We start from the raw sequence: 72,089 nt of genomic DNA, 5'->3' as shown, positions 1-72,089 counted from the left end.
TACAGGAGTGGGTTCTCTTCTCTAGGGGATCTTCCCACCCAGGGATCAAACCCATGTCTCCCGCATCGCAGACAGATTCTTTACCATCTGAGCCACCAGGGAGGCCCTCATGAGTCTATATTTAACATTAAACTAAATACAGAGAGGAGAAAACTTCTCAACTCTCTCAATGTAACTTGCCAACAAAAGAATTCATGTTGTAGTTTCATTAATTTTTTTAGCATTATTTCATATTATTTTTAAATATGTCAAAAATATATATGATATTTAAAGAATGGTGAGACAAATATCTACTTAGCTACCATAACCTTGTTATTCTGTTGATTTTTTATAGTTATGTAAAAATATTAATATTACTAAACAGTATGCTATTTGGTTTGTCCTAATTCCCCTTTTATAATGATGGAATCACACCACAATATATGTGGAGATTTGTGTGATTTTTGTGTGATTTTCTTTTATTTCTCAATATTAACCTTTTGAGCTGCATGAATAAATTTGGAAATCTAATTTGTTTATTCTGTTCTTAGAAGACAAAGAGTTGCTTCCCAGTTATTGCTTTTGTGCAAATGCAGCCATGACCATTATTGTACATACCTTCTGGTACATATAGCAAAAAAGTTTCCTTAAAGTATATTCCAAAGAGTGGAATTGCTGTTTTAGGTAATATACATATATTCTTTAACTAGGTAAAGTCAAAATTTTTCCCGAAGAACTACTGGTTAATGAGATTAACAAGATTAATGAGAACCTAATCTTCTGAACACCTATAAGCTTAGATTTAAAAATTATTCCAGAAGGTTGGGTCGAATGGCAACTAACAGTGATTTTATCATTATTCATCTGATTCCTAAGTAACATTTTTTTGTATCCTCCGGAAGTTGGGGATGAACAGGGAGGCCTGGTGTGCTGCAATTCATGGGGTCGCAAAGAGTCGGACATGACTGAGCGACTGAACTGAACTGAACTGAGCCATTAACGAGTCCTCTATCCTGAACTGCCTGTTCGCACTTTTACATATTGTTCTAATGGGTTGTTTGCTTATATATTCAATTTTATATGTTCTTTACACTTTTCTTAGCTACAGTTTTAATGTGTGGCTGATATTGTGTCCAGTTTGCTTGTTTTCTTGCTCTGTTTTAATCTTACATTTAAGTCATATTGGTTCCAAAGAACCACTTTGAAAATTTTACTGGCAGTACCAAGAATCTCTGGACCAATCTGGGGGAAAACTGACAGCTTTATGATACTGAGCTCTCCCTATCAATATACATGGTCTAGTTTTTCATTTATTTAGGTCTTCTTTGATTTCTTTCAGCTAATATCATTCTATCCTTCCTAAGAGACTCATACATTGCTTTTCATTTTATTCTTATGACACATTGTTGCTGCATTTGTATGTGCTATCTTTTATTTAGCAAATCCTAAGCATTATTTGCTAATATATAAAAATAAAATCGACTTTAATACCTTGAATCTTCTGATCAGCAACTCTGTTAAATCTCTTATGAATCCCATTGATTTTGGGAAGACTTTGGGTTTTCTCTTCCCTTTAACATAAGGATGGTGTAGTGGTGCACCCTGGAAAAGGCTGGGAGAAAAGAATACCCCCTTTAGATTTGAGATGCATGTGATTAGCTGTATAACACTGATACAGAGGAAAATGTGAACACTGCAAAAGCCAGTCAGGCACCCTCAAACTGCAGAGTCTCTGGGGAGCTTGTGTAGAAGATGCCTAGGGATTTTTGTTGTTGTTGTCCATTTATTGTTCAACTTTGAAGCAAACCATTCAAGAACCTCCTCCATAGATTTGTTGTTCTCTATCTTCTGGTTCAAAAATTGTTGACTAATCCATTAAAAGTGTATTTTTTTAACCTTTTAAAGAGTAAATTAAATATAGTAGTACATAAAATAGACAAAATGATAGCATTTTAGGTGAATACAGCATGTTTTGAAAACCTCTCTATGTCAAGTTTAATTTTGTGCAACAAATATTCATTGAGGGCTTTCTATAGGCAAGACTCTGACCCATTAAAAAAAGTATTTGTTTGGTTATCCTGTGCCAGGAAAAATTAAGAAGATAGTAAATTTTACTAATACAAGCCATCAATCTTAGAAATAACGCTCACCCCCATCTTTACTCTGTAATAGGTTTATCACCCTGATTTATTGGATAATTGACTAATCCATCTTGCATATGTAGACAAGAATTCATCAACCTGAGATACTTAAATGTATTCATCATTGAAAGAAAACTCCAACTAGCTAGCCATTACATCCTAATTCATTAGCAATGGTCATCACTCAACACTTTCAAGAGAAAAGTCATACAAAAGAAATGCTTATGAGAATTCTTTTTCTGACTCAATGAAAATTCTAACATTTTTCAATTCATGTTTAAAATGTAGAAATACTATGGTAATATTGAGCCTGAAAAGTGTTAATTGCTCAGTTGTGTCCAACTCTTTGTGACCCCATGAACTGTAGCCCACCAGGCTCCTCTGTCCATGGGATTCTCCAGGCAAGAATACTGAAGTGAGTAACCATTCCCTTTTCCAGGGGATCTTCCCAACTCAGGGATTGAACCTGGGTCTCTTGAATTGCAGGCAGATTCTTTACCATTCGAGCCACCAGAGAAGCCTAATATTTAGCCTGTGTGTGTGTGTGCTAAGTTGCTTCAGTTGTGTCCGACTTTGCAACACTGTGAACCTAGCCCGCCAGACTCCTCTGTCCATGGGATTCTCCAGGCGTCAATATTGGAATGGGTTGCCATGCCCTCCTCCAGGGGATCTTCCCAACTCAGGGGTCCAATCCACACCTCTTACATCTCCTGCAGTGGCAGGCAGGTTCCTTAACCTAAATAGTTTTAGGGACATAATTTCTAGTAGCAAAGAAACAAACCTTTGTAAGCATAAGAAATTTCTGAACATGCTGTAGATTTTCAATAAATGTTATTTTCTCCTTTTCCTCCTTATGGTGTGTGTTGTGGGGAAGTAGGGAGGTTATATCTTTCAGAAGAGGTAACACTTCGAAGACTCAATTAGATGTTAAGTATTTAAAATATTTAAAAGATTTAATGCTCTTCCATTTAGTTCATTTATTTGAACTACTCAAGTCTTCTATACTTGCTACATCTGCTAGCAATACAAAAGTATATTTATTTAGAATCAATGCAAACAATACTGAAATATATTTGGTAAAATTCCAAACCCTCCACTATTGCTACCAATCTCATTTCCCTCCCCAGAAGGAATAAAAGCAGTATACTTTATAACTTTAGAATGTTGTTTTATGCATTTACATAGATGGACTCATTGGAAGGACTGTTGTTGAAACTCCAATACTTTGGCCACCTGATGCAAAGAGCCAACTCACTGGAAATGACCATGATCCTGGGAAAGATTGAAGGCAAAAGAAAGGGGTGGCAAAGGATGAGATGGTTAGATAGTATCACCAACTCAGCAGATATGAATCTAAGCAAACTCCAGGAGATAGTGTAGGACAGAGGAGCCTGGAGTGCTGCTGTCCATGGGGTTGCAGAGAGTTGGACAGGACTTAGCAACTGAACAACAACAACAGATTTATTCGTAAATGGATAAAATGTTACATAATTTAGAATAACTTTGTTTCAATATAAATGGAATCATAAATATATATGCAAAATTATTTTATCATAATAATAGGTCTTAAAATGTTTCCATGTTTTATTTGAAAAATATAAATATGGAAGCATTGCTTTCTCAGCTGCCACAGAGCAGTATTTTTTATATAGTTTAGGATATTATCTAACCATTCACTTTGTGATGAAAATTTATAATATTTACATCAATCTATGAATATGTTTGAGATCATCCTGGTGTGAATATCCTTATAGATGCCTCCTGTAACAGAAGTGAGCAAGTATGTACTAAAGATACTTGGACATTTTATTTTCTTTAAGGGAAAGAAAGGCCTAGAAAATACATATGCCATTCTTCAATCTACAGAACAACACATCGAGAAGATTCCTTTAAATTCAGTTATGTGTTTCTCAATATGTCCCTCTAGTCAATTCTCATGCCCATGCACTCTGTCTTTTCCCAGTTCAGTTAGCTCTATCAGATTGTGGAAGATTTGGTTTCCAGATTAAAACTTTAGCTATGATTTCTAGTATCCCAGGACTGCCTGACATGTGATACAATCAATAATGTAGCTGGTAGGAAAAAACTGCTTAAATTTGGCTGAATTTAGTTTGGCTGAAAATAAGCAATTTAACTCAACAGTTTGTGCAAAAATTAATACACATAAGAACTCTGTTAAATATTTTGTTAAATATTGTGCAACCACCTATTGACCTTTGTAATATTGTACAGATCATTTTCTAAAATGCAGTGTGTATTATATCATATATAAATATTGAGGTTTTGTCAGTAAAATTTATATAGCATTGTTTTTTTTACCTTACCATAATTTATTTAGGCTATTTTGTTTCATGTTGCTACAAGTTTGAATTTTTCCTGTATGTTAGTTTTCTAAGCAAAATCTTTCTCTAATTTTGCAATAGCAATTATGAGGCGTTATCTGCTTATTTCATTATTTTTTACCTATAGTTCTAATCCATTCTAGATAATGCCCACTGTTTCAGCTTTCATGGAGAAACGTTGTTGTTGTTCAGTCACTCAGCCATCTCTGAGTCTTTTGCGACCCCATGGACTGTAGCCCACCAGGCTCCTCTGTCCATGGGATATCCCAAGCAAAAATACTGGAGTGGATTGCCATTTCCTCCCCCAGGGGATCTTCCCAACCCAGGGATTGAACTCATGTCTCCTGCACTGGCAGGCAGATTCTTTACTGACATTAGATTAACTCAAATAGCAAACAAAAGTGGCTTACTTAAAAAAAAAAAAAAAAAAAAAAATTGCTGAAGTTTTTTTCCCCTTGTACAAAAAGGAAAACAGAGTCAGATAAACAGAATAGGCATAACTGTCTTTAAACTGTTATTTTCAAAGTAGAAAAATTCTATCCTTCAAATTTCATTTTTTTTTTAATGATTCTTTATTGGCTTCTTTTCCTATTTTTCCATATTTAAAGAGAAATGTATATTTTATTTTAAAATAGAAAAACATAATTTTTCTATTTCAAAAATACAAGTTTTTAAGCATTTTAAAATAGAAAAATATAAAAGGAAGCACAAAGCTGTATAATCTTACCTATCCAAACTATCTATTAACCTTTTAGTTATCTGTACAAATTGCTTTCTAAATACAAAGTATGTTTATTATATATTATTTAAATATTTGTATCTCAGTTGTTAGCAAAATTGGGATCATATCATTATTTTGTAACCTACAATAACTTATTCAGGCAATTCACCGAATGATATTTACTTTATTCCAATATCTTCAAGGAGATCCAACCAGTCCATTCTAAAGGAGATCAGTCCTGGGTGTTCTTTGGAAGGACTGATGCTAAAGCTGAAACTCCAATACTTTGGCCACCTCATGCGAAGAGTTAACTCATTGGAAAAGACTCTGATGCTGAGAGGGATTGGGGGCAGGAGGAGAAGGGGACAACAGAGGATGAGATGGCTGGATGGCATCACGGACTCGATGGATGTGAGTCTGAGTGAACTCCAGGAGTTGGTGATGGACAGGGAGGCCTGGTGTGCTGCGATTCATGGGGTGGCAAAGAGTCGGACATGACTGAGTGACTGAACTGAACGTCTTCGTAACTTAAACAGAGTGTGCAGAAATAGTTTTATTATGAATTTGAAATATGAAAACAAAAAGATTGAGACTAAGGTGAAATGATTGGTTAAATATGAAAGAACATGACTGAAATGATATTAAATATTAAAAGATAAAAAAGTAGAAAAATACCTATCAATGGAAAAGAACATGTAATGATGTATGAAGGTCTGCAAAATGTCCCAAGGTGCACCAAATATAACTAATAATAAAAAGAAAAAAAAAAGGCAATGTCTAGGAATTTCGATTTAAAGCCCATCATCATTTCAGCCAAAATGACCTGCTGACCAACTTGCTTTTAACTAAATTGCTTTCAGCGAAATTATGTTCTATAAAATTGCATTTGTCCACATTGCTTTTTCTGAGCTATTTTTAAAATTATTTTTTAATGGTCAAATTATATGTTGCTATTGGGACAGATTTAGGAATCTAGAAGCCATTTTTTTCCCCATGGTTAGTTCTTTTCTCTATCTCTGCATCTCTCTCTCCCTCTGATCATCTTTATCCTCAGATTTCGTCATTGATCAACTTCTATCCCCGGACCATGAGATTCTTCCTGTGAATATAAATGTCATTTGAAAGATGACCTTCTTCATACCAGGCCTTCAGAAATACTCTTGAGTTACGGCTTTTTAACCACAGAATATCTTAACTCACCTAGTTTTAGGATATTCCGTTCAGTCCTTTTTCAAACGAAATTTCATGCCTCATGTTGTTATCTCTCCTTATAAGATAAAGACCAGGGCTTCCCTGGTGGTCCAGTGGATGAGACTCTGCCTGCCAATGCAGGGGACAGAGGTTTGATCCCTGGTCCAGGGAGATCCCTCGTGCTGCAGAGCAACTAAGCCTGTGCATCACCACTACTGAAGCCCATATGCTGCAGCTGCTGAAACCTGTGCACTAGAGCCTGTGCTTTGCAACGAGAAGCCACGGCAGTGTGAAGCCAGGCACCACCATGAAGAGCAGCCCTGCTCGCCGCAACTAGAGAAAGCCCACATGCAGCAATAGAGACCCGGTGCAACCATAAATAAATACATATTTTTTAAATCCTTTAAAAAAAAAGATGAAGACTAAATATTTTAAATGAACTCCTGAATAAAACATGTGGTGCTGTATAACCAACAAACAAATCAACCAGGCTACTCTGTCACTCACTGGAGCATTTTACAATAGCACATGCTTTCCACATATCCCAAGAACACTGTACTCCCCCCACCTTCTGGCTTCATCCTCCAGTTCCCAAAGCTGTCTGCACAATGTTAGTGCCATAATAACAATGCAGTAGAAAAAAAAAGAAATTATCACTATGCCAGTATCCACAGCCTTTCTCTCCTGAATTCCAAAGATTCTTGTTTGAAAGGCCATCTCTTGACTTCTTCTCTGTAGCTCCAATCCAAACAGCAGGCTGCCTGTGAGACTGCACTTTCTCAGGAGCTGTACCAAGAGCAAGAAAATGCTGAAATGTCACAGGGCAGAGGGTCTGGTGACTCAGGTGTGGTGGACACGGTGCATGAGAGTGTGTTGAGTGAGGCTTATGAGGTAGCGGGGAACAAGTGAAACAGAGGAGCAAAGTGGCATGAAGGAACAGGAATTTTTACTTTTGTGATGTGTGGTTTTCATGAATGTGTAATATTGAAAGAGGAGATTATATTTGAAAGCATTTGTGGTAAAACCTCCTGTGTCATGGAGAGAGTGAAATGGCCTGGCTGGACTTGTTAAGAAGGTGAAAACCAAAAATGATGCCTCAGAGCTTCTGGAGTCAGATTAGTGTTTCCTTTTAACGTGATTTTGAGAGACTGGATCATGTGTAGACATGGCTTATAAATATCATCACCTGGTCAAGAGCAGAATAACATGTCCTGACCACTCTCACACAGGTGAAATTAGAATTAAAAACCATCCTCCACTTGATGACAAATTCCCAGGGATCACTCTAATACCAAGGGGCAAGTCTGGCTCCCTTGCCATCGTTTTTTGCTTCAACCATCTAACAGAAATTTGCACAACAATCACCAACTACATTCCAACTCAAATTCCTCTCAGCTCTATAATCAGCCCATATCCTATTTTGCATTAATCCCTTTCAGCCTAACCACATCACACTCAGCATCTCACTTGAGAAGGGAACACAAACCTGTCATCTGAGCAATACTGAAGTCTTGCTGGAACATGATTAGCGGCAGTGTTTAGGAAATTGTGTTGTTCTGGAGAGAAAAATCTTAGAAATCTACAGATCTCTCCATACCTTATGGCATCCTTTTATCACTCCCATGCCAAAGGGGACCAGAACTCACACTGGCAGGATCGGGAAGGGAATAGCTCTGTAAATATATTAGATGTTAGGTTCAAGTGCTGCGACAGTGGCAGCAAGATTTTTGCACATATTTTCAAAAGAAATCTACCATGGTATAAGGCTACCCTCGAGAACTCATCTGGACCTACTTTGTAAACTCCCCGAATCTCTCACTTTCCTTGTTATTGCTGTTATGACTCCTCAGAAGCATATCTTTATGTTTGCCCTCATTTCACTTGCAATATCCTGTCATATGAAAGTTGTCCTTAAGTTCACGTTTCCGCTAAAAATGCCTGTTTTGTTCACGGCTACATGCCTGGCACAGAGGACAATGCTGGTACATGTGCCCATTTGACAGTGCCTGTATCCTCTCTCTTCTTTACTCAACAATGCCTGCTATGGTAGCATAAAGGATCTGCACTGATTTTAATCATCAGAGGGAAAAAATTCATTAAAAATTCATAGTAGTTAAGTTAAAGATACGAGAAAGTGCAGAAAAATCCTCTGTTAAGATAAAGGACTAGGACCAAATGATGTTTTGCAGTTGTTTACAATGCTCTAGGAGCTGAAGTTTGTAAAGAAACCATAACTAGTAATTTCTAAGCATGCAGTTACCTGTGTTAGGGTGGTCAGCAAAGGACCCTCTGAGGACATTTTCATAAGAGAACCAAGTAACAAGATGCAGAGAGCCATGTGCAAACTGGAGAGAAGATCATTCCAGGTACAAAAAGAGCAAGTTCAAAGGTCCTGAGGCAGGGGGAAGCTCAGCAAATTCTAATGATAGGGCCAGCAAATCACAGATGAAGATACATCTGTGGGGAGGAAAAGCATCATTAGTGTTTGCCAGTCTGAAGATTATTTTCCAAATATTTGCAGAATAATGTCTATGCTGGTCTCACAACATCTCTAATTTTTTTTTCTTTTCAGTTTGTTATTTTCCCCCTTAAAAAAAATTTGTTTAAAAAGACTTAGGAAGTTGCTTAACATACTCCAAGTTATCTGAAAAAAATTTTTCAACTTGAGTAGCAAGAGAAGATAAACACAATTTGTGAATTATCTGCTTGGGAAGGGCACTTAGAGAAAAAATGTAAAGAATATCTATAAATAACATTTATATGAAAAAGTTTAAAAGAGTATCATTTTCCCCAAACCATTATATCACTCAAATACACAGTTGGAACATAAGGAAGTGGACAAGAACAGGGAAGCTTGGAACCTGAAATGTAAGTTATGACTTCTCATTGATTGTTTCTAAGAGGAAATTAATTATGTCTTTCTTAATAGAGGGATAATAAGGGAAGTGGAAGTCTACAGAAGATAGAGAAAAAGGCTATAAAATGTTTGACACTTGAATAAAGTATTTTAATTCCCAGCTGAGAGTCCATTGACAACTACCATAAAATCAGGAGGACCCAGTAAAGGCTTGGAATGAGCTAATTTTACTCAAGAATGAGAAAAAAAAAATCAGCATGAATAATAATTGAAGATTAGAGGGAAATGTATTTAATACACTTAACTTTGTAAGAAAAAAATTCTGACCTAAATTATATATTATTCGTTTAAAATCACAGTATTTAAATACACTAGACAGTAATTCTCATAGACACTAAGTATAGCTCTGTTAAGCACTCTTCGTGTTTTAAAAGAGTGGAAAAGGGACTTTGGTTTAAATCTCTCAGTTAATCGCCCTTATAGGAAGTCTAGAGGTTAATATGAGGACTTAGCTATCTCCACACACCAGGTGGGTAAATATGGACATTTGAAGTATACTGTCCAGAAGATAAAAAAAATTTTAAATCCTTGCATTGTAGCCTACAAAATAAAAATATTTTTTAAATATTAGTGTAAATATATCTAAAGTCTTTATAAATTTTCAGCTAGATCAGTTTTGCCAGCTGGTAACTTTAGAGGAGAAGGAAATGGTGGCCCACTCGAGCATTCTTGCCTGGAGAATCCCATGAACAGAGGAGCCTGGTGGGCTACAGTCTATGGGGCCGCAAAGAGTCAGAAACAACTAAGCAACTAACACACACACACACACACACACACACACCCCTAATAGAGGCTTTTATGACTATGATTCCTCATCTTTGAAGCATTCTTTCAGTGAAGAATATTCTAAGTTCTATATTAGGTTGGAGGAGAAAGTTAATTAAATGCTTGAACTTTCCTAGATGGACTCAGATGTCCATCTCACAATCTATTTTTTTCATTGTTGGGGCCAGAGAAAAAGTCAAAAATGTGCTCACCATGATAGGAAAAAGATCTACTCCCTCGAATTAATATTTTTAATGCTGCTTATTACTTCCACATAGTCTCAGTAACTGGTCTCCCAGTTTGCTTCCACATATTGACATGAAATTCTTCCCATTTTACAGCCATTCTTCTTGTACAATGTTTCTAGCAAAAAGTGCTGTTTCTAAAAGGGCTGTATCTGGATTCTAGGGTTGGCAACAATTTAATTCGCCCTGCGATGTTCCATCTTCTATAGAAGAATCAGCCCCCTCAGAAAGCATATTGCATACATCCAACACTAGGCCTGTGCTAATTTAGAAGAAGAGAATCTCCTACTCAGATAACCAGTACTTTTACTCCCACGTCTCATTTCAATTCCTGTATTCTCATACTGCTCTTGAGTGCTCTCATATTTACTGTTAGCTGTCTGGTTTAGAAATTGTAATGTCAGGCACAAAAATACCAGACATTTCTCATGCACTTTGGGCTCCATTTAGGATCTTAGGACGCTGTTTGTAGCTGAATTGTGAAAATACTATTTGTAGATTTATAATGAATTTTTGAGTTTTGTGGAATCATAAAAATCGAAAGTATTTACTCCATGTCCTGACTATAAAATTTAGTGGGTATTAATTTTTATATTTTAACTCTATATTTGACAGAAGTATGCATTTATTAACAAGTTTCCAACAGTAACAGTGATATGGTGCATTTAGAATCTTTTTTCTGGATTTTTTTTCTAGTAATTTTTTTTTTCAAGCTGTAAAACAAGACAAAATTCTAATCCAATCCGCATTTCTTCTATTTACTAACAGTCAAATTTTTAACATTACTTAAACCTGGCTTCCTTGATCTGAATGGTAAGCATAATATCACTGTCATAGGCCATTATAAAGATTCAATAACTGAATATAAAATAGATAACTAGTAAAGACCTATTGTATAGTACAGGAAACTACTCAACATTCCATAATGACCTATATGGAAAAAGGATCTTAAAAAGAATGAATGTCTGTATATGTATAAGTATAACTGATTCACTTTACTGTATAGCAGAAACCAATACAACATTGTAAATTAACTATACTCCAATAAAATATTGTTTTAAATTTTTTAAAAAAATCTTAAGAAAATAAATAAGATAAAGAGATGTAATGATAGCACATGGGATATAGTCAGTATTTTATAATGCTTTTAAATGTAATACAACTGGTAAAGAATTGTATGTTGTATACCTAAAACTAATATTATATTGTAAAAGTTTGAGATAATAAGGGCTTCACATGGAGTTGTAAAAAAATGATACAGAAATTTCTTCTTACTTTTAAACCCATTTCCCTCAGTAGAAGCATTTTTCAAAGCTATAATACAATATCACAGCCAGGATATAACATTGATGGAATCTATACACAGGTCTTGTGTAGATCTCCCCAGTTTATCTGTACTACTATGTGTGGGAAATGTGCATACGTATTTAAATGTTTGTTTTAAAGTAACTTTAAACTTAAAAAAACTAAATAATAGCAGGAACATTTTTTCTTTTCCCTAAATAATTTTAAGTTGCCAACCTGATGCCCCAAATATATTAAGTATGAATTTCCAACAAACAAGGACAGTTTCACATATACAGAATTACCATCAAAATCAGGAATTTAACATGGATACATTATTACCATCCAATCTCCAGACTTGATTCACATATCACCATTTTCCAATAACATCCTTCCTAGGAAAGGATCCAGTTCTGCTTAGTCGGCATATCTGTTAAGTTCAGTTCACATTGGCTCTGTCCCTCCATCTGGGCTTACATGACTTGACACTTTTAGAAATTGTAGGTAAGTTATTTTATAGTATGTCCTTCCATTTGAGCTTGTGTGATTTTTCTTCATGACTAGATTCAAATTACGTATTTTGGGAAGAAGTATCAGAAAAGTAATACTGAATTATTCTCATTGCATTCTATCAACTTATAAGTAAGTTCAACGCATGCCATTACTGGGGATATTAAATGAAAGTGCTTGACAAAAGCTATTCTCTTTCAGTTTCCCCAGTTGTAAAGATGCTCTCTTTTACTTTTGTAATTGATAAGTATTTCATGCAGAATGCTTTGAATCTAATATTGAATAGTAATATTTTGTGCATCATCTAACTCTCACCAAAGTATTTTACATGCATTGATGTTTTTATTTTTGCTGAGTTACTTATTACTCTGATGATTGACAAATAATTATCTTATTCTATAGTTCTCTACTACTTGGCATTCCTCTGTTTTGAAAATCTTTAAACTCTTCCATTTAGTTATTCATCTATTCATGCATTCATATCTGCATGAACTTGTAGATTTATTTCCATTTTATTCAATTGATTCTAATATATTTCTAGTATTTCTTATTTTAATGCTCAGGTTGTTCCAGATTTGACTAGTGGGGATCTCAAAGTAGTTTGTGTATCCTTTTGACATGGTTCCATCACTAGGGGAACGTTTGTTTATTTTCTGGCACATCAAGCTGTTCCTGACTCACTTGTTTCTTCCCTTTTCCAGCCCAGGAATCAGAAATTCCCCCAAGGAGCTCTGGTTCCTTTTAGTGTGAATGGTGTTTACAAAGAAAGATCTGAGTGAACAATATGCTCATTGCTATTGGGGTATCTCTGCTCCCAAGCTCTCTCAGACTAGGGTATTAAGAACTATACTATATAGAATTTATCATTCATTGCGTCTGCCTGCAACGCAGGAGACCTGGGTTCGATCCCTGGGTCAGGAAGATCCCCTGGAGAAGGAAATGGCAACCCACTCCAGTACTCTTGCCTGGAGAATCCCATGGACAGAGAAGCCTGGTAGACTACAGTCCATGGGATCGCAAAGAGTCGGACACGACTGAGTGACTTCACTTCACTTCATATAGAATTACATCATTTATCCCCACACTCTCCCTTCCTTCCTTTGTTCCTTCCTTCATTTTTTTCTTTCTTATCTATTGAAAATTAAATTCACATGAATATTTCCATATTTCCAGCATTCCAGGGTTTATTCTCATTTTCTCTTTTTCCATACTGTAACTCCCTTTTCCAACAGCAATAAATCAGACTCAGCTTTTCTCAATATAAATAACTATTTGATTATTTACCTGGTTAAGTACTCAACTCATATCAGAGCCACCATCACCCTCCTCTTTATCCTCCCCATCTCCTCAACACTGATACAGACAAACTTCCCAAGTTGCTTGGTTTCTGAATACCCTACACCAGGTGCTACCACTTCATTCCTCTACATGGATGCCATCCTCACCCCATTCAATCTTCAGTCCTTCACATTAGATACCACTTCTCACCTCCCCCATCAGACATCTTCCTCAACTGAATCATCCTGGAGTAACCAGGCCAGGCTGCCCCCCAACCCCTGTGCCCCCAAGCCCCCAGACACTCTCGTACCTCACTCAGATTCTGAAAGCCCCCCACTTTAGGTACTGTCCATAATACTGTATGGATGACACTTTTTTCACTACTTTACCTAACAGTTTCTTGACCAAATTAGGAGTAAAGGAATGGAGAAAATGAGCAAGTAAAGGGGAAAAAAGGTTTACGGAAAGAAAGAATTAATCACGGGTTTGTTTATAGGCCCCTATCTTACACTATACATAAAAGTCAACTAAAATGGATTAAAGACTTAAACATAAGGCCTGAAGCCATAAAACTCCTGAAAGAAAACATCATGTTGTCCACCTTTTAAATATAATTTTTAAAAAATAAATAGAAGTAGAATTACCTTGAGATCCAGCAATTCCGCGTCTGGAATTTACCCCAAAAAATTGAAAGCAGGATCCAAACAGGTTTTACCACTCCCATGTTCATTGCCACATTATTCACAATAGCCAAGCTGTGGAAGCAAAAGTCCATTAACAGATAAATATATAAAGAAACTGTGGTATGTGCATCAAATGGAATACTATTTAGCCTTTAAAAAGACATGAAATCTGCAATACTCAATCATGTGAACAAACCTTAAGGAGATACTAAGTGAAATAAGCCAAGTACAGAAGACAGATATGGCTTGATTCCATTTATATCTATGAGTAATCTCTAAACAGCTGATGTACAATATTGTACCTATAGTCAATGATAATATATTGTACAGTTAAGGAGTGTTAAGAGATAGATCTCATGTTAAATACTACTTTCATAGTAAAACTTTAAAATTAAAAGTTGAAAATACAACCATTCTGATCTCAGTGTCTAACACAAGACTTGTACTGATTGAATACAGGTAATAAATATTTGATGAATATGAAAAAAAATCAAGGAATTTATTTATTCCCAATAGAGATATGACAAGAAATTCTTTCTGTTTTAACTGGCAGGGAGAAAGAGTAGTGAAGGAAAAAGTTAATTTAGGCTATTTAAAATAGGCCAAGAGTTGTCCCCAGAAAAGTTTACAGAATTATCACAGTTGGGCTTTGGAGTTCATAACCTCCTGTAAAAATTAACGAAAAGACATCTTGGGCTTTCCTAGTGGCTCGGTGGTAAAGAATCCACCTGCCAATGCAGGAGACAAGGGTTCAATTCCTGATCCAGGGAGATCCCACATGCTGCGGAGCAACTAAGCTGGGGTGCCACAGCTATTGAGCCTGTGCTCGAGAGTCTCGAGGCCCAAACTACTGAGCCATGTGCCACAACTACCGAAGCCTGTGCCCTGCAACAAGAGAAGCCCCTGCGATGAGAAGCTTGCTCCCCGCAACTGAGGAGGAGCCCTCACTCACCATAATACATGTATATTTTAAAGCCATCTTAATTAAAATGGAGTCAGGAAGCCAGAAGGGGGCGCCCTCCGGCCTAAAAGACTGCAGATCTCAACCGGAAGAAGAAAGACTTCCTCTTCTTGCCCGGCAAGAGCTCAGCCAATGAGAGACTGGCATTGCAGCAGGTGAAAAGCCATTATACTTTAGAACTCTCAGTGCCTCCAACAGACTCTCTGTTTAGTATGGCTCTCTCAACGTCCTTTCCCCCTCTTTAAAAGCGATCTTCTCTGGTTGCTATGAGTGGACTTGTGAGTGGCTCACCATTGCCACTCACAATTAGCCATTGCTGATTCTGATTAAACCCATTTTTGTTTTTGTTAGAGAAGTAATTGGCAGTCGAAGGTCAACACTCCCCATTTTGTGCTTTCCTGTCTCACGTGTTGTGGACACTTAGCGCCCTCATGGACTCTCCCAACCTATTCAACAAGGATCTGAAACTCATTCACATATTGTAAGTAAGGAAAAGCCAGGTTTGTTTTTTAACCCCCCTTAGATAATGAAGACACAGAGACTAGGTGCTAAGTATTCTTTACCTACCTGACATCTTTTTATGAACAGATGGCTTTCCTAGGCACTACGTTTGCCCTGCTTCCCCATCATGCTTCCAGCTGAGGTCATGGTTCAGTTTTTGACCTGTTTATCTCATATCTGGTTCTTCCCTGTCTACGCTAGACCATACTCTTGCTCTAGATTGTATTCATAGCCGGTTCTTGCTTGTTATAAAACAAAAAGAAATGACTTCTCAACTGTCCTGGGGAAAAACTGATTGTGGACTCGATGGCTGAAGTTTGGAAAACTGAATAGACAATACAGGCTTTTGTGGTCTTTCTGACACTGCAAGGAAGATAGACTACAGAAAACAAGCTCCAGGAGGACAGTGCACCCGTTCGTCCGGCGGTGGATCAGAGTGCACAGGTCAGCGGCGTTGATGCACGCAGGCCAAGGAGAGACCCCAGGGAAGCGGTGCTTAGAAGCCGGAACACAGGCTCCTCTTGCCTGTGCTCACGGTCGAGGTGATCTCACTCTCAGATCTTCCGTCAGAGTTTCTTTAGATTTTCCTTCCCCTATGGTTTTCTCGGTGGCGAGGTGTTTTATTGAACGTCTGGAGTAGCAGCATAGGAAAATGTCATAAAAATGGAGGAAATTAAATGAAACATGCCCGGTAGGAGCCAAGCATGAACGCGCCAGTTCCTGTTCTTCATTGCTGTTCTTTCCAGATGTGGAGAGTTTTCGTGAAATGGAAGAAATAAAAAAAGAATGTTTAGTGGTGTCTAAAAATATATAATTGGATTCAATGACTATTGTGCTGGAAAGGTGTTTTTCAGAAGTACTTCCTTGAGAGAAAAGACAAACGAGAAATTATATTTTGGCTGGCCTGGCAACATGATTTTCCACCCTGAGGACTGCGACTGTTTTATCTGGCTGTCATCTTTTTGGCTTTGGTGAAAGTTAACCCTCTGAATGGATATTAAGAACCGAGTGCCAAGGTAGCTGTTCAGTGTCTCCACCTCACCAGTTGGCTGGTGTTGCTGCATTAAAAAAAATAAGATATATTGCTATGGAATACAGGGGAATATTTTCCTTATGAGTAGAACCTTCATGGAAATGTGGAAGAGAGTCACTAATATCTTTAAAGATTTTTATTTTCTTTTTCTTTAAGTTGCCTGAAATCTTCTTACCTTTCACTCAGTGCTGTTGACTGCAGTTTTTACCTCCTACTGTTGACAGGGTTTACCCTTTTGGAAAGAAAGTCATTGTCTCAATAATCTTCTCAGTGGTTCTATTTTAATACCATTCATGATGAGTGATGATATTTCACTTGGTCTTTTTCCTGTTGCTAATTCCACTCACTCACAGTTTTTTCCTTACCTGAAGGGGGAAAAAGTTTTACCTGGATCTTTGAAACTGCTATTTCATGGAGTTGCACATGCTCTCAACAAACCTCCCAACTTTGTATCCCTACTGTTTTCTTGATCCTGTCATTTTCCAGCCCAAAGTCTGAAATGAAAGAAGTTCGATCAAAGGAAAGGGAGACAGAAGCACCCTGCTGCCAAGAAGCCACTTGGACATTTTCCTCCTCTTCAGAATGTTCCATTCATTCTCCCATTCATTAGTATCCGTCTATTGAAATGTACTGGCTACAAGGTAGAGAGTTACACATGGAGGTGTCATTACACATTTGAGGTGCAAGGATCTACTAGACACACTCTCTGTCTTCAAAAATTTAAATTTCAGTAGGTGAGAAAAGATACTTTTAGACTAAGCTACAGGCTGCAAGAGAAGTCCCTGTTAAGAGCTAAAACTGAACAAATGAAAAGATCTATGGGAAGCCTGAATCAGGGAATTACTACATTAATTTTGTTTATGAATCAGGGAGTTATTTTATGGGGAAATTCCATTTGATTTGGGACAGGAACACTGGTTGAATTTTCACAGCTGGAGATGGGTTCAGAGGAGAGGGACTCAAACAAGGATGAATGGTATGGACGTGACTGTGTTCATGCAGGGAAAACAACAAAAGTTTCCCACACCTGTATTGCTCCCCTTGATGGTTATGGCTTTCAGTTCTCATGTTGTTCCTTCTAGTTCTCCACCTTGACAGAGTCCTATGGAGCCAAGGAGAATGTGAAAGCTTCCACGTGCCCCTACTCCCCCCCACCCAAAGCTGTCTGCTTAAACTGAAGTTTACGCCCAATCCGCTGTTGCTCTGGGAAGGCAGTTGGGCCCTCTGAAAGCTTTTACAGTTTTTCTTTTCTTTTCTGATTACACATCCTCTGCTTAAATACCTCTAGTTGCATGAAACTCACTACTCTTTAAAGAGAATCTGTTTCTCCTTCTGAAAACTCTATTACAAATTTACTTTTTACATGTTCATTAGAAACCTGATCTTCTTCTGCCCTACAATTCTGTTCCCCAAAACAGTCGTGCAATGAGAAAATCCTCTTTGGCTAGAGATAAACTCTATTCTCCTCATGTAAATTAACAGCAGCTTTCTCTCTACAGGGTGACACACAGAATGCTTCCTAGCCTCTGACCCATGATTTGGAACATTGGATGGATTATCCTGTGTATTTACTCCTAAATTCCAAAGACTTGAAAAATACTTACTACAATAAAGCTCTTACCATTACGAACGAATTACATGAACAGAAAGGAATACAGTCAATTCCCTTGGCAAAACAAATAATAATGGCTTTATGAGCGTCTTTTCTTTATGATCCCTTCTCTTATAGACCCAGATATCTTGGGTTTGTAGAGCCTTCCCTCTAGAATGTTTAAAAGATAACAATGCAGTAATTGAGGAGGCAAGAGTGGCATGAATATTGTGTTTTCAGGAATTATTTACCACAGCCTGGCTTTGAGAGCCTATTTTGTGAAGGGAGATAATGTCAGTTAGGACACTGGGGAAAACTAGTGATTGTCAGAAGTACCATCAAATCTTTTATAAAAACAAAAGAGTGAATCTAAACTCAGAGACCAAAATCCAAAGTGGATCCAAGTTTTGCTTTGGCTGCAGGAGCTCATCTGCATCTCTAAATAAAACAAAAATAACCTCAACAGTTGTGTATTTCTCAATGGCTTGCTGAGTAATGCTTGTTTGTTGCCAGATATTTAGTCAAGCTGAGCCCACCTATAGAACATCCAAAATGCTTTGGGTTCCCTTTTTTTTTTTTATGCTGTACAATGAAATGTATCAGCTATATGTATACATATATCCCCTCCCTCCTGAATCTCCTTCCCACCTTACCCCCATCCCACCCATCTAGGTTATCATGGAGCACTGAGCTGAACTCCCTGTAAGGCTATGTCCTCAGCTGGCTAAAGTTTCAGACAAGTTCCTGAATACCAAATCTACTGGCCTCTTCTAAACCAATTCTCCCTATTTTTACAGAGTTGGACACCCTCTCTTAGAAAATCTAACCTCCTCCTGGATGTAAACATTATCAAGAAGAGGTAGAGAAACAGAGCTTCAATTCAAAGCTTGGATGCTTTTGAAATTAGTTGACTGATGATTTTTAGAAATCTTTTTACAAAAACTAATAAAGAATCATATCTCTCATTAAAATTATAAATTTGCTCTTCAAATTTAGCTCTATAGATCATTTGGAGTTTATTTTGTAATATGCTTTGAGGTAGTCTCAAAGTCATTTTTCTCTACATAGTCAGTTTTTCTGATATGATTTAACAAATATTCTTTCCTTTACCATTGAATTGTCATGCCAGCTGAAGTGTATATCAAATTCTCACATATATAAGGATTTGCTGAACAAATCTATTCTTAATTCAGTATCTATTTCTATGCTCATGCCATATTCTTTTAATTAATATACTTTTGTGATGTCTTAATAGCTTTATTGTTGTTATTTAGTTGCTACACTGTGTCCAACTCTTTGCAACCCCATGGACGGAAGCCCACCAGGCTCCTTCTGTCCATGGGATTTCCCAGGCAAGAATATTGAAATGGATTGCCATTTCCTTCTCTGGGGATTTTCCCTCAGGGAATCAGACTCATGTCTCCTGCACTGCAGGCAGATTCTTTACCTCTGAGCCACCAGGGAAGCCTTATACTTAGCTTTCTATTATTAAAACTGCCTAATTGTGAGCCATTGATCTTCAATATAATTTTTAGAATCAGCTTTTCAAATTCCCCAGTAAAATCTTGTTAGAATTTTTTAGCAATATTGAATAATCAATATCTACATTAATTTGGAGAGAACTGACACAAAACAATGCTGCTTTCCACTTATTTAGGTCTTCTTTAAAGTTCTTTAGTAGAGCTTTTAAAGCATATATGTGTGCATATAAGTCTTATGCGTTCTCTGTTAAATTCAAGATATTCACATGAATGCTGTTTAATTTTCTGTTGTGTTTTAACTTGTTTTTACTGATGTAAAGGGGTGCTAAAGAGTTTTAGGTTGCTTTAATTCTTGGAAATTTGCTGAATTATTGTTAACATGAATTATTTTGTGTCAATTTTCTATGTAAATGACCAGAGCATCTTCTGACAAAAGTTTGTATCTCTTCACTTCTACCCTTATCTCTCTTGGTCCCATTTTAAAAGTTATATTTTGCATTGGCCAGAATCTCCAGCATCTCCTTACCTATTTCAACTCCTAGTTCAAATATTACCTTTTTTTATCCATTTATTTAAGCTTCTGACTCCCACCCAATATTCTTTTACCCCATTCTTGTGTTTTCTTCATAATACCATTACTTGGACTTCCCAGGTAGAACAGTGGTAAAGAATCTACCAATGCAGAAACAGGTTTGATCCTTAGGTCAGGAAGATCCCCTGGAGGAGGAAATGGCAACCCCCTCCAGTATTCTTACCTGGGAAATCCCATGGACAGAGGAGTCTGGAGGGCCACAGTCCATCAACTCGCAGAGAGTCAGATATACAACTGAGCGACTTAGCACAGACGCACTATTACCTACCATTAGACTCAAATATAGACAATTATTTGATTTTCTACTTCTTGATAGAATATAAGTTCTGTGAGGATTGGATTGTGTTGACTGTTTTCATTCCAGTGGAATCCTCAGTGTCTAGGAGAGTGCTGGGAGGATGGTGGGTGACAGACAGGTATCTGTTGAGGAAATAAATGCTGGACAGTTGGAATGGTAGGGGGTATTCTTTCTTATTCCTTAAGTCTAAAAAAAAATGTATAACATGAAAATTTCTAGTGAACATAGCTTTTTATGTAAAAAAAAATTTATTCTAGTTCTAATGTTCTATTAGTAGTATGTTTATACCAAAGGTTTAACTTTATCTAATAATTTTGTGCATAAATTACAAAAGAGGCAGTGTAAATAAAAAGATATTCTTAGAATCCAGTGAAATGAATATAATAATAGGAAATGTAGGTAACTCTGCAAATTGCTTATCCAAAATGAAAGTGAAGTTAATTCTATCTTAGATGGACCTCAAAATTAGAAGGCAGAGAGGGCTATTCATGCAAAAAGAAGGCTCTTGATCACTGATATTTGATAAAAGCCACTTAAATCCATATAACAGAGTCTGATGTAACAGTTAATACTGAGGAGTGGGCTGGAGAATGGTTTTACTAAGACTTTCTCATGAAAAGTCAAAAAGTTGTAAATTATAAAATAAATTAATTTTACTTTTAATAAAAATAAGATCATAATATGTTAGTTCTAAGATTCAAATTAATCAAATGTTAGTTAGATGAATTGGGCTTTTATTTTTTCTCATTAATATTATGATATAGAGATACAAGATTTCCTACTTCATTTATTATTTAAAAGCAAAATTAAACCACTTATTATTTTTTAAAAGAATTCTTAGTTTTCATCAATTTTTCCCATGATCTTTTAAAATTATTTTATGATTAAGTCATTCTGTTTTACTTACCTATTATTCATCATCTTTGTTTCATTTCCTGTTCTTCAGTTATTAGCTGGAATAGACAGATGGGCTTTCATTTGTCATTGGGTCTGTTGTGATCTGCTCCGTTCTTTCCTATCACATTTATTGACTGCACAGAATATTGCATCTTTTACAATGGTCACCCTTTCACTTTGCAAAAAGCTTTCTGTTATTTTCCATTGTATTACTGAATATCTAACAATTTGCAAAACTACTCCCTGTCTCATGGCAAAGTCAGATTGTAATATTAAACCTCAAATGTAAAATCTTCCAGAGTAAGGATTTTGGCTGCTTTGTCTATAAGAGTCTCTTCCAAGACCTTAATGTAAAAACCTCACTTCCTACTTTGAAATCTACTCTACCTTCTATTTCTAGCCTCATTTAACCCACAATTTCCTATCTTTTCTAATTCTAGTTCTCTGGAAAAATATACATAAGTTAAGTCCATGGGCTAGAGTTTCTTGGAGTACTTACGGCTAGGGAGGGATTACTTGGTACTTTCTCACAGTTTCAATCCATCTCACAGAGTGGTCTCTATGAACCAAGAGAGAAGGAGAAGCTTCAATACTTCAAGTGCTAACTAATAAAACCAAGAAATATATGTTTATATCTATTTGTTGTCATCTGAGGGTAATAGCTTTACCACATCTATAACTCCATCTACAAGATAAATCAGTATGATATAAATGTTGAGTATGAAGTTATTCTGCTTTCCTCTGCAATCATATCCTCTTTGTCCATTTCCACATTCCCTGTCTTCTAGTCTATGACACGATGTCGGGCACAAAATAGCTTCTTAACGAAGAGTTGTTGAGTTTGTTGTTGTTTTTAGTCACTCAGTAATGTCTGACCCTTTGTAACCATGGACGTTAACCCACCAGGCTCCTCTGTCCATGGAGTTCTCCAGGCAAGAATACTGGAGTGGGGAGCCATTCCCTTCTCTAGGGCATCTTCCCAACCAAGGGCTCGAACCTGGGCCTCTCGCATTGTAGGCAGATTCTTTACCATTTGACCCACCAGCGAAAGTCAAATACTCTCAAGCCAGAAAACTAGTAATAATTTGTATGTTTTTATAGAATTATGTATAAATATTAGCTGTAATAAATTTTGTCATGCTACCATGAACAAATGCAAGTTTAGGTGTAAAAATAATGTCATTGAAGAGAGGAAGGATTCCAGGGAAAGCTTTGCACTTTACACCATGTGCTGAAGGAGGTTAATGTTGTATAACTCTGTGGGGTCCATTTACATTAAGCAAGTAAATGACAACCATATATATACATGGAATCAGTGATTTTTTTTTTTAATATGGGCATTAATAGACTTGATTTTCTTATGATCAAATATGAACAATAGTGGCAAACTTGATTACCACTGGCTCTGGGAAAATCCAAGTCTTCCTAGTAGATAAATGTACGGTGTATACAGGTCATTAGTTTGGTTGATTAGAACACAGCAAGGCCCCAATCAGAAGCTGAATTCCTGTGGTGATCAAATTATCTCCACTGTATACCATGTCCAACTCTTAACTCTGAACAACAAATCTGAGTTGGTGGTCTCAAGATGATCTGAATGGGAGCAGGGTGCAGTTTTAAACTTGTTGAATCAATCACAGCTGCAATAATTGTCATTCTGGGCTATAACGACTTTTCTGCAATCATAGTTAATCCAAAAGGACCAGACAAACATTAAATAACCTTAAGGTAAGGTACTATGGTAGGATTTTTCCTTGTTACCATTGATCTGAAAATAATCTACCAGAGCAGAGTAACATCTGTGTTAAAATCTAATTCTAACCCATTAAATTTGCTGTTAGGGTAAGTAAAAGAATCAGTTTTCATACACAAAATGAAAATGGCAGCTACATTATTGACTAGAAGACAAAGAATAATTTAGATGAATAAATTGGATCCCAAGCCCAATGTATACAGAAAATTTCAATCCAAGAAAAGCTACAATATAATGAGTGTTTTTCTCTTTTGCCTTCATGTAACACTGAAATAATAATAATAATAACATCACTATATTTCCTTTGCTTTTGTTCCTGTTGTTGCTGTTTTTTCTTTTGTTTTTAGCTCAACTGCAACTAGATCATTCTCATCAAATAGCATGAAAATGTTAAATTCTGGTTATTTTATTCCAACGAAGAACATCCTTGCTGCAATTGAAAGTTTAATATGCTACAAATTTAGTATCACTAAGCCAAGAAAAAGCAATAATCTGACCAATTATTTGCCATTGTTAGACTACTACCATTTTTTTCCTGGAATATTGACAGGGGCTATAAAGATTATTAAACTTTCTGAAAAATATAAAGCAACATAGGGTAACTTATTTCAGGCAATTTTGACTATAAAAAATCAGAAAGGCCAAAGGAAAAATATAATAAAATCTTAGAATAAAATTAAAATGTTTATAATAGTTAAAAATACAGAAATTTAAAACTTTACCATTATATCACTATTTACAAATTATACTTAAATACTGAATTTTTAATGACAAAATATTTGATCATTAATTATTTTCTACATAAATGTTTTAAGTGAGTGTGAGCTAAAATTTCAATCGTTTCTGTTAAGAAATGAGTTTTCTTTGAAATTAGCCAATGTCTACCAGTCCTAGTAGAGTCAGTTACAATTTTTTTTTCTGGTCTAGGATCACACACTGCTTTTAGTTTTTAATGTCCCTTTAGTCTCTGCAATCTAGAACAGGGCTTCATTCCTTCTCAGTCTTCCATGGCTTTGGTATTTTTGAAGAGTATAGGTCAGTTGTTTTGTATACTGGCCCTCATTCTGAGTGTGTCTGATGTTTTCTCATGATTAGAGTCAGTTTATGCATTTCTAGCAAGGGTGCTGCCATTAACTGATGTGGTACCCTTCTCAGTGCATTGTATCAGGAGACGCATAAATGGAAACATTTCAGAGAAGAAATTTAATAGCAATTGTGCCATCTCAACGAATAAGCTAGTTTCTCTTTTTCTATGAACACTTCCATAATTTTTCATACTTGTAACACAGAATGATAGAATTTTTTTATTCTGCTTCCTTTTCCTACATTGTAGCATTTTTATGTTTCTGTAGAACTTTATAATTTTCACATAATAATTGTATAATATGCTGCTAAATTCATGTACCATCATTTAACAGGTAATCCAATCATTATTGGGCATTCAGGTTGTTTCAGATGCTTCACTATACTCTTTATTAAGTGAACAAAAATGATACATGTTGCACTGCTGATGAAACTATTAGGTTCAACTGGACAAAAAATTATGACAAAATGTTATGCTAACATAACTGAAATTCTCTGTTCAAGTCTTCAGCAACATCCCCCGTTTTCTCAACCCACAGACTTACAAAAACGAGAGCTTTGCGACCAGCAGGATTTGGCAAAGAATAAGGGTGGAACCAACTTGCAGTCATTCCCAATCCTAGAAAATAATTTTAAATGTAGACTGTGTCATTTCTCTTGATGGACTACAGAATAGCTTGGTATGTAAATGTGCTTAGGGAAAAATGAAATTTACATTGGCTTAAATATGCTTAAAATTATTCTTTTTTTAAAAAAAGAACATTAGAAAAAGCTTAGATGGGAATTTTGCTCATGCGTTTTCCAACTTTTACGCTAGTAAAGAAGATATCCAAGAGAAATCTCTGCATACCTATGCAAGTGGAAAGAGAATAATGTTTGACACGGGCCAGTTATTGTGAATTATTGTGAATGCACCCGGAATGCTGCTGGGTGATCAGAAAGAGCATGCTGATGCTCTGCAATGAAGCTCTGCAGATCCTCTGTCCAACATGAGATGTTCCATTAGTGCCAGCAGTGGGTCCTTCAGAAGATCTCAGACATAAAACCTTGAATCAGAATGCCAAGCATCTTTGTGCCCTGCCAGACTCCCAGGAGAGGAAGTTAGAGGGAAATGATGAGAGAAGAAGGCTATTGGTGATCCCTTTTTAGGCTGCACTCTTGCCTAGGCTCACAGCAATTAATTGACTAATTAATTTCCAAAACTGGTCCAACCACCAGCTTACAGAAGAGCCTGTGAGAGAATCATCTGCTGAGTGGGAAGGAAAGAATTCATGTAACTCTTGCTGGTTATATCACTGCTTAATTTGACTTCACTGTATCTAGTCAACTCATTATTATCTTCTGTAATGGGTCTCAGAGGGAGGGGTGGGAATGGGTAGCTGCGACAAAGATAATACTGAATAGCAAAGACGGCAGACTATTTTCTGTTAGGCTTTTGCATATATCATATGCTTAAGAAGGAAGTATGTTTATCTTTCTAATTATGTTTTGCTTAGACTAATTTTCTTTTTAATTCCCATGCCAATGAAAAAGCTATTTCGTATTACATGGATAGTAGGAGAAAACAGCTTAGGTTTTAAAATCTTCACAATAAAATTGACAAAATTGGGAAACTACAAACCTGAAACATATTTTTTCTGAAAATGTGGCCTCTCCAGTGCCTCAGTCTGAGCCTTCAGTCACCAGACTCTTCACCAGACTCCCCAGTATGGCCTTCTTTTGTCTTCCTCTTCAACCCTGCAGCCGAAAGGGAGCCCAGTGGTTGCAGAAGGAAGTGACGCTGGGTTCACACCGTGGTCCTGACTCACCCATAGTTGAGGTGCTGGAGCTGGAGGAGGGCTCACTGCCCTTGCTGCCACTAATTCCTCAAGGTTCTCCTACTCTGCATCCAAGGGCCTCTGAGTGTGTTAACCTACTGAGAAAAAGCCCAGACAGCACAGTGCAAGTGGCAAATTTTGGCCCTGCCCTCCTCCAAAGTAGCAACGCATCCACGTTTCCTCTCCCAGGATACCTCATCTTATCAGAAGTGACCCTCACTGTGTGCGCCTGCCCTTTTCCCAGTTTAAAGCATTTAAATAAACTTTAGTTCTTTCTCTATTAAGGTCCTGTGGTTGATTCTCAAGAATCTTATCTTCTTTCCATAAATCCATCTTTTGCAAAAGAATTTGTTTTGTCTCTCAAAAGTATTGATGGGAAGCCGGGTGAGCTTCAAGAAACTATTTTGGAGAAAACAAAACACCAATACTTGCTTTTCTTCTCTTTACATTTCTGGTATAGTGATGCAGCTCTCCTCTGGCAGGCGATTGGTTGTTGCTCATCATCTAGTAGATAGGAGATCACTTACAAGAAAGTTTAGAAAGAAAAGCGTCGGTATAAAATGTAATCTGTCGTTTCAGTGGAGGGACTGTTTGAAAGCACATCTCTCTATACTAGTCTCCTGTTTAAAACCCTCCAGTGATCTAGCATTCATCGCATTAAAACTCTATGTCTTATAGTTGCAAATTTTCCAACTGGTCTTTCTAGTTTCATCTGTGTCACTCCCGTGCTAGGCTAATGCAAAAGTCTATTTTCCATTCTCCTAAGGCGTCATGTGTTCAAGTTAATATAATTTAGGATCATGTCATTGTTGACAGAACATGGGCTCACAGCCTGAATGTAGGCTGCAGTCTCACATCCATCAACACATTCTTTGGGAGTAAAGCGGGGCAAACCTTATTATCCTTGAAAAAGCAATACTGAATGCTACCACTCACCCTGCCTTTTCGGTCTATTTCTTTATGAATTCAAAAATAGCATAAAACTAAAATGCTGCCCAAATGCTTCTTTGGGTGTGCAGTTCCCTGGGCTTGTGGTCATAATTAACATGGGTGAGAAGACTAACTACATTTCTCCTCTCCATGTCCCTTCCCTATGCCAAAGAGAAGGTGATTTTATTACAGATAAATTCATCCTTTCCCCTTTTTTATTAATTTTTTATTAAATTAAAATTTATTATTTTTTATTAATTGACCTACAATAGTATGTAAGGTTCAAGTTACTACATAGTGATTCAATATTTTTATACATTACAAAATGGTCACTGTGTTTGCCCTGTTGGTTGCAATGGGCAAGATTTCTCCTTTTTTTAAGGGCTGAGTAGTATTTCTTCCTTTCACTCCTCACATGTTAGAAAATCCTGTTGGCTTCTCTCCAAACTATACTCAAAATTGACCACATCTCCACCACCTCTCCTCCAGTCCCCCAGACCCCACTAAAGCCCCCTAAAGGTGCTGCTTTTCACTCCATTGCCCCTTTAAGGTCTTCCTCACAAACGAGTCAGAGTGATCCAGTTAAAATGTGAGTTACATTACATCAGAGTGATCCAGTTAAAATGTGAGTTACATTACATCCCTTGTCACTGAGCACCTTTTAATGGCTTCCTTCCATCATACCATAAATCCAGTCCTATGCTGAAACTCATCCTACAGCGTGCAACCTAACCTTTCCTGCCACCTCTCCCATCTCATCTTCCGCTTCATCTCCTGCTACTTCCCCTGCTCATTGCACTCCAGCATCAGACCAACCACTTTCTATTTTCTCAAAACACCAAGCTCGCCAGGGGCCATCTTCAATTGTTTAGAATCTTCCTCCAAAACTTTTTATACAATAGGATTTACTTATTTGTCATGCTCACTGCTCATTTTTATTTCCCATCTGTAGAATGGAAGCTCCCCAAGGGCAGAATTCTTTGCTTTATTTACTGGTATATGTTAAGTGGCTAGCTAAATAGCTCAACACATTTTTGGAACTTCTTAAGGGTTGGTCACTGAATGAAAAACTATTGGCTATTATTGTTGATACTATCAATAACACAAGCTACACTTGTCTTTTCATACATACACAACAGTCACACAGCTTCATTTCTTTTTAGCATCAAACAAGGGACTCCTGTCACAGATTTAACATTTTTGAATATCAATCTTATAAGAATGAAAGAAAAATAATATAATTAATTCTTTCTGTACTGAGTTAGTCAGTCAGGCTTACACAATTAAGGTTTCTCAAAAAATTTCTCCTTTTCTAATAAATGATAAAGCCTAACATTTATGTTTCAGGCTTTGTTTCTACTATAATTCAAATGGATATTTATCATCAGTATTCAGGACATGTTTTATAGAAAAGTAATAAAAAAATGCCTACTTAGACATTTCAGAAAACCATTTCTGTATGACAAAAATTGCAGGCTCTTGGGGACTCAGTGAAATGAATGTCATTTTATCTATTACTGCTCCAAAGAGGGCTGGTTTGGTATGTGGAATCTTTGCACACACTCCTGAGGCATTCTGGTTTGGCATTTTTCATTCCGAATATTCAGATGAGCCCATTCGAGACCATGGAGGCTATATGTTTGATTATTCAACTGTAGGCCAGGGAAGCACAAGTGTTGACAGTATGGGAATCCCATCATGATAATTCCTGCCCATGTTAGCCATGGTTTTCCCATCATGGCAATGATGTTCAACTGTGTAATCAGTTAGAATTTAACTCAGAATTAATCTAGAAGTCTGAGCATTTCTCTAGTGTACCACTGCTGAGGATTAGCCAAAGCTGGATTCTAAGTTCAGAGATCAGGAGCAACAGAGGAGAGAGAGGGAGCGCAAGGAAGGATTGCCAAAATAAAGGTTGGCTTGCATGAGTATGTCTGCTTTATCCCCTTCACAGCTATAAAAATCTGGAAGACCAGTTTATTTTGGAAAATCAATCTTTAGTATACATCACATTTTGAAAAAAAAAAATGGTTTGTATAAAAATGTCTATACCAAAGTTGCCATGGTATACATTACAAGTGCATATATATTATGTATAAGGAGAAAAATAAAATCTGCTTTGTATTTCTACCTTTGGGACGACTCCAAAAACCATTCCACCAAGAAAAAGGCTATTTGATCTCCACTTTGTTTTGCTCCTTTTGGAAGCAGTGAAATTTGTACGATTAAGATTTAGAGAAGTCCTCAGGTAGTCATGTGCTAGAGTACTTTAAGGACCACTGTTCTACATTAGAACCACTGTTCCTCTGGGTTTTGTTTCTTTAAGTGGGAAGCCATCCTAAATATAAAACAAAGAGCCTCAGCGTAGCTGGCTCACTTGGGTTGAAAGATCCTAAGCCCTAGATTACATTGCTTGGGTTCAAATCCCAACCCTGCCACTAACTAGACAAGACTGAAAGGTTACTTAACCTTTCTCTGCCTCTAGGTTTTCTCTGTAAGGATAACAATAACACCTTCCTTCAAGGATATCTTAGGATTTAACTTATTTTAAATAATGCTGTATTCGTCTGCTTAGGCAGCCCCAATAAAGTACTGCAGACCATGTAGCTTAAACAACAGACACTTATTTTCTTACAATTCTGGAGGCTGGAAATCCAAGGTCAATGTGTTAGCATAGTTGGTTTCCAGGGAGGACTTTCCTCCTGGCTAGCAGACAGCAGCCTTCTTGTTGCAATCTCATCCAGCCTCTTCTTTGTGTATATACACTCCTGGGGTACCTTCTTCTTCTTAGAAGGACCCCAGTCTTAATGAACTGGAGCTCCATTCTTGTGCGCCCGTTGTAACCTTATTACTTTCCTGGTAGCTCAGATAGTAAAGAATCTGCCTACAATGCAGGAGACCAGGGTTCGATCCCTGGAATAGTGAATCCCTAGAATGGCTACCCATTCCTCTATTCTTGCCTTGAGAATTCCACGGACAGAAAAGCCTGTCAGGCTACAGTCCATGGGGTCGCAAAGAGTCGGACATGATTGAGTGACTAACATTCTCTTAAATGGTTCTAGTCAGTAAGGATCTATTTATAAAAATACAGGACTCCTTAGTGGCCCTGTTCCAAATACAGTCATAGTAGGGTTTAGGGCTTTGGCATATGAATTTTGGGAGAAGACAATTCCATCCAGAGCAACTATATATATGCTATCTGGTGCATAGTAACTTCGCAATAAATACCAGCTCTTATTTTGTGATATGCTTTTACTTTTCTCCCAGATGTGTATATGAGTCCTACTTTCAACACTTACCACTTTGGTTGGTGAAAAATCCAGTTTATAAGTAGTGGCACATATGCATGAATCATCCCCAGTGATTGCATTATTTAAAAAGGCAGGGAGTGTGGTTTTGAGATGACTTGAAATGCAGACATATACACCTGTCCCATTAATTTATGTAAATTTATGTAATTTTGTAAAAGACACCTGGCTGTCACCTCCTACAGTATGCCATTGCTCAAAGTCAGCAGACTATGGTCTGTGGGCCATGACTTGCTTTTGTATATCACGTGAGCTAAGGATGTTTTCTACATTTTTAAAGTGCGGCAAAACATACACACACAAAAGAAAAACATGTGACTAAGACTTCATGTGGTTCACAAAGTTGAAAATATTTACTATCTGGCCCTGTACTGAAAGTGATTGCTGACTCTGCTACATGGAAGGAGTTTAATTTGAGCCCTTCAAATACATTCGTTTCTTGCCATGTAAACACCTTGGCTTTTCTCTAACCTGAGCAAAGTCTTACTAGTTACTCCTAACATATTCTCCTCATCTTTGTTATTTTCAGGAGGTGCAGCTCTACAGTCTCTGGCATGTCTGATTAACTCTGGAGAAATGTACCAGGAATTCACATTTTCCTGGTTCTGGGACCCACTCAAGGCCTCAGAAGTGAGCAAGGATCCCTTGAGCTGCTTTTTCTGTTTGTACCTCTCCTGATCAGACTGGAGCTCTTATTTCTGGCTGCTGTTGTGCTGCGCCTCTTTAAGAACTCCTTCCCTTCTGCTTTCCTTCGGCTGTGGGCTGGGAAAAGAAGAAAACAGAAATCGCTACTGAAGAACACTTCGTATCTATTGGGTTTCATTAGATTCTGTTCATATGTTTGGGTCTTTGATTCTCATAACTTTATGACTATACATAAGAACAGGAAAAACTAGAAAAAAATTTTGTGAATTTAAGCGTTAAGGATGCAAATTGAAATACCTCACTGGCTCATGGAATCCAAATAATACATTTATTAAAAGTTAGAAGAAGGGACAGTATAAAATTAGGCCAGAACATCCCTTACCTCTTGCTTCTGCTTCAGTCTCTTTCACATGACAATAGCTTATTTTCTTATAGAGACTTGGTCTTATGATCATTAACATCTCCTAAACTCTATGTGTCATAGCTTCCCAAACTAAAAGGGGACTGGATCATTCAGTTTCAGTAAAATACACACATAAACACACACACACACACACACACACACACACACACACACACAATCCAAGCAAACAGAAAACCCAGAAAGGATTTTGAATTGGCTTGATTTGGAACACATATCCATTCATATATCAATTAATTATGAAGAAGAAAAAGAATTTTAATTGGCCAGTTTGGATCCTGTAAGAACATGGAATCTCCCAGTTTAGCACATGGAAGTATTTCCTAGGAAAAGAAGAGTTCCTAGCAAAAAGCATAACTACGTATATGGTAACATTTTGGGGTATCTAGTAAGCCAGACACTAGAATAGATATTTGCATGTGTTTTTAAAAGGATCGGGAAAAGAAATTTTTGTTTGTGTGAAATAAGTGAAGTGAGGAGATATCATATGATATCACTTATATGTGCAATCTAAAATATGATACGAATAAACTTGTTTACAAAACAGAAACAGACTCAGACACAGAAAACAAACTTATGGTTACCAAACAGGAAAAGGGGATGGGAAGATAAATTAGGATATTTGGATTAGCAGATATAAACTATTATATACAATAGATAAAAACCAAGACGCTACTTTATAGCACAAGGAACAATATTCAATATCCTTTAATGATGAAAAGAATGTGAAAATATATATGTAACTGAATAACTTTGCTGTACACCAGAAACTAACACAACAGTGTAAATCAACTCTACTCAGTTGAAAACTTTTTTAGAGATATCTTTTTTCCTACAATCCCAAAGGAATTGAGAATTAAATTCTTTTTATCATTATTGCCATAATATATAATTGGTACATAAAATTTTTGCCTTTAAAAAAATGTACAATTACAAAATCAAGATTTATGAAATTATAAATCTTTGGTAGACATTTTGTTTTATCTTTTGCTCATTTTCTATAAGTTTGTTTGCCCAAGTCAGAGTTGTTTTTTTTTTTTTTATGGAACACTTTCTCAGAGTTCTAGGCAGCCTATTACCCCATTTTACATAAAATGAAAAAGTAGAAATGCCAAAGTAATCAGTCTCACGGATGGATGCTCTCTAGACAAAGAGTTGTGGTTTTACAATCTTGGCTGCCCACTATAATCACCTGAGAAATTTTAAAAGGTGCTTATGACTGGACCACACCCTCCAGAGATGGTAATTTAATTGGTCTGATTTAATTACCTGGTACAGGGAGTGTTAAGAGCTCCCTAGGTGATTCTAATGTGCAAGCAAGACTGAGAATCACGGCGTAGGTGGGTACTGATTAATTCAGGGTCAGTTGGGTGTGTCTGTGGGGCTGGGCACTGGAGAGAAAGACTTTCACAATCAGTCAACTCTCCAAGCCAACCGAGTCACTTGTCACCAAGTAAACTGGCTACAGAGCCTCTGAAGACTGGAACAAAAACATCCAATTCAGCTGGACTTTGCAATATCTTGAGATTTTTTTGCTCTGGACGGTTACTTTCACTTTCAAAATTGTCTTTTTCTTAAAAATCAACCCAAATGTTACCTTTGCATTTTCCTAGTGGCAAAGATCATACCATAACAGATATTTTATGTTATTGACTATATTTCATCTGTATTTTGCTGCTACTGATGAAGTAAACGATCACAGAAAGATTAAACACACATGAAATGACCTGGATAACACACACTGTAGGTACAATGGCATTACTCTTTTGTCTGATTTGAGTGTGTCTCGAGATTCAGTATTATAGGGAAAGAATATTTCACTTGAACTACAAATGATAAACTGAAATTGTCCTTCAACTGGAAATAGTCAACCACAATGGGATTTCAAGGGGAAGATTTAAGAGCAGCTTCAAAGAAGTCAGAAATTTAAGGACAAGAAGATGCTGATGTGTTAGGAAAGTACAATATTTGCTTCTGTGGTTTTGAAGATGTAAATAGAAACAGCCATGGCAAAGAACTTCTATAATTAGCTTTCATCCTGATTCCAAAAGTTGCTTATTATAGAGCTTTTAATAGTATGTGAAAACCACGGCTTAAAACTCTTGGTTTGAATTTTCTGGCACTTCAATGAAAAAATTAGTATTTTCAAGCTTGAGGGGGGGTGGTTTCTCTAAAGTCATGTGCTAAGCAAGTAAAAGTCTTCTGTTGCTGAAAGGTTTTGGGGGGAGGGTGGATGCCCTGGTAATTTTCTCCTCCCCGGACATAGTTTTCCTAAGAGTCAGAGAATGCATTTAAATCAGAAATGAAATGAATTACTAATCTAAACTGTGGGTGTAGTTATGGACAGACACTGGTATTTAGACCAAACAAATGTGCTCTTTAAACACAGTGATCATACCCAGTTGTTCTTCCAAAACCACAACAGAGAACGATCTTGCTCAGTTAATCATACCTCCCTGAAGAACAGCCACCTCGAAGGGTGTCTGTGTTCAGCAGCAAGATGGAGCGATCACATCCTACCTTGAAAAGCGAACCCTCCTCATTGTCCCTCAATCCAGATTGCCAGGCAATATCAGGTCCATCTTGTGAGCTCACCAGATGTGCAGTCTCTTTACTTGTTTCTCCACCCCGGTGAATTCCTTGTAGGTCTAAACCCTATAGGATTTAAGTAAAATCTGGAGAAAGACTTTGAATAAGCCTCCACCACCTCCAGCCGGATTTATCCACATGCACAGTAAACCAGGTGGGAATTTGTGTAGTCGCTAAGTTGTGTCTGACTCTTTTGCAACCCCATGGGCTGTAGCCTGCCAAGCTCCTCTATCCACGGGATTTCCCAGGCAACCATACTGGAGTGGGTTGCCATTTCCTTCTCCAGGAGATCTTCCGGACAGAGGGATTGAACTCGTGTCTCCTGTATTGCAGGCGTATTCTTTACTAAATTCTGTCTGTAACTGAAAGAACACAGTATTACTGGTGAGTGGTCAAGGAATATTTATGGCATTCTTGAGTTCCATTCAACATTTTGCTGAGAAGTTTCAGGAAGAAAAAGAAAAGAAAAGCAATGGTGACTGATGGAATCAAACAAGTGAATCAGGTAAAACTACAATACTTTTTACAAACCAGGGGAAAAAAATTCATTCTGGATTAGTCTCTCAGATACCACATAAGGAAAATCTAGCCTGGCACACCCCCTAATTTGCAGAAATGGCAGTGAATCTTGGCATACACCCTATAGAAATTTGTCAAGTAAGAGTAGTTCTGGGTTCCGCCAAGAATTCAGGATGCTGCTTGACGATCACTGTGGGATTCTCTTGGATTGCCTTGAATCCATCCAATACAAACTGAACAACTTGCAGCAGTGGTAAAATAAAGAACCTTTATTTCTCAAACTTGTCTGTAGAGAATTTTAAAAAATTACCCATACTTATAGCCCATCCCAGAATGTCTGAATCAGAATCTCTGGTGGTATATATTTTGAAAAAATATTCATAAAAGTTTCAGATGAACAGCAAAGTTGAGCATCTCTGAATTTAGGTGAACAGAAGGGATTAAGTTTCCCACAGGAAAATAACGCTCTTCTAAGCGTAGAGGGACTAAAGATTTGAAGGGATTGTTCCAGATCGTCTTAGCAGTCCTTTCAGGGGAACTCAAATTATTCAAGATGTTCTAATGAACAAGACTGGTTACAGAAAGGAGAAAGGACATTCTTTAATGGTAAGAAGTCTTTGAACATGAAAGAACTGTACACTTGAAAGCATTATTCCAATCAACTTTGTTCTGCAAGAATTAAGTTTGGAGATGACTTTTATTTTTGTTATTTGCAAATTTTACAAAAAAAGAATAACACTTTCAATTAGACAAACTTCTATTTTCTGTAGTATACTCTTCATGTATTTTCCTGTTTTTATATTTGTCATACCTCATTCCCAAGAATGCTTCCCTTAGAAACTGTATGTCAAAATATGATCATACAGTTCATAATTAAATTTTGTACAATTTCTTTGATGAAAAGGAGTATATATGAGAGAAGTTTGGACTAACACTTATTGATCTCCTCATACATATCCATTTAATTATGGACTGATTAGTATTCTTCTCATTCTACTGTTGAAAAAAATTGAAGTTCAGATTAAGAGGAATCGCCTACACTGTACAGCTGTTAAGTTATAGTTTCAGTATTTAAAACTCAAGCCTGGCTGATTCCATAGTTCCTATTTGCCAAATTGCATTATACCAGGACAATCCATAGAGAATTAGGCATCTTTCTTATTCCTTAAAAGCATGTCATTTAATAATTCATTTGGAGGATTAGTCTGTATTCACAGCATGGCCATAAAGGTTAGACAATTGGGAATCTAATAAGACTTTTTCATCTTTTCTATTTTCCAATTTTTCACAAAGGAATATATAGATACTTTAAGGAATCATTAAGAGGATCCAATTTTTAAAAATATACTGCCTTCCTAGCCAACTAAGAAACAATACAAAAGATTAAGGTAGGTGGGGACCAAATTTTTGCCTTTATTGTGGACAAAGTTTAGACTGAAGGATATGACTTAACTCAGGAGGAAAGTGGGCCTCCTATAATTGAATTCCAGTTTGAAACACTTATTCATCCAAGTACAGGCAGCCCTCAGAACACTGGAAGTTTGAAGGAACAGAGTTAAATGTATACTTTCTATAGCCAGGCTTCCTTTTAAGAGAAAATTCTAGATTTCTCCAAACTCACCAATCAGATAAGTTGTTCCACTGGCAGTAGAGAAAGTCCAGCACAACTACACCTATGGATCTCCCTCCAAATGGGGTGGGGGTGAGGCGGGGGGGAATCAGAATTAAAAAAAAGAAAAAAAGTATTTCTCCTGGTCAGAAAACTGTACCAGGAAGTTTTTCACATGCTTGATAAAAGTATGTAAGGACACACCCAAAGTTAAATTTTATTTGCTGAGTTAAAGGAAGAAGCAAAAGGCTAGCAAAACAGCTCCCATATTTTTTTACAGACCAGTTCACTGAAGAGGAAAACGAAAAGCCTCAGGTGGAAAATCATTTAGTATCAATGTTTTAGTATGTACTAATCAAGCATATATGAAAGTCAAGGGTTTGAGGTGACATAAATACTATCAGTATCAGAGAAGTTCATAATTAGGATATTTCTATTATACTTCAAAATAAAAAAAGTCTTGCTTTTTGTTTCCTCCATCTCTGTGGTAAAAAGCTGCCCTAAATTTAGGTATCTTTGAGGACACATTCCTCACCATAAGTCCTTGGTTGTGTACTAAGACAGAGACTGCAGAAAGACAGCCATTATCCACATAGTTTTGGATGGTCTTTCGATTCTTCTTTAGTCTGTTTGAAGTAATATTCCCATCAATTAATATTCATAAAATGTGGGGTATTGCTCTGCTGGTGGTTCATTTATACCAGCACACAACAAATGAATTCATAATTAATGTAAATTAAATGAGTTAAATAATTTCTAACAATTTCTTTCTCTTCATGAGTTTTTAATTTTTCCTTCAAAATGATGTATAATAAATATGAAGTCAGATTTCTGAATAATTTAGGCCAACCTTCCTACCCCATTCTCATAAAAAGTTCTTCTATGAGATTCCTTAAATTTGAGCCAATATTTGTTTGATATAACATCTCAAAAATCAAGAAAATACTAGTGCCAGAAGGCACTGGGTCTTAATACCCTAATTTTGTAGATAGGGAAACTCGGGCTTGAAAAGATTAAGTGATAAAATGAAGATCGCAGAATAACTTCCTTAGTAGAGCGGAAACTGGAGTTAAGTTCCTCCAACCCCTGAAAGAGCTTTTCCACACCAGACCACTTTATTTTTCAATTTACTTTCATACTACTAATGTCTAGCTTAAAAATTCTATTTCCTAGGGCTTCCCAGGTGGCTCAGTGGTAAAGAATCCACCTGCCAATACAGGAGACACAGAGGCAGGGGTTTGATCCCTGGGGCAGAAAGATCCCCTGCAGGAGGAAATGGCAACTTGCTCCAGTATTCTTGCCTGGAGAATCCCATGCAGTAGCAGAGTCAGACACGGCTGAACACGCACGTCTGTCCAGGACGGTATTTCTCAATCCTAGTTGCTTTGTTTTGAAGTTTAATTGGATCGTACCTTTTTATTGCTTTAAAACCTGGTGTGATTCTACAGAAGGAGGAAAACGTTCTTTTATTGCCTTTATTGTTGCTTTTTATACTGTAGTATAAAAAACCTTAAAAATATTTAAATCACATGATATCAAAGTTCTTACAAAGCATTTGGTTTATCTCCATTAAGCCCTAATTGTAATAGTCAGTTCTAACCTCATGAAGGGTCTGCATGTGCCCTTTCCATTGACTAAACATTTCGGTGCTTGGCTTTGGTTTCCCAGACTTGGTATTTCACTTGGATTTGACACCCGTCACCTGCATTTTGCAGGGGTTCCCTTTGCAGTTTCCAACGGTACATGTCAGATTGGGAGAAATGTCCCTGCCTGTTTATTACATTAGAAGATATTTAAGTGCATTTCCCAAATAAGATGTCCTGTTTTCCACCTGACTGCTGCCAGTAACTTCAAAATCTCTGGGGATGACCAAAGTCTGTTCTCAGAGGTTCTCCTTGGAGTCTGATTGTGTAAAACAAATCTGCTTCTTTTCCGGACGCACTTGGAAGTCTCTCTTTTGTTCCCACTTCATTTAAAAACATGTTCAGCTGCTCCACACCAGAGGAAAACATTTCTGTTTTACCCAAAGATTTTTGCATCCACCAAGGTTAATTAGATAGATTTGTTGTCCAAAATCTGAAATCGGGTTTTGTGCCTCTTAGCAATGATTTGCATCAACATAATGCAGCCATCGCACTTTTCCAACACAAAACATATGAATCAGGGCATAGAAATTTCTTGATGTAAAGTAAACTGTAAAATGCCATATCATGTAGCATATGTCTACGCAGTGGGAAACAACCGATTCCAAAAGAAATGAGCCTCATTTTCTGACCCTCTGGTGTGAGAGGCGCTGGACTTGGATGAGGCACAAAAGAAGCCATCTGAAGATGTCGCGTGCCAGAGGAAAGGCACATTTTGATAATGCTGCCCTGCTCAGGAGCACATCCACTTTGACAGGAGGCCCACTTTGATGTGAGCACAGAAGACAGAGTGTTGGATATGGACTTGTTCTCTGGTCCGTTTCCTCCGGCTCCTTTCACGGCTGCAGCAGCAATATCCTGTGTACTCCAGTGGAGCCTTCACCAACTTCTCTCAGGACAGGGAAAGTTGGAGTCCTCATCTAGGAGCCAGATTTCCTCTGGATTAAAAAAAAAAAATCTTGTAATTGAAATAGGATTACATGTTTAGTGTTGAAGTATTGATGGATGGCTTTCTTCCTTCTGCATGTATGGACAATCTGAACCGCAGTCTATATACATGGTCTAAATGTCTCTCCCCAGCCCATTTTGGTCTTTTCACAGCCTTCAGCCAAAAAAAAAAAAAAAAAAAAAAAGAACAGGATTTCTCAGGAACTGTTAAGGAGCCAAAAAATATGCTAGACCCATTAGATTTATGTCGGATGTAGGATCTAAGAGAAACAAGAAATCCAGGAAAAGTTTAAAAATCAGATTGAGTCTAAGAGGAAGCAGTCTCTGGCGTGGCGCCTGCATGGACAGCAGGAATGATGCAAGGAGGGCTGTAAGTCACTCATTTCCCAATTAGACCTGATTTTCCCTGATGGCACCATAAACCCATGTCTCCACACAGCAGTAAAATTCATATTCCACTGATCAGTCAGGTTCTTTATTGCTGATTAGGTTTCCTGAGTAAGTTCAGTAGTAGCCCTAATGAAATAGCTTCAGATTTGATGGATGGAGAGAGTTGGAGCCTTGTTTAATAGTACTGTTTCAGTTAAGACCTTCACAATTCTTGCCAAATGGAAACTGAAATAAAATTTTAGCATATCCAACCTGGCCCTTTTCGTGACAGACAGGTTATTGGTTCTGAAGCACCACCAAAATAGCAGCATCATATGGGAATGACCAGCAGGTCTGGACTGTGGCCCCAATCTGTCCAGAACTGTTCACTTCATTCCATGGTCAAGTTTCCTTCCCTGTAAAACAGGAACCAGGGAGCTCCTCCAGGTGTAACCACTATGGTCCTAGGAATAGGACAAAACAAATGTTCTAATCACATTGAGTCTGGTTTCCTTCATGAGAATGCTTCAGCCAAAACAAGCACAATTAAAATAGTGTGTGAGAAATGAGGTTTGGAGTACCACTAGTTATCAGGCAAAGTGATGGTTTTTCCAGTAGTCATCTACAGATGTGAGAGCTGGACCATAAATAAGGCTGAGCATTGAACTTTGGTGCTAGAGAAGACTCTTGAGAGTCCCTTGGTCAGCAAGGAGACCAAACCTGTTAATCCTAAGGGAAATCAAGCCTGAATTGTCACCAAAAGGACTGATGCCAAAGCTCCAATACTTTGGCCACATGATTCAAAGACTCATTGGAATGAAACATTCCAGTGACTCCTTGGAAAAACCCTGATGCCGGGAAAGATTGAAGGCAGGAGAAGGGGATGACAGAGGATGAGACGGTTGGATGACATCACTGACTCAATAGACATGAGTTTGAGCAAGCTCCAGAAGATAGTGAAGGACAGGGAACTCTGGCATGCTGCAGTCCATGGGGTTGCAGAGTTGGACATGACTGAGTAACTCAACAACAGCAAATTTATCAGGCAAATGGATGAAATGTCTTATGGGCGTTTTGGATAGGACCGTACATCAAAGACCTATTGGCATGAACTAAGCATCTTAGAGGCTTTCAGGGCAAGACCAAATATCCTACAAGAGGAAGGGAGAGGAGATAGTCAAACACCGACTTGAAGTGGAGAGGCTGGACAGCAGGCCCCTAGACCAGTTTGCACAGAGGACATGATTGAGAGAAAGCAGCCCTGTGTCCCTTCCATCGCCGTTACAACCAGGAGGTCACTGCTGTGCAGAGAGGGGGGTTAAGGGCAGCATGCACAGCTCTGAGGGTACCGGTCCCCTCGCAAGCCCTACACAATTGCAATGTAGGCAGAGCTCTGTTCTGGCCATGTTCATCTTCCTCCATGAAATCCTCTTTCTATGTTCTCTTCTCTCCTTCACGGTCAACAACACAAAACACCCAGACATTAGTCCCAAGGAAATCAGTCATCCCCACCCTATCCAGGAACCCAGGCTCCTAATTATCCACTTCTACTTATTTACTATAAAACATTCCATTCAGAGATCCTATGCCAGTATGTATATTCATGCGATTTTAATAATTTGCCCATGAGAATATGAAAAATGATCTTTAACCTTCCAACTGGTGGATGTTTACATCCTAAAGTACTTCCTCTGTTCCCAGGAGGAATTCTAATTTGTAATATATGGAGATGGTATGTCTGAGCAGTGGCTTTTATGGCACCAGAGTACCATTCATCCAAACTCCCATAGGGAATGAAACAAAGAAATTAACTTTATTTATCTCATTTCATCCTCACAAATTAGTGAAGCAAGCTTTATATATATACTTGCCCAGAGCTTACTAACTCCATATTCTAAACACTCAACATGTTTTTGTACTTTATGTCAGAATTTTTAATATGAATATTCAGAAGTATTAGTTTTGAAGGCAAATTAAGAGTCTTTTCTGTGTATGATAGTAGAACATGGGACTGTTATTCCTAAAGAGCAAGTGCTTTTAGTCTGGAAAGACCTGAGTTTGAATCCCAGTTAACTTGATCTGAGATTAAGGGAAGGGTCTTCAGATGTGCTGAGAATCACTTTTGTCTCTAGAGAAGGGTAATGGAAATTTAAATGAATTGATGTATTTAAAGACCTTGTGCCAGTAGACACAATCCCTTTTTAATGTTTCAAATTTTTGAAAAGTAAGAAAAAAAAAATCCTGTCTTTGGAAAATTATACTTACAATGGAGCATTACTCAGCCATTAAAAAGAATACATTTGAATCAGTTCTAATGAGATGGATGAAACTGGAGCTTATTATACAGAGTGAAGTAAGCCAGAAAGAAAAACACCAATAGATTTCTAAAAATTATAAAAAGCTGTTCACAGTTGTTACCATAAGGGCCCACTCATTATATCTTCATTTTCAAAATGTACCAATTGGAGCAATTATTAAAATTATTTCTTGGAAACCTACCACATAAACACTGGTGTTAAAAAGTATATATATACATTGCTCTATAGTTGAGAAAGTGCTCCTGAATAACAGAAAAAGATGTTATAGTAATAATACAGAACACCGGATTCGTGCTACAGAATTAGAGTGTCACAGATCTAAAGGTAGAAGTTATATCTTGGTAGCCGATTCACTGGCTGGTTTAGACGTATCTCACAGCTCAGAAACTGAATTAAAGGAAGTGATTAGTCTACTTTTTCAGGTTTTATTATTGACAGCCTTCAGATAATATTTTTTATTCATTTATTACCATTTTATTTTACTTATCCCCCAAAGGAAAAACAATGCTGAAGGCCAAGTTAAGAAAAGATTTTATAACAAGGCAGTTTTCTGTGACTGAGCCCCTCAGTAGAAAAAAATCACACAAGTGAACCGGATTCAGGCAAAGAAAGGAAGAGTGAAACAGCGCGGCATTGGAAAGTAGGATATACTGCACGTGCTTCCTGGGGAATGTAACAAATCCCTCCTCTCTCTCTCAACATATATAAAAACATATATGGAAAAATAAACAATGCTCTTTTCCCTCTACCTCTGACTCCGTTCTGAGACACAAAACCAGTAAGATACATACACATGTATGTATGTATTCAGAGTGGAAGGGGAAAAAGTATTTGTTCAACTTTACTGAGATTTAATTGTCACAAAAAATTGTAAGATATTTAAAGGATACATCGTGAAAGCATTGCTCCCATCTAGCTAATTAGCACACTTATCACCACACCTGTTTACATGTTTACCTTTTTCATAATGTTTTATTTCTCTTATAGCTGAACCTCTCTTCCCTCCTTTTACCAACCAGTAGAAAAGCAACCACTTTTCTACTCTCTGTTTCTACGAATTTGACTTTTTTAATCTTTTTCAGATTCTACATGTAAGTGATCGCATGTAGTATTTGTCTTTTTCCATCTGGCTTATTTCACTTAGCCTTAGAGGCCCACCTATGTTGTTACAAATATCAAGATTTCCTTCTTGCCTCCTGGCTGAATAATATTCCACTCTGTGACATATCACGCAATAGAATATGGTTACATATTCCTCATCTTCTTTATCTACTCATCCATTGACAGACACTCAGGTTGCTTCCATACGTGAGCGGTTGTGAATAATTCTGCAATGAACGTGGGAGTGCAGATATCTTTTGGTATCCTGTTTTCATTTTCTTTGGATGTAGACCCAGGAATGACTTACTGGATCATAAGGTAGTTCTATGTTTCATCTTTTAAGGAACCTCCATACTGTGTTCCATAGTGACTGCAGCAGTTTACATTCCCATCAACAGTGCTCAAGGATGCCCTGGAGAAAAAGCATTTTTGATGATAATTTTTAATCAGGTCATACCATATCTGAAGCTAGTCATCCCTGGAATGTCCCAATTGAAGAGCCTATCGATTTCTATACAGAAAAATAGCACTAGTTTGATTTCAGTTACTTATGATTGAGGGATTATTGATTGATGCATAAGTAACTCAAGTTAAAAAAAAATCACTAAAGCTATTTTGTTATTTCATGTGCTTAGTCACTCAGGCATCTCCTGCTCTTTGGGACCCCATGAACTGTAATCCACCAAGCTCCTCTGCCCATGGGATTCTCCAGGCAAGAATACTGGGGTGGGTTGCCATGCCCTCCTCCAAGCGATCTTCTGCACCCAGATCTCCCTCACTGCAGGCAGATTCTTTACCATCTGAGTCACGAGGGAAGTCTAAGAATTCTGGAGTGGGTAGCCTATCCCTTCTTCAGGGGATATTCCCAACACAGGAATCAAACTGGGGTCTCCTGCATTGCAGGCAGATTCTTTACCAGCTGAGCTATCAGGGAACATAAATATTCCTAAAAACACTGAAGGTGTCTAAGTGAGAAAACCATTCATAAAGGCAAAAATAGCATTCAATACACATACACCTATATAAATACTACCTCTGTGTCTGAAGCTGCCGAACATTCCAACCAAACAGGATAGGTACCCCTAGGCTTTAATGCACCAGAATTGTTTCTATTCCTTACTTTTCATAAGAAAGATTTCCCCGGTTGATCAGAGAGCATTCTTGGAGAAAAATCTGTTGATATTTCCCTTGCTGAGTTTTAAATAGCCTGAGTATGTGTGATATATCTTTTGTAGTGAGTACTTTAGAGAAAAAGCATTGCTTTTAAATCTCATGCATGCCCCAAATGTAATGTGAAATAAATTCCACTGTGAATGAGCTCCTGCCATGTCTAAAAACTGAATTGTAATATGCAAGTTTCTCCGAGACAGGTCATTTTTTTGTGGTCTTAAAAGCAGCAAAGCTAAGAGGACTGATAAATTTTAAATCTCTCTAGCAGATTTCATGTAAAGCAGTAAGTTTATATCTCTATGCAACTCTAGTAGCAAAAACATGAGTAATTTATTCTGAGTCTTCCCCGGGAATTCAAGCCTGTTCAATTAACAGGGTATATTTTACTCAACATAGGAAAGAAAGTTGTGAATAAAAAATAATAATGATACCAACAGCCTTGAGTCTGCCCTCCAGGAATTTCTGTTTCATCTTTGAGATGAACCTAGTGTCAGAGAGTGTAGTCTCTCAATTTTTCCATCTTATTTTTGGCATTCTTTGGAAACTATCAGATTGTAATTAAAAGCTCCAAATCAGGGCTTCCCTGGTAGCTCAGTGCTAAAGAGTCTGTCTGCCAATGCAGGAGACGTGGGTTTGATCCCTGATCCGGGAAGATCCCACATGCTGCGGAACAACTAAGCCTGCGTGCCCCAGCTACGAAGCCTGTGCTCCAGAGCCCAGGGACTGCAACTACCGAGTCCACTTGCTGCAGCCACTGAAGCCCCATGCTCGCCAGAGCCCATGCTCAGCAACAAGGAAGCCGCAGCAACCAGAAGCTCGCACACGGCAACAAAGGGCAGCCCCTACTCGCCACAACTAGAGAAAAGCCCAAGCAACAGCAAAGACTCAGCAAAGCCAAAAATCAAGCAGTAGAAAATGTTTTTTCAATTCACATTTATGGAGATAATGTTTTTAGAAATCTGGGAATCAATCAAATCACTATTTGGGGGTTGACTGCTATAGGAAGTAAAGAGCTGAAGTTCCTTTTGTGATTCTCTCATCCCTCAAGGGTGAGGGGTCTTTTTTGAACTCTCAAAGAACATCTTACCTTCCTTAGAGACCCTTCTCAAATGCAATAGGAACCTAATTAAATGGCAATATCAGCCATCGTTTATTGAGCAGATACTACATGTCAGACACTTCACTTGTTTTTAACATAGGATCTCTCTTTATACATCATTATCATCTTTCACATATCATGTTCCTTTCATATATAATCTTCAGTTCAGTTCAGTTCAGTTCAATTCAGTCGCTCAGTTGTGTCCAACTCTTTGCGACCCCATGAATCGCAGCACGCCAGGCCTCCCTGTCCATCACCAACTCCCGGAGTTCACTCAGACTCACATCCATTGAGTCAGTGATGCCATCCAGCCATCTCATCCTCGGTCGTCCCCTTCTCCTCCTGCCCCCAATCCCTCCCAGCATCAGAGTCTTTTCCAATGAGTCAACTCTTCGCATGAGGTGGCCAAAGTACTGGAGGTTCAGCTTTAGCATCATTCCTTCCAAAGAAATCCCAGGGCTGATCTCCTTCAGAATGGACTGGTTGGATCTCCTTGCAGTCCAAGGGACTCTCAAGAGTCTTCTCCAATACCACAGTTCAAAAGCATCAATTCTTTGGCACTCAGCCTTCTTCACAGTCCAACTCTCACATCCTACACCATAATCTTTCACATACAGGTCTTGTTATTTCCAGCTTAAAAAGCCTGAAGATCAGTATGTATGTATGTGTGTTAGTTGCTCAGTTGTGCCCGAGGATTTGCGGCCTCGTGGACTATAACCCACCAGGCTCCTCTGTCCATGGGATTTCCCAGGCAAGAATACGAGAGTGGGTGGTCATTTTCAGGGGATCTTCCTGACCCAGGGATCGAACCCCTGTCTAACACACTGGAAGCAGATTTTTTTTTTTTTTTTTTTTACCAACTGAGCCACCAGGGAAGCCCAGTGAGGTTAATTAACTGAACTAAGGTCACAGAGTCTTTAAAGGAGCCAGATTCCAACCCTGACTGTCTGTCATCAAAGCCCGGGTTCTTTCCACTCCACTGTGCGTTCCTGAAAAGGTGTCTCCAGGGCCTCATACTGAAGCTGTGAAGTAATACATTAACACAAATACTGTCATAGAGGTCCCGACTGGCTTTTTTCTCCCTCACCTCAGATCATTCCGCAAACTACCAAAGTGTAGTCTGTAACCTGAGAAAACGTCTTCCCAGAGGCATTTCACCTGCAATCACCGAAGATAAGAAAGCATTCCATATGCCATGCCACTTTTAACTCGGTCCACAGAGGTCAGCCCTTCACTGTTACCAGAGTTTCACAACTGAGCAGAGGGGAAATCAGGGGACCAAAGGGACATTCATCTAACAGATAAGACTTGCAAATATCAGCTCCCAAGTAACAGTCAGGTACCATGCACTGACTGCTTGCTATGCATGTCCCGTACGAATTGCAATATGCAAAATAAATAGTTGAGCACACAAACTGTTTTTCCAAAAACAAGTCTTTTGCAAATGGAAATTGAGGTCACACAGGCATGAACTGTAAAATAAGCGTTAGGACATTTCGTGTTTTCTCTCTTCAGCTCCAAGAACTTCACAGCTGCTCTTAATGTGTGGGGGAATATTTTACATGTGTGTTTTGAAAGTAATGTATTACCTTTCTTGAAATCCTCTATAAATGGCAGACTGTGGCAGAAATGTTTTTCTCAAACACCTGCTACTGCTAAGTCGCTTCAGTCGTGTCCGACTCTGTGCAATCCCATAGACGGCAGCCCACCAAGCTTTCCTAAAACACTGAACCTTATTCTCAGAACCCAGTGCATTAGAAGTGAGGTATGCAACTGTCATTGCTTCTTAAAAAGAAACGTATCATTTCTTTCAAACATAAATGTTTCCCTTTAAAAAGTAATTTTATTGGTCTCTTGAAAACGTTTGTATAAAACATTACATTTTATAGATTTTTTAAAATTTCCTTTCCATACTCTTATCAGTTATATGCTATTGAAACTGACTGAGCAGCTGTATTGGTTAAAATGATAGAATAAGAATGTATCAATACCATGTAATGACCTATATGGGAAATGAATCTTTAAAAAAGTGGAGAGATATATGTATATTTGACTCACTTTGCTGTACAGCAGAAAGTAAAACAACAGTGTAAATCAACTCTGCTCCAATAAAATGTTTTTTAAAAGAATGTATTATAGTGTTAAATTCCTCTATAGTAAGCTATGTGTTTTTTAATTGTGGCAAAATACCGGTGACATAAAATTTGCCCAGTTAACCATTTTTGAGTGCTACAGTTAAGTAGCACTAATTTCATTCACATTGTACTTAATCACCACTACCTATCTGTAGAACATTTTTCAAAACTGAAACTGTACCTATTAAATAATAATGCCCCATTTCCCCCTCCCCAGTCCCTAGAAACTACCATTCCATTTGTCTCTATGATTTTGACCTACTCTAGGTATCTCATGTAAGTAGAATTGTACGATATTTATCTTTTTGTGATGGATTATTTCACTTAGCACAATGTCCCTAAGTTTCATTCATGTCGCAGCATATGTCAGCCTTTTCTTCCTAAGGCTGAATAATAGTTCATTGTATGTATACACCACATTTCATCCACTCCTTTGTTGAGGGACACATGGTGGCTTCCTTCAGCTATTGTATGTAATGGTGGTATAATCATGTGTGTACAGACGTCTCTTTAGGATCCTGCTTTCACTTCGTTAGGTCTATGCCAAGAAGTAGAATCGCTGAATCATATGATGCACGCTCAGTCGCTTCAGTCGTGTCCAACTCTTTCGACCCCATGAACTATAGCCCGCTAGGCCCCTCTGTCCACGGGGTTTCCCAGGCAAGGATAGCGGAGTGTGTTGCCATTTTTTTCTCCAGGGGATCTTCTTGACTCAGGGATAGAACCCAGGTCTCCTGCATGCAGATGGATTCTTTACCAATTGAGCCACCAGGGACTGCTGCTGCTGCTGCTGCTAAGTCGCTTCAGTCGTGTCCGACTCTGTGCGACCCCATAGACGGCAGCCCACCAGGCTCCTCTGTCCCTGGGATTCTCCAGGCAAGAACACTGGAGTGGGTTGCCATTTCCTTCTCCAATGCATGAAAGTGAAAAGTGAAAGGGACTAACCCCTATTAAATACATGACTTGCAAATATTTTCTCCCAATCCATGCATTGTCTTTTTAGTCTTTCGATTGTGTCCTTTGATGCAGTTCTAAATTTTTCATGCAGCACAATTATCTTTCATTTTGTTACCTGTGCTTTTGGTGCTATATACAAGCAATCACTGCCAAATCCAATGTCATGAAGATTTTCCCCTAAGGTTTATTCCAAGTTTTATAGTTTTAGCTCTCCCATTTAAGCTTTTATGCCTTTTGAGTTAATTTCTGTATATGATATAAGGCAGGAGCTCAACTTCATTTTTTGCATGTGGATATATATATGTACGTGTGTGTGTTTGTGTGTGTGTGTGTGTGTGTGTGTGTGTGTATGCCATCAGTCCTCATTATTCATGAAAGTTTTGTTCTACACAGTCATTATAAACACTGAATTAGGGACTACTGAACCATTGCTCTAACAGAAATACAAGGTTAGTCTCCTGAGAGCCTGTGGTCACATTTTTGTCAACTAATCAATACATAATCTTGTATTATGTGTGTTTATGTTTAAAGATACCCTATTAATGTACATTGTTGATTTATTAATGTTGAGCTTAGAGCCAACAGCATGACTCATGGCTGAATGAAGCTTATCTAACATAGTGATTTTCTCTATAATATAAGCCCTGCTCTTAGGAACACTAGAATGCACTTCAGCACAATGTTTGGGGCGCTTTTAAACAGAAAACTCACCAATGAAAAATATAAAAAATGAGGAAAAGGTGGCACTAGATGGACTGTGAAAAGGACACTTGTGTCCAGTCCAAGAGCAGACACATGAAGGCAGAGTGTCGCCTTGCTCCACTTCACTTGGGCACTCACGCACAGATTGACTGAAATGTTTTGCTACTCTGCCTGTTTCTGCAAACGACCATGAAATCCCCACGTGTATTAATGCAGGGATTACAAACATATTTTAGTGGGACTTCCCTAGTGGTCCAGTGATTAAGAATCCAATGCAGAGGACACAGGTTCCACCCCTGATCAGGAACCACGTGCCATGGGCAACTAGAGAAAGCCTACACACCACAACAAAGACCCAGCTCAGCCAAAAATAATAACTTTAAAACACACACGTAAATACATTTTAGTGAGTAGGCACATCTGAAAAAATTGAATCCATGGATAATGAGGACTGTGCAAATATGTATTGCGACTTTGCTTCAGGAATCCTCTCTCTGACATCCATTGAGAGGAAGAACTGGATACGCATAAGCTCTGAGAATAATATGTATGTGCTTAGTCTTTGTTCCGTATCAAGGACTCTGATATAATTTAGTTGGGTTCCTCCTCCCCCCTCCGAGAACTAACTTACCCTCTCTCACCCACAAGCACCATTTCAGGAAGCATTGAGAAAAGATGTTCATTCTAATTCTGAAATTATATTCTATGTGGTTGTTTGATCCAAATCATTGACTTTTCCGAAGACAAGTCAGATTGACTCAAGTAAATAAATACCTGTCTACTGGGGAGATAGATGCACCTTACTAGCAAGACCCAATGTCCTCAAACACTTCAGCAGGTGACTCAGATACTTCATCTGGCTCTGGTGTAGCTTCTGACAGGAGAAGACACCTCTCTCTAAAAAAAGTCCTAACCAAGCAAGAGAAAATATTGCATAGGAACCAGGAATGTTAGGTCCATGAATCAACGTAAATTGGAAGCGGTCAAACAGGAGTTGGCAAGCATGAACATCAACATTTTAGGAATCAGTGAACTAAAATGAACTGGAATAGGTGAATTTAATTCAGATAACCATTGTGTCTACTACTGTGGGCAGTAGAAAGAAGAAATGGAGTAGCCCTCATAGTCAACAAAAGAGTCCAAAATGCAGTACTTGGGCACAATCTCAAAAACATGAATGATCTTTGGTTGTTTCCAAGGCAAATCATTCAATAGCACAATAATCCAAGTCTATGTCCCAATCTGGAGAAGGAAATGGCAACCCACTCCAGTACATCACTAATGCAGAAGAAGCTGAAGTTCAGTGGTTCTATGAAGACCTATAAGAGCTTCTAGAACTAACACCCAAAAGAGATGTCCTTTTCATCATAGAGGACTGGAATGAAAAAGTAGGAAGTCAAGAGATACCTGGAGTAACAGGCAACCATGGCCTTGGAGTACAAAATGAAGGAGGGCAAAGGCTAACAGAGTTTTGCCAAGAGAATGCACTGGTCATAGCAAACACCATCTTCCAACCACACAAGAGATGACTTTACATGTGGACATCACCAGATGGTCAATACCAAAATCAGATTGATTATATTTTTTGCAGCTGAAGATAGAGCTCTGTGTAGTCAGCAAAAACAACTGGGAAATGACTTTGGCTCAGATTACAAACTCCTTATTGCAAAATTCAAACTTAAATTGAAGAAAGTGGGGAAAACCACTAGACCATTCAGATAGGACCTAAATCAAATTGCTTAAGATTATACAGTGGAAGTGACAAATAGATTCAAAGGATTAGATCTGATAGACAGAGTGCCTGAAGAACTATGGACAGAGGTTCGTGACGTTGTACAGGAGGAGAGAAGTGAGAAACAAAGGAGAAGAGGAAAGATACACCCATCTGAATGCAGAGTTCCAAAGAATAGCAAGGAGAGATAAGAAAAGCCTTCCTCAGTGATCAATGCAAAGCAATAGAGGAAAGCCATAGAGTGAGAAAGACTAGAGATCTCTTCAAAAAACTTATAGATACCAAGGGAACATTTCCTGCAAAGATGGGCTCAATAAAGGACAGAAATGGTATGGACCTAACAAAAGTAAAAGATATTAAGACAAGATGGCAAGAATACACAGAAGAACGATAGAAGAAAGATTTTTATGACCCAGATAACCACGATGCTATGATCACTCACCTAGAGTCAGACATCCTGGAATTAGAAGTCAAATGGGCCTTAGGAAGCATCACTCCAAACAAAGTTAGAGGAGGTGATAGAATTACAGCTGGGTTATTTCAAAACCTAAAAGATGATGCTCTGAAAGTGCTGCACTCAATATGTCAGAAAATTTGGAAAACTCTGCAGTGGCCGCAAGACTGGAAAGGGTCAGTTTTCATTCCAATCCCAAAGAAAGGCAATGAAAGGATGTTCAAACTACTGCACAATTGCACTCATCTCACACGCTAGCAAAGTAATGCTCAAAATTCTCCAAGCCAGGCTTCAATAGTACATGAACCGAGAACTTGTTCAAGTGGGTTTAAAAAAGGCAGAGGAACCAGAGATCAAATTGCCAACATCTGTTGGATCATAGGAAAAGCAAGAGTTCCAGAAAAACATCTGCTTCTGCTTTACTGACTATGCCAAAGCCTTTGATTCTGTGGATCACAACAAACTGGAAAATTCTTCAAGAGATGGGAATACCAGACCACCTGACCTGCCTCCTGAGAAATCTGTATGCAGGTCAAGAAGCAACAGTTAGAACTGGACATGGAACAACAGACTGGTTCCAAATTGGGAAAGAAGTATATTAAGGCTTGTATATTGTCACCCTGCTTATTTAACCTATATGCAGAATACAACATGCAAAATGGCAGACTGGATGAAGCACAAGCTGGAATCAAGATTGCCGGGAGAAATATCAATAACCTCATATGCACCTGTATATGTAGATGATACCACCCTTATGGCAGAAGTGAAGAAGAACTAAAGAGCCTCTTGATGAAAGTGAAAGAGGAGAGTGAAAAAGCTGTCTTAAAGCTCAACATTCAGAAAACTAAGATCATGGCATATGGTCCCATCACTTCATGGGAAATAGATGGGGAAACAGTGGCAACAGTGGCTGAGTTTATTTTTGGGGGGTTCCAAAATCACTGCAGGTGGTGACTGCAGCCATGAAATTAAAAGATGCTTGCTCCTTGGAAGAAAATCTATGGCCAACCTAGATAGCATATTAAAAAGCAGAGACATCACTTTGCTGACAAAGGTCCATCTAGTCAAAGCTATGGTTTTTCCAGTAGTCATGTATGGATGTGAAAGTTGAAATATAAAGAAAGCTGAGCCCCAAAGAATTGGTGCTTTGGAACTATGGTGTTGGAGAAGATTCTTAAGAGTCCCGTGGACCACAAGGAGATCAAACCAGTCAACCCTAAAGGAAATTAGTCCTGAATAATCATTGGAAAGGAGTAATGCTGAAGCTGAAGCTCCAACCTTGGCCACCTGATGTGAAGAACTGACTCACTGGAGAAGACCCTGATGCTGGGAAAGATTGAAAGCAGGAAGAGAAGGGGACAACAGAAGATGAGATAGTTGGATGGCGTCACCAACTTGATGGGACATGAGTTTGGGTAAACTCCAGGAGTTGGTGGTGGATAGGGAGGTCTGGCGTGCTGCAGTCCATGGGGTTGCAAGGAGCTAGACACAACTGAATGACTGAACTGAACTTTTCTGAAACAAATAACATTAGTTTTTTTTGAGTTCAGCTCTAAGGGGTGTTACTGGAAATGGATGGGACACTGCATTGCTATATTCACTTCCCTTGAACCACACTAACCTGAGGTTGCACATGAGGAGTCCCAACAATTGGGAAATACTACTAAGATCCCGTTCTCTGAGAATTCAAAACTGAGGGCAGTCACGGGCCTGTGGTGAGTCCAAGTTAAAGGTCAGCTCATGGAGGCTCTGGGACTCTTCAAGCTGACTTCTTCCTGCTGAGACCTCCTTCATGCCTTTCCATGGAAATGAGTTGATTTCATTCAAACTAAAATAGGCTTTTCTGTTTTATTTCATATTTCTAGCATTCACAATGACTGTCAGTTTATGTCTATGTATGTGTACATACTTTTATATCAATAGATATGAAATATATTCATATAGTGTGTCCATTATTCCTCCCTCACTGCATCTAGATATCAGGATTTAATCACTCCTTTATTTGAGACTTGTGTCTCCTTCAGTAGAAATAGACTGTGCTTTCTGCACACCACCCAGTGGCTCAGTGGTTAAAAGTGTCTGCCTGGAATACGGGAGACCTGGGTTCAACCGCTGGGTTGGGAAGATCCCCTGGAGAAGGAAATGGCAACCCACTCCAGTGCTTTCTGGTGCTCCTGTGGGTTCAGCTGTGTCTCCTAATAGATACATTCAATTCTTAAACCCCAAGAGCTGTGAAGGTGATTTATTTACAAATAGAGTCTCTGCAGATGTGCTCAAGGTAAGATAAGGTCATACGGGATTAGAGTGGTATCCTTATAAGAAGTGAGAAATAGGGACACAGAGGCATCGACACCCAGGGAGAAGATCACAAGAAGACAGAGACCAAGATGGGAATGAAACATCTATAAGCCAAAAAACACCAAAAATTGCCATCAATATCAGCGGCTAGGGTGAGGCGAGAAAGGATCTTCCCTAGAGCCTTCGGAGTCAGCATGGCCCTATCACTATCTCTATTTCCAATTCCCAGAACTATTGGGTTGGCCAAGAAGCTCACTTGGATTTATCTGTAACATTTTATGGATAACTTGAATGAACTTTTTGGCCAAGCCGGTATATGTGAGAGGGCTTCCCTGGTGGCTCAGACAGTAGAGTCTGCCTGCAATGCAGGAGACCCAGGTTTGATCCCTGGGTCAGGAAGATCTCCTGGAGAAGGGAATGGCTACCCACTCCAGTATTCTTACCTGGGAAGTCTCACAGACAGAGGAGCCTGGTGGGCTATAGTCCATGGGATCGCAAAGAGTCGGACACAACTGAGCAACTAACACACCAGTATATGAGCTAATAAGTTTTTTTCTGGTTTAAACCATCTAGTTTGTGGTAATTTGTTAGATCAACCCTAGCAAACTAATACAGATGTCTCTTCTGGAAACAGTACTGCTTGTATAATGTGTTGTCTCTTTCATCTCGGGGAATTATTTCTTAATTAAATGCATCATAGAGAACATCTATCTAATTTTCTGAGATCCAAGAACATTATTTGTTGCAGATCACAGAGAGATAAAGGGGAAGAGTCAGAAGAATAACAATCTCTTGACCAATTGATTTGTGTTTCTTTCTAATGCACGCACTTGCAAACAAATTTTAAACAAATGGTAGAAAGAACAAAAACATAATTCTTTATCATCCTGTCAAACTACAGTTATAGATTTAGCAGCAATGAAGAAATATATTCAGAGCTACAGGAGCCAGTGCCTCACTGTGCCAAATGTACATTAAGATTTGGCTTGGTTCAATAAATAATTTTAAAATACAACCTATCACGTTGTCTTAGATTTTGCTCCTTATCATAATAGCACATGCAATGGGATTCAGACCTGCATCTTTAAACTCACGACTCTCCCAGATTAAATATTTTCTACCTTCCGGGACTTCCTAGATGGCTCAGTGGTAAAGAACCCGCCTGCCAATGCAAGAGAGGCAGGTTAGATTTCTGATCTGCGAAGATCCCATGTGCTGCAGAGCAACTAAGCCCATACCCCACAACTACTGAGCCTGTGCTCCAGAGACGGACCCCCGACTGCTGAAACCCACACTCCCGAGAGCCTGTACTTCACAGGAGAAGCCACTGCAATGAGAAGCCTGCACACGCAACTAGAGAGTAGCCCCACTCTCCACAACTAGAGAAAGCCAGCACAGCAGTGAAGACCTAGCACAGCCAAAAATAAATAAAATTATATATATATATAAACATCTTCTACCTTCCTTTTCCCAAATGTACCCCTCACACACATAACATGCAAACCTACAATAATGCTTAGACCTTGACTGAAGCATTAGGTCGGAGAAGGCAATGGCATCCCACTCCAGTACTCTTGCCTGGAAAATCCCATGGAAGGAGGAGCCTGGTAGGCGGCTGCAGTCCATGGGGTCGCTGAGGGTCAGACACGACTGAGCGACTTCACTTTCACTTTTCACTTTCATGCATTGGAGAAGGAAATGGCAATCCACTCCAATGTTGTTGCCTAGAGAATCCCAGGGACGGGGGAGCCTGGTGGGCTGCCGTCTATGGGGTCGCACAGAGTTGGACACGACTGATGCAACTTAGCAGCAGCAGCAGCAGCAAAGCATTAGGTGTATGTGAAAAATCTATACATCTATGTATTTCCCAGTGAATAAGACCTATTTCTCTCCAAATTATTATATATCTAAAGAGCAAATACTGACAAGGCAAGGCTTAGCATCAAAGATAAAAGGTGAGGGGGGATATACTATCCTTGGTAACGGCAAGAAGCACCATGTACCATCACTTCAAAAGCACAGATTTCAGAGCTTGTTGGTCATCCTGTTTTCCTAAAACTGAACAGCAAATCTTATTTCACAAGACTGATCAGAGATAAAGTTCGAGTTATTTTATTAACAGTTTTGATCAGCAAGTTATTACTTTCATTCACCTGTTAGTAGGTATACAATATTTACTTTTCTGAATGCCAGAGCATGACATTGAATTTCCTTCAAAATTACTATTTTATTTATAGTTCGCTTCTTTTTGGCAAACTGTCTTCAAGAATTATGGTTACCTTCAGAAGAATCCAATCAAACTTATTTTACAGCGCCTTACATTTTTAGTTATCAAGATTCATTAAAATTCAGTACCACCTGTGCTTTTGGTATTGCATGTAGGGTGGGATTTATTTTTAAATTAAGGTTTTTGTGTTTCATTGCTAGATATGTACCAGTACTCACTGACAACATTTTTTTTTCAGCCATACAACTTCTTCAGTTTTTGGGTAATATTACTATATAACCAAGCCTTGCAAATTCTTTCTGGTTTATATATAAATATATATGCATGAATATGTATATTCAATACATATTTATATATGCTACTCTATTTTAAAAGTGCTTTAAAATTAGTTCAATATATGCAGGACAAAAAGTTCTTAATATCTTTTCAAAAAATCACCTTTGTATAATTAAGAAACATCTTACACTTCAGCTACTCTTTTTTTTTAATTGAAGGATAATTGCTTTACAGAATTTTCTGTCAAACCCCAACATGAGTTAGCCATATGTATACATATTCCCCTCCCTTTTGAACCTCCCTCCCATCTCCCTCCCCATCCCACCCCTCTAGGTTGATACAGAGCCCCTGTTTGAGTTTCCTGAGCCATACAGCAAATTCCCATTAGCTATCTATTTTACATATGGTAATGTAAGTTTCCATGTTGCTCTTCCCATACATCTCACCCTCTCCTCCCCTCTCCCCATGTCCGTAAGTCTATTCTCTATGTCTGTTTCTCCACTACTGCCCTGTAAATAAATTCTTCAGTACCATTTTTCTAGATTTCATATATCTGCATTAGCATAAGATATTTATCTTTCGCTTTCTGACTTACTTCACTCTGTATAACAGGTTCTAGGTTCATCCACCTCATTAGAACTGACTCAGATGCATTCCTTTTTATGGCTGAGTAATATTCCATTGTGTATATGTACCACAACTTCTTTATCCATTCATCTGTCAATGGACATCTAGGTTGCTTCCTTGTTCTAGCTATTATAAATAGTGCTTCAATGAACAATGGGATACATGTGTCTTTTCCAATTTTGGTTTGCTCAGCGTGTATGCCTAGGAGTGGGATTTCTGGGTCATACAGTGGTTTTATTCCTAATTTTCTAAGGAATCTCCATGCTGTCTTCCATAGTGGCTGTATCAATTTATATTCCCACCAACAGTGCAAGGTGTTCCCTTTTCTCCACAACCTCTCCAGCATTTATTGTTTGTAGACTTTTTGATGATGGCCATTTTGATTGGTGTGAGGTGATATCTCATTGTAGTTTTTATTTGCATTTCTCTAAATACTTTGGCCACCTCATGAGAAAAGTTGACTCATTGGAAAAGACTCTGATGCTTGGAGGGATTTGGGGGCAGGAGGAGAACGGGACGACAGAGGATGAGATGGCTGGATGGCATCACTCACTCAAAGGACATGAGTTTGGGTGAACTCCAGGAGTTGGTGGTGGACAGGGAGGCCTGGATTGCTGCAATTCATGGGGTCATAAAGAGTCAGACACGACTGAGTGACTGGACTGAACTGAACTGAATAATGAGCAATGTTGAGCATCTTTTCATTCAGCCACTCTTAAACACTGGAAAATTGATACTTTCAATAGTCTGGTGGTGGAGGTTTAATGGTTCAGTTGTGTCCAACTCTTTGTGACCCCATGGACTGTAGCCCACCAAGCTCCTCTGTCCATGGGATTCTCCAGGCAAGAACACTGGATTGGGTTGCCATCTCTTCTTCAATAGTCTACAGCTATGCTAATATCAGTTCAGTTCAGTTCAGTTGCTCAGTCGTGTCCGACTCTTTGTGACCCCATGAATCATGGCACTAAATTTAAATGAATTAAAACTAGATAAAGATGAAAATTCAGTTCCTCAATCACAGAAGTCACGTTTCTGGGGTGTTCAGTAACTACATGTGGCTAGGGTTACCTTATTAGACAGTGTGGCTATACAGGATTTCTATTATTGCAGAAAGTTCCATTGGAGAGTTCTGTCCTATAGCATTAAAACTTAAATTTAAAGTTAAAAAATAAACTTGAAAAGCATATGATTATGGCTTATTTGCATATTACAAAGAATAGATTTTTAAGACTCTAAAACAAAGGCCAAAAGAAAAGGGAAAATAAAGGATCTACTTTTTCCACTTATTTCAATAATTTGCCTGCTTCCTATCACAGGGAGTGATAATCCTTAGTTGCTTAGGGTGTTCATTTCAATCAGGGATTTAGCTGGCTTTCTGAGAATATCCAGGTCTAATTCTAAATCTCCTGGTACATGAGATATATAATATGTGAACATTATATACAGTCACATCATTCATGTTATAGATGAATGTTAGATGGATATAAGGAAACAATGTACTTAATTTATATGGTAGCATTCATGTCTTAAAATTCTATGTATTATTTTTAAAATAATGACTTACCATTATTATCTGTTAATTCACATTGTGCTTTAATTTTTATATAAAGTTTTAATCCACACCTGGAAAGAGGAAGGAAAAACTTAAGAAAATTCACACAAAATAACACCTCTGCTAATGAAAAATATTTAAACAGAGTGAAAAAGCTAAATTTGGGCCATTATTTAAATTTTCCCTTCTTGTCATTCATTTCTAAGTTTTAGTTTCAATGTGAATATTAGATAAGAAAAATGAATAAAGCACGCCTTTAAAGATCATTAAATAATATGTCACAAAAATTGCTCAAGGTCAAAGCTCAAACACCATAGGGAAAGCTGCTGGCTCTTCAGGGAACTTCTGAGTAACGACCAAAATAATCGTTTCAAAGATGCAGGGGTGCCTCCAGCCAAAAACAGGAAGAAGGTTTTCCTACAGAGATTATTGTTGTAATGGTGTGTGCTCCTAGGAAAGAGATGGACTTTAATAATGTAACAAGTCTGTCAAAACCCCACAGCAATGTCCTTTGGCTTCTAGCCAGAGAGATGTACTCTCTCTAACACTGGAAATGCTACTCCCATCTCTGTCCCCAGTCACTGAAACAAAAAGTTTCACCTCACTCTTTCTCAGTGGACAATTCTTTGTTATAAAAATTAAAAACAGGACACAGAACATGTTCAAGTTGGAAAGCTCACTAAAGTTATGTGAATTTAACAGGACAGGCTATGCAATTGCTTCAGCCTTATAAGAATGCTCATTCAACTCCCTTGCACCAAACTACCATAGGAAAAGGCTAATGCTCATTGTCATACAAAGAAAGAGAAATGGAATTTATGAAAGTAATAAGGAAGAGGAGAGGGACTAACTGGGTATCAATTATTAATACCTTTTAAAATTGTTTCCACTTTCTTTTCACTGTCTTCTGATTTCTTTGACATCTTCAGCTATATTCCTGGGAAATTCAGAAAAGAAAAAAAAAAAGATGAGCAAGATAATTAAAAATAAAGTATGTTTAGGAGAGATATAAGTTGGTTACAGAGTAAATTTAAATTGATCATATGTGTGGGCTTCCCTGGTGGCTCAGTGGTAAAGAATTCACCTACAACGCAGGAGACATGGGTTTGATCCCTGGGTCAGGAAGGTCTCCTGGAGAAAGAAATGGCTACACACTCCAGTATTCTTGTCTGGATAATCCCATGGACAGAGGAGCCTGATAGGCTACAGTCCACGGGGTCGCAAAGAGTCAGACATGACTGAGTGAATGAACACACACACACCCCATATGTGTATTGATATTTTATTGTATCTCCAGCACCATGCTATGCCCTTAAAAAAAGGCACTGATTTCAGCACATTAAATCCAATTATAGTGCAGTTTTATATGGTTTGCCCTAAATAACTTCTGGAATCAACTAGGGCATTACTTAATCAATCAGACTCTATGAATAATTATATCATAAAAAGTATATTACATTTAGTGCCACATCACCTTGCATTGAGCTTCCCTCATAGCTTGGTAAAGAATCTGCATGCAAAGAAGACGACCCAATTTGATTCCTGGATCAGGAAGATCCACTGAAGAAGGCATAGGCTACCTACTGCAGTATTTTTGGACTTCCCAGGTGGCTCAGCTGGTAAAGAATCCGCCTGCAATGTGGGAGACCTGGGTTCAATCCCTGAGTTGGGAAGATTCCCTGGAGGAGGGAAAGGTTACCCACTCCAGTATTCTGGCCTGGAGAATGCCTGTATAGTCCATGGTGTTGCAAAGAGTCGGACAGAACTGAAGGACTTTCACTTTTCATCTTGTATAGATGTGGCACTAAATATAAAATAGACACATGTGTCCTGTATAGACACATGTCTTTATCATGTAATAATACTTCAATTAAAATTCAAAAAAGGGAGAAAGTTGCAATTAGCTGGATTCAGCTTGACAAAGGAAACTAGATTTCATGTTGCCTTGATGGACTGTTCACATACACAGAAGAAGAGAGTGGGGAGGAGGGTCTTTGAGGTCTACAAAGAAACAGTCAAAAGTGAGCATCTCAGCTCAGAAGACAATTCAGTTTCTATTGGAGACATGGGACTTCGCACATGTGCTGTATGGCTATGGAAAATAAAAGTGAAGTGAAGTCTCTCAGTCATGTCCAACTCTTTTCAACCCCATGGACTGTAGCCTCCCAGTCTCCTCCATCCATGGGATTTTCCAGGCAAGAATACTGGAGTGGCCAGAGAGAAGAAATCCAGCTCCACCCACCAGAACTCCAACACAAGCCTCCCTAATCAAGAAACCTTGACAAGTCACTGATAGAACCCCACCCACAGTGAGGAAACTCCATAATAAAGAGAACTCCACAAATTCCCAGAATATAGAAAGGCCACCCCAAACACAGCAATATAACCAACATGAAGAGAAAGAGGAATACCCAGCAGGTAAAGGAACAGGAGAAATGCCCACCAAACCAAACAAAAGAGGAAGAGATAGGGAATCTACCTGAGAAAGAATTCTGAATATTGATAGTGAAAATGATCCAAAATCTTGAAATCAAAATGGAATCACAGATAAATAGCCTGGAGACAAGGATTGAGAAGATGCAAGAAAGGTTTAACAAGGACCTAGAAGAAATAAAAAGAGTCAATATATAATGAATAATGCAATAAATGAGATCAGAAACACTCTGGAGGCAACAAATAGTAGAATAACAGAGGCAGAAGATAGGATTAGTGAAATAGAAGATAGCATGGTAGAAATAAACGAATCAGTGAGGAAAAAAGAAAAATGAATTAAAAGAAATGAGCACAACCTCAGAGACCTCCAGGACAATATGAAACGCTCCAACATTCGAATTATAGGAGTCCCAGAAGAAGAAGACAAAAAGAAAGACCATGAGAAAATACTTGAGGAGGTAATAGTTGAAAACTTCCCTAAAATGGGGAAGGAAATAATCACCCAAGTCCAAGAAACACAGAGAGTTCCAAACAGGATAAACCCAAGGCGAAACACCCCAAGACATATATTAATCAAATTAACAAAGACCAAACACAAAGAACAAATATTAAAAGCAGCAAGGGAAAAACAACAAATAACACACAAGGGGATTCCCATAAGGATAACTGCAGATCTTTCAATAGAAACTCTTCAGGCCAGGAGGGGATGGCAAGACATACTTTAAGTGATGAAAGAAAATAACCTACAGCCCAGATTACTGTACCCAGCAAGGATCTCATTCAAATATGAAGGAGAAATAAAAAGCTTTACAGACAAGCAAAAGCTAAGAGAATTCAGCACCACCAAACCAGCTCTCCAACAAATGCTAAAGGATACTCTTTAGACAGGAAACACAAAAAGGGCATATAAACCTGAACCCAAAACAATAAAGTAAATGGCAATGGGATCATACTTATCAATAATTACCTTAAACGTAAATGGGTTGAATGCCCCAACCGAAAGGCAAAGACTGGCTGAATGGATACAAAAATAAGATCCCTATATATGCTGCCTACAAGAGATCCACCTCAAAACAAGGGACACATACAGACTGAAAGTGAAGGGCTGGAAAAAGATATTCCACGCAAATAGAGACCAAAAGAAAGCAGGAGTAGCAATACTCATCTCCGATAAAATAGACTTTAAAACAAAGGCTGTGAAAAGAGACAAAGAAGGCCACTACATAATGATCAAAGGATCAATCCAAGAAGAAGATATAACAATTATAAATATATATGCACCCAACATAGGAGCACTGCAATATGTAAGACAAATGCTAACAAGCATGAAAGGGGAAATTAACAATAACACAATAATAGTGGGAGACTTTAACACCCCACTCACACCTATGGACAGATCAACTAAACAGAAAATTAACAAAGAAATGCAAACTTTAAATGATACATTAGACCAGTTAGACCTAATTGATATCTATAGAACTTTTCACCCCAAAACAATGAATTTCACCTTTTTCTCAAGTGCTCACGGAACCTTCTCCAGGATAGATCACATCCTGGGCCATAAATCTAACCTTGATAAATTCAAAAAAATCGAAATCATTCCAAGCATCTTTTCTGACCATAATGCACTAAGATTAGATCTCAGTTACAGGAGAAAAACTATTAAAAATTCCAACATATGGAGGCTGAACAACATGCTTCTGAATAACCAACAAATCACAGAAGAAATCAAAAAAGAAATCAAAATATGCATAGAAATGAATGAAAATGAAAACACAACAATCCAAAACCTGTGGGACACTATAAAAGCTGTGCTAAGAGGAAAGTTCATAGCAATACAGGCATACCTCAAGAAATAAGAAAAAAGTCAAATAAATAACCTAACTCTACACCTAAAGCAACTAGAAAAGGAAAAAATGGAGAACCCCAGAGTTAACAGAAGGAAAGAAATCTTAAAAATTAGGGCAGAAATAAATGCAAAAGAAACAAAAGAGACCATAGCAAAAATCAACAAAGCCAAAAGCTGGTTCTTTGAAAGGATAAATAAAATTGACAAACCATTAGCCAGACTCATCAAGAAACAAAGAGAGAAAAATCAAATCAATAAAATTCGAAATGAAAATGAAGAGATCGCAACAGACAACACAGAAATACAAAGGATCATAAGAGACTACTATCAGCAATCATATGCCAATAAAATGGACAACGTGGAATAAATGGACAAATTCTTAGAAAAGTACAACTTTCCAAAACTGAACCAGGAAGAAATAGAAAATCTTAACAGACCCATCACAAGCACGGAAATTGAAACTATAATCAGAAATCTTCCAGCAAACAAAAGCCCAGGTCCAGACGGCTTCACAGCTGAATTCTACCAAAAGTTTCGAGAAGAGCTAACACCTATCCTACTGAAACTCTTCCAGAAAATTGCAGAGGAAGGTAAACTTCCAAACTCATACTATGAGGCCACCATCACCCTAATACCAAAACCTGACAAAGATGCCACAAAAAAAGAAAACTACAGGCCAATATCACTGATGAACATAAGTGCAAAAATTCTCAACAAAATTATAGCAATCAGAATCCAACAACACATTAAAAAGATCATACACCATGACCAAGTGGGCTTTATCCCAGGGATGCAAGGATTCTTCAATATCTGCAAATCAATCAATGTAATTCACCATATTAACAAATTGAAAAATAAAAGCCATATGATTATCTCAATAGATGCAGAGAAGGCCTTTGACAAAATTCAACATCCATTTATGATAAAAACTCTCCAGAAAGCAGGAATAGAAGGAACATACCTCAACATAATAAAAGCTATATATGACAAACCCACAGCAAACATTATCCTCAATGGTGAAAAATTGAAAGCATTTTCCCTAAAGTCAGGAACAAGACAAGGGTGCCCATTTTCACCGCTACTATTCAACATAGTTCTGGAAGTTTTGGCCACAGCAATCAGAGCAGAAAAAGAAATAAAAGGAATCCAAATTGGAAAAGAAGTAAAACTCTCATTGTTTGCAGATGACATGATCCTCTACAGAGAAAATCCTAAAGACTCCACCAGAAAATTACTAGAGCTAATCAATGAATATAGTAAAGTTTCAGGATATAAAATTAACACACAGAAATCCCTTGTATTCCTATACACTAATAATGAGAAAGTAGAAAAAGAAATTAAGGAAACAATTCCATTCACCATTGCAATGAAAAGAATAAAATACTTAGGAATATACCTACCTAAAGAAACTAAAGACCTATATATCAAAAACTGTAAAACACTGATGAAAGAAATCAAAGAGGACACTAATAGACGGAGAAATATACTATGTTCACGGATTGGAAGAATCAATATAGTGAAAATGAGTATACTACCCAAAGCAATCTACAGATTCAATGCATTCCCTAGCAAGCTACCAGCAGTATTTTTCACAGAACTAGAGCAAATAATTTCAAGATTTGTATGGAAATACAAAAAACCTCGAATAGTCAAAGCAATCTTGAGAAAGAAGAATGGAAGTGGAGGAATCAACCTGCCTGACTTCAGGCTCTACTACAAAGCCACAGTCATTAAGACAGTATGGTACTGGCACAAAGACAGAAATATAGATCAATGGAAAAAAATAGAAAGCCCAGAGATAAATCCACACACCTATGGACACCTTATCTTTGACAAAGGAGGCAAGAATATACAATGGAGTAAAGACAATCTCTTTAACAAGTGGTGCTGGGAAAACTGGTCAACCACTTGTAAAAGAATGAAACTAGATCACTTTCTAACACCACACACAAAAATAAACTCAAAATGGATTAAAGATCTAAACGTAAAACCAGAAACTATAAAACTCCTAGAGGAGAACATAGGCAAAACACTCTCCAACATAAATCACAGCAGGATCCTCTATGATCCACCTCCCAGAATACTGGAAATACAAGCAAAAATAAACAGATGGGATCGAATTAAAATTAAAAGCTTCTGCAGAACAAAGGAAACTATAAGTAAGATGAAAAGACAGCCTTCTGAATGGGAGAAAACAATAGCAAATGAAGCAACTGACAAACAACTAATCTCAAAAATATACAAGCAACTTATGCAGCTCAATTCCAGAAAAATAAACGACCCAATCAAAAAATGGGCCAAAGAACTAAATAGGCATTTCTCCAAAGAAGACATACGGATGGTTAACAAACACTTGAAAAGATGCTCAACATCACTCATTATCAGAGAAATGCAAATCAAAACCACAATGAGGTACCATTTCACACCAGTCAGAATGGCTGTGATCCAAAAGTCTACAAGCAATAAATGCTGGAGAGGATGTGGAGAAAAGGGAACCCTCTTACACTGTTGGTGGGAATACAAACTACTATAGCCACTATGGAGAACAGTCTGGAGATTCCTTAAAAAATTGCAAATAGAACTGCCTTATGACCCAGCAATCCCACTGCTGGGCATACACACTGAGGAAACCGGAATTGAAAGAGACACATGTACCCCAATAGTCATCACAGCAGTGTTTATAATAGCCAGGACATGGAAACAACCTAGATGTCCATCAGCAGATGAATGAATAAGAAAGCTGTGGTACATATACACAATGGAGTATTACCCAGCCATTAAAAAGAATAAATTTGAATCAGTTCTAATGAAGTGGATGAAACTGGAGCCGATTATACAGAGTGAAGTAATCCAGAAAGAAAAACACCAATACAGTATACTGACACATATATATGGAATTTAGAAAGATGGTAATGATAACCCTGTATGCGAGACAGCAAAAGAGACACAGGTGTATAGAACGGACTTTTGGACTCTGAGGGAGAGGGACAGGGTGGGATGATTTGGGAGAATGGCATTGAAACATGTATACTATCATGTAAGAAACAAAGTGCCAGTCTATGTTCAATACAGGATACAGGATGCTTGGGGCTGGTGCATGGGGATGATCCAGAGAGATGATATGGGGTGGGAGGTGGGAGGGGGATTCAGGATTGGGAGCTCGTATACACCCGTGGTGGATTCATGTCAATGTATGGCAAAACCAATACAGTATTGTAAAGTAAAATAAAGTAAAAATAAAATTAAAAAAAAAAATACTGGAGTGGGTTGCCATTTCCTTCTCCAGGAGATCTTCCCGACCCAGGGATTGAACTTGGGTCTCCTGCACTGTAGGCAGATGTTTTACTGTCTGAGCCACCAGGGAAGTCCACCAGGAAAGCATGGCTATGGAAACCACGTTACAAATATGAGACAGAGTTCCATATCAAGGAGCCAAATATGCCTTCCAAAGCGGGCAAAACTTATTAAGATAAATGGCAGATTAGGCATTTGCATTTGCCCTCTGTTACTTTAGGGCCTCAATGACATAAAAGTCCAGAAATACAATAAGGAATAAACCTAAACTATGAAAAACAACAATGCAATTGGGCATCAACCATAAGAAGTGATCACAACAGACTTGTGAAAATTGTTAAGGGGCAGGGTGTACACAGCCTACTCTACTGCTGTGTGCTGAGAGGCTGAGAACAGGGGAAGGGTTGTCCACCCATGAGGCTCTGAAAGGTCCCAGGCTCAGGTCTGCAGGGACTGCTGAGGGCTTAGGTCGTGGGGTGCAGCCAAAGAGAGAGAGAGACGAATCAAATCAGCACTTACCCTTCATCTGTATCCAATATGGGAAACAGCTGAGAGTTGCTATTACCCCGGTGTCAAACCCTAGTTCTTCTCTGGACAAATAGAAAGTGTCTGGGGAAAGCTACTGCTCCCAGCATGGATGCTGACATTCCAGAATAAATCTTTCTTTATTCTGTTCCTGGGGGATTTGGAGTTTGACAGCTAGCTCCTTATCTATTCACTGCAAAGAGGGTTTACTAATCAGCATGACATCACCTCTGTTCACAGGTCCCTGGTCATGTTTTTCAGTCGGGTGGGAGACCAGGCTAGCAAAGAGCAGCAAGTGAAGTTCCCACCAGATTCCCACCTGCCGATTAGAATGCAAATTCAAAAGCAGTTGTGTGAGCTGCTTGTGAGCATCTCAGAAATGTGTCTGCTTCCCTTTATGCACAGGCAGGAAGCCTGGAAAGTACATTTCCTAGACTGACTCAGAGGCAGCACCTGCACAAGCTCTGGAAGTCAGAGGAGAAGAAGACAGGCACGGCTTCCGCAGACTGCGGAAGTGAGCGTCTGCCAACATGGCTCATGGGTCCTCTTGTAAGTCACTCAGTGCTCTGGTCCCTGAACTTGCTGATTTTCTAAAGACCAGGACCAACTTCCTGGACCTAAAACACACCTCCAGTGCTTCCTATGGTTTTGTAAACTTCTAATTTCCTCTGTTCACTTACCTCCTGTCTCACTTTTCTGAATGAAATTTGTCCCATTCACAAAGATATATGAAGAGACTTGTAGATTACTTTTACTTTTATACATAAGGTAAAATAAATTTTAAAAAAACAACATGAAAGAATAGCTCACATTGGAGTAAAGAGACTTAGTTTAGACAAGACGACACCAGAAAAAAAAAAAGTTGGATTCCTATTCTCAGACAAATTTTAAAATATAATACATCCTTGAAACAAGATACTATAAAAATGGAGAATAAGAGATGTTTAAATACAATAGCTTAAGAGGACTCAACAGGATTTTTTTTAAAAATGGAAGAAATCTAAACTAAAAAGCTTAAAGACAGCAAGATTCAGGGATACAAAGAAAAGAGAAAAAAATTAAAGCAGTGAATTTATCAAAGAAATTATAAAAAGAAAAGTCAGAAATCTAAAGAAGTACACTAGGAGATCTAGGTGTAGGGGGGTGGGTTTATGCTTGATCTTGATCACCTAAAGGTTATTTTTATTCTTTAAACAACTAATCACCTTCCCCCATTGTCAACACCCAGTGGTGGCTCAGACAGTAAAGACTGCCAGCCATGCAGGATACCCGGGTTCTATCCCTGGGTTGGGAAGAGACCCTGGAGAAGGGAATTGCTACCCACTCCACTATTCTTGCCTGGAAAACCCCATGGACAGAGGAGACTGTTGGGCTACAGTCCATGGGGTCGCAAACAGTTGGATACAACTGAGTGATTAACAATTTCACTATTCCTAGTACATTTCTTTTTCAATTTTATTAAAAATTTAGTCTCTCAGCACCTCTGCTGTTTTATACAGTCTAAATTCTCTATAATCAAATGACAGTAAACATTTACTTTTTAGTAATATTTTTACCTTTCTTGTTCCTTTTTCCTTTTGTACCATTCACCGGGACCAAACCACAATCTTGGACCGACCCAAAAACATTCCTTCTGTTCCCACATCATGCTGGGGAGGAAGCCATGCAAACAGATGCAGTGTAGTAACAGCATGAGGCAGATCATTCTTCTCCTGAGATCTAGCAATTAAATTCCCTAAGAAAGGCAATGCCAAAGAATGTTCAAACTACCGCACAATTGCACTTGTCTCATACGCTAGTAAAGTAATGCTCAAAATTCTCCAAGCCAGGCTTCAGCAATATGTGAACTGTGAACTTCCAGATATACAAGCTGGATTTAGAAAAAACAGAGGAATGAGAGATCAAATTGCCAACATCCACTGGATCATCAAAAAAGCAAGAGAGTTCCAGAAAAACATCTATTTCTGCTTTCTTGACTATGCCAAAGCCTTTGACTGTGTGGATCACAATAAACAGTGGAACATTCTGAAAGAGATGGGAATACCAGACCACCTGACCTGCCTCTTGAGAAATCTGTATGCAGATTAGGAAGCAACAGTTAGAACTGGACATGGAACAACAAACTGGTTCCAAATAGGAAAAGGAGTACGTCAAGGCTGTATACTGTCACCCTGCTTATTTAACTTATATGCAGAGTACATCATGAGAAACACTGGGCTGGATGAAGCACAAGCTGGAATCAAGATTGCTGGGAAAAATAACTGTAACCTCAGATATGCAGATGACACCACCCTTATGGCGGAAAGTGAAGAAGAACTAAAGAGACTCTTGATGAAAGGGAAAGAAGAGAGTGAAAAAGTTGGCTTAAAGGTCAACATTCAGAAAACGAAGATCATGGCATCCAGTCCCATCACTTCATGGAAGATAGATGAGGAAACAGTGGAAACAGTGGCTAACTTTATTTGGGGGGGCTCCAAAATCACTGCAGATGGTGACTGCCGCCATGAAATTAAAAGATGCTTGTTCCTTGGAAGAAAAGCTATGACCAACCTAGACAGCATATTAAAAAGCAGAGACATTACTTTGTCAACAAAGGTCCATCTAGTCAAAGCTATGTTTTTTCCTGTGGTCATGTATGGAAGTGAGAATTGGACTATAAAGAAATCTGAGCGCCAAAGAATTGAGGTTTTGAACTGTGGTGTTGGAGAAGACTCTTGAGAGTCCCTTGGAAAGCAAGGAGATCCAAGCAGTTCATCCTAGAGGAAATCAGTCCTGAGTGTTCATTGGAAGGACTGATGCTGAAGCTGAAACTCCAATACTTTGGCTACCTGATGCGAAGAACTGGCTCATTTGAAAAGACCTTGCTGGTGGGAAAGATTGAGAGCAGGAGGAGAAGGGAACAACAGAGGATGAGATGGTTGGATGGCATCACTGACTCAATGGACATGAGTTTGAGTAAACTCTGGGAGTTGGTGATGGACAGGGAGGCCTAGTATGCTGCAGTCCATGGGGTCACAAAGAGTCAGACACAACTGAGTGACTGAACTGAACTGAAGCAATATTCAGAAAGTTTTCAAGTGAACTGTTAAACCATTAACATCACCCATGTAGGGAAACTGACAAATACCACAAATCAAGACATTCATTTTTCCCCAAAGAGCCAACGTACCAACACACCATGGCCACTTTTTTGCTCTCCATACCCACCCGGGCTCTCTTCTCTACTAGATAATCCTTTTTAGTTTCATCATCAACCTTCCACTCCATGGAAGGTCCTTCATTCTCCATGAATTATTTTCCAAAATATCCATTCTTCTCAAACTTCTTGCTCTAGTCCCTCCTTCACTCTGGCCACAATTCATAAAGAAAATAATTACATCATCTCCCAATTCTCTCACCATCCTTTCATATGTTCCCTGTAATTTCCCCACATCCTTCCATTCTAATCTTTTCCTTCTTCCTTCCTGGTACAAAGTTTTCCCCTTTCACCTGGATCTCACCTTCTTCTGCCTCCTGAGAAACTTCTGTTCAATCATCTTTTTTCCTGTGTCAATACTAGCTTCTCATTAGTTTGTAAATATTCTCAAATTTCTCCAATTAGAAAAAAGTATGTCTTAGCCCCCTACATCCCTCCTACTGTGATAGTCTTTCTGGAGCTTGCCAGGCTTTCTGAAGGGAACTTCCCACCAACAATAGTAGCTGGAATAGTAGCAGTAATAATAGTAGTGTCTTCAGTAGTAGCTCTGGAGCCAGAGAGCTGTGGTTGAGGTTCAGGGTCTGTCTCTCACTATGTCTGCTACCTTAGACAAGTGACTCAACCCCTCTGTGTCTCTGCTTCCTCATCTGAAAGTGGGGGAATACAGTCCTACTTATCTTAATAAAGGGGTTGGCACAGCTAAAGCACTTAGATAAGTGCCAGACATAGCAAACAGCAATTATCAGTTATGCACTATGAACTATTATTACTATTCACTTCACTGCCCTCCACTGCTCAGGTCACCAGCAGTCCTCAAGTTGCTAAATCTAATGTGCATGTTTCAGTCTTGACATTTTCAAACTTTTATGCAGCATTTGACCCTGCATCTTGGTAATTCCCCCTCCGCTTGAGTTCCCTGCCACACCATCCTCATTGCCTTGTAACCTCACATACTGTTCTTCCTATTCTAAAAAGCCAGTGTAGTGTGTGAATTCCCCCTCTTCATTCTAAGGGCAGATCTCTCAAGCAAGCTATAATACTTTTATCAGCTAGTTAAGGCAGCTGCTGGAGAAGGAAATGGCAACCCACTCCGGTATTCTTGCCTAGAGAATCCCATGGACAGAGGAGCCTGGTGGGCTGCTGTCCATAGGGCCGCACAGAGTCAGACATGACTGAGTGACTTCACTTTCACTTTTTACTTTCATGCATTGGAGAAGGAAATGGCAACCCACTCCAATGTTCTTGCCTGGAGAATCCCAGGGACGGGGGAGCCTGGTGGGCTGCTGTCTATGGGGTCGCACAGAGTCAGACACGACTGAAGCGACTTAGCAGCAGCAGCAGCAGCAGCAGTGTGTGTATACACACATGCTCACACTACATTCATACTATATACACTACCATGTGTAAAATAGATAGCTAGTGGGAAGCTTCTGTGTAACACAGGCTGTATTCTGTGATGACCTAGAGAGCGGAGATGGAGGGTGCAGGGAGCGAGGTCCAAGAGAGCAGGGATATAGGTATACAGATAGCTGATGGATGTTGTTGTACAGCAGAAACTAATGTAACATTGTAAAGCAATTAATTCCAATAAAAACCAAAGTAAACAAACAAACAGAAAATAAACAAATAAAAGGTTAGTATATATGATGAGGTCATGTTCTTCCTTGACTCTAGGCTCCTTGAAAATGTCCTAAGTCAACAGCCTCACAAAAAATATTTTGGGGCTCTTATTATTAATAACAATTACTGTCAATAGATAGAGTTAGGTGAGTGACAGATAACAGGTTCAAAACTATCCTTAGTGTGTGTTGTGTAAGCTAATTCCCAGCTTCCTGTCCTGCTTGGTGTCACTATCATGAAACGTTCACTATCAGGAAAGTAACTACTTAAAAGTCACTCTGTGTTAGAGGTAAGAGCCAGTTCATATTAAAGTTCATAATCCAACACAGAATCATTAATGAGTCAAGCCTCAAGCATCATCCCTAAAGGAACAGGTAAACAGGACTGAAAGTGAAGAGGAACTAAAAAGCCTCTTGATGAAAGTGAAAGTGGAGAGTGAAAAAGTTGGCTCAAAGCTCAACATTCAGAAAATGAAGATCATGGTATCCGGTCCCATCACTTCATGGGAAACAGATGGGAAAACAGTGGAAACAGTGTCAGACTTTATTTTTGGGGGCTCAAAAATCACTGCAGATGGTGATTGCAGCCATGAAATTAAAAGATGCTTACTCCTTGGAAGAAAACTTATGAGCAACTTAGACAGCATATTCAAAAGCTGGGACATTACTTTGCTGACTAAGGTCCGTCTAGTCAAGGCTATGGTTTTTCCTGTGGTCATGTGTGGATGTGAGAGTTGGACTGTGAAGAAAGCTGAGCACCAAAGAATTGATGCTTTTGAACTGTGGTGTTGGAGAAGACTCTTGAGAGTCCCTTGGACTGCAAGGAGATCCAACCAGTCCATTCTGAAGGAGATCAGCCCTGGGATTTCTCTGGAGGGAATGATGCTGAAGCTGAAACTCCAGTACTTTGGCAACCTCATGCGAAGAGTTGACTCATTGGAAAAGACTCTGATGCTGGGAGGGATTGGGGGCAGGAGGAGAAGGGGACGACTAAGGATGAGATGGCTGGATGGCATCACGGACTCGATGGACGTGAGTTTGAGTGAACTCCGGGAGTTGGTGATGGACAGCGAGGCCTGGCGTGCTGTGATTCATGGGGTCACAAAGAGTCGGACACGACTGAGCAAATGAACTGAACTGAACTGAAACAGGACCGCATCATACCTACACTGTGTTCTTACAAGGATGGGAATGTCTCCAGCACACTTATGCCCACTCACTCCTTGAATACCACTAACATCACCCATGTAAGTTTCTAACACCCACTATGTTATCCTGCACATCTCAAACTTTACCAATGAAAACTCATTTCTAAGGTTAATTATACTAAATAATAGTGACTGTAACCATGAAATGAAAAGATGCTTGCTCCTTGGAAGAAAAGCTATGACAAACCTAGACTGTATTGAAAAGCAGAGACATCACTTTGCCCACAAATGTCTATATATTCTATGCTGTGGTTTCTCCAGTAGTCATGTACA

This window comes from Budorcas taxicolor, chromosome 24 (assembly GCF_023091745.1).
Source record: "Budorcas taxicolor isolate Tak-1 chromosome 24, Takin1.1, whole genome shotgun sequence".
NCBI lineage: Eukaryota > Metazoa > Chordata > Mammalia > Artiodactyla > Bovidae > Budorcas > Budorcas taxicolor.
This window is presented reverse-complemented; position numbering follows the sequence as displayed.